This window comes from Cottoperca gobio, chromosome 3 (assembly GCF_900634415.1).
Source record: "Cottoperca gobio chromosome 3, fCotGob3.1, whole genome shotgun sequence".
In the NCBI taxonomy this organism is placed as follows: domain Eukaryota; kingdom Metazoa; phylum Chordata; class Actinopteri; order Perciformes; family Bovichtidae; genus Cottoperca; species Cottoperca gobio.
Genome location: NC_041357.1, coordinates 7574960 through 7647048, shown reverse-complemented (window position 1 = coordinate 7647048; position 72089 = coordinate 7574960). Strand labels below are relative to the sequence as shown.

Sequence of the window (72089 nt, the reverse complement as noted above, 5' to 3'; positions counted from 1 at the left end):
GCACCACCTCAGTATTTCAGACGGTGCGTTTTAGATTTCCTGGAGCTGCCACTCGAAGAAGCACAAACAATAACCAGTGTGCAAAACTTAAAGCAAAGTCTTAAATTTAGCAACATAAAACATAGAATTACAGCATCTGCACTGAAAACCTGTGCTGTTTTGTTCTTTTCTGGTTACTTTTAATTATTGGAGAAAATATAGTTTGTCTTGAGTTCAACGTTTTTAAATTGTATCATTTAACTGGCAACTTTGATTTCATTCAGTGGCAAATCAGTAGATGTTTTTAAGTAACTCTTTATTAACTTAATATTATGTGTAGATGTGCTTTTAATTTGATATTGATGATTTTATATTTTGATAAGTTTTGAGTACTTTTTAACCAGGAACAAATATAACTATCCAACAATATTAAAGGACCAACACGCCTCACCAGGTTTGCTATTTTATGATCCACAGTAAAGATCAGATATTCCTCTGTATGATATTTTATTCCCTCGACTTCTCTAGTGATGCATGTACAACAGATGCATGTACATAAAGGTGATGGCTCTTTAACAAGCAGGGAGCCCGAACCTCAGCGGCTCCAGTTGATTTGAATGTGAAGATGCAGATTACCTTTACGTTCTCAGTGGAGGACTTTAATCTCCTGGTTGCCTTGGTTACTGTGCATCATATGGTAGATCTGACTCATCGCTCACACCGGCAGTAAAAACCGTCCTGTTGTAGCCTGCAATACATCTCGACTCGTACGAGGAAGAAAACTTTGTGTGCAGATTAAACCCACCACCGTTTCTTTCTCTGGATGACACACATCATGATTTTCTGTCACATTAAAATGTCAAAAACAAGTTACACACAGTGAGGAGATGATGATGCAGCTCCTGTTTCCTGCTGATTTAAAAAGATCCAGAAACAGCTTATTTTTTCTTTAAAAAAAAAAAGGGGGTTATCGGTGATGTCAGATTTTTCCTGTTAACCCACTCTGTCAATGCATTCCTGTTTAATACTGCATCACTGTAAAGGCTGCTAATAACTAATAAACACTTCTCACATATGAGCAGACAATTCAAAACCCAGACTGCCAGACACTCATGTTAACACATTTCTATATATAGAGGATTTCCTATTATCCACACTCTTTTTCCAAACCAAGCTTAATACACGCAAAAAAAAAAAGAAAATATACAATATCTGTGGCATTCAGACTCGTCTGCCGTGAAACAAATCATCATAACGACTGTTGGTTTTCAGTGAGCCCTGCTTGTACGTGCATGTTTGAGTTCTCCTGTATTGTAATAGCTGAAAAAAAGACTTACCATAGAAATGCTATTTTAAAAGATGTATATTTAAGAAGCTAAGCTGTGCGGTACTTAGGAGGCACATGTAACCTGGCTGTGCTGTGCTGTAAAAGAAAGCCTTGTGATCGTTTTATTTCCTCTTTTCTGCTTCATGGTTCATCTCTTGTTTTAAGTGCAATATTCTCTTTATCTCTCTTTAAAGGCTTAAAAATAGAAAAACAGATTTATTGTTAAAAAGGGAAAAAGTGTGGTGAAGACCAATAAAAACATCATTTACTGAAGAATGTCTCCCTCTTGGTTTCTTTTCGTACCATCACATCACGTAAATGTTTTCCGTCTTTAAACTGATCAGGGGATTTCATTTCTAGCCCACTGGTTCCAAAACATTTTAGCTTATGACCCTTTATAGGCAAGAAATGTGCAGTTGACCAAAGTGTGTTTTTTGACCAGTTTTTAAAGTCTTGAAGATCTACGGAGCCACGCTAACAGCTCTGTGAGGTTGTGCCGAGCTAAATGCTAACATTAGCATGCTAACATGCTCACAATGTTCTTACACGCAGATGTTTCGCAGGCTATAGACCCCTAATTTCACAGCAAACATTTTGACTTGTCAAAGCAGTAAAAGCACAGGTGTAAATAATAAAGCGTCACCCGGGCCCGCCTCAACCACACCTCTGCCCATTATTGGAATAGCCAGGAGTTAGGCTTTGTCGAAACTGCCAAGATGGCAACGGACGGAGCTTCACCAGTGACGTCACTGGAGACTATGTCCATATTTTATAAAGTCTATGGTATTAAGTCATAAACGTATATATAAAAAACATTGGACAAATTAAACATTTTGACCTGATGATGGTGCTAAATGAAAAGTCAGAGGATCATCCAACAGTGGTTGAGATAGTTCACTTAAAACTACAAATGTGAACCTCTTGGTGACACTACAGGAGAAGTCGTCGATCATTAAACTCATTAGGGTGTATCCTCTGGGCACCATGAATATCCATCACCAACAGTTGTGAAGATGTTTTACAACAAAGTCAAAATGTCCATCCGGGTAGATCCTCTTCAGACTATGAATGTCCAAAAAAAAGAAGAAAAAAGAAGCAACCCCTCACATACATTCTCCGACCCATTGTGGGGGCCAGACCCACAGCGCCAGGCAGTGTTCCTTCCTCACTGCCTGAATGTAAGGATGATGTAATCTAGTGGGACACGGGAACAGTGTGGGCTTTGTTCTGACTTGTTAAACCCTTTTTCAACAGTCTGACAGTCCAAAGACCTGCAGCATTTAAAGCGTTTAGGCCCCGTGGTGCTGATATGAGCTGTTTGTTATGCAGAACAAGCTGAACACAGACAGCAGTGATTGGTGGAGTTTCAACTCCCCGTTTTTCTCGTCAGACACCGTTCGGTCTTTGTGAAGCTGATACTGAGTCGGAGGAAGGAGCAGGCTGGAAGTTGGAGGACAATCCCCGTTGTGAATAGACGCTGCAATGACATCACCTCCTGGGTCACATGATCAGGGTGGAGAACAGAGGGAACAACAGATGTGACACTTTCCCTTTTCTTCAGAGGTGGAAAATATCCAAGTCCATTCAGTGAAGTAGTGTCTATAGTGGGCTGGATATCATTTATAAATGTTCAATACAAGAACTGATTTCCACTTTAAACAATGGTGGAATGTAACTAAGTACATTTACTCAAGTACTGTACTATTCTGCTTTACGAGAGTACTTTCACTTTATGCTACTTAACACCTGTGAACATCTTACATACAAAACTTATGAGCTTGTAAAAAATGCTGCATCGATACAATAATCTTAGATATTAAGATGCTACTTGCACCTAAAATCAATAATATTCAAATAATACTAGATGTGTTTTGTGTTATTGCTACTTTTACTTCAGTGAACCATCACAATACTTCGATCACTTGAGGAATATGTACGTTTAACAAAACCCTTTTTTAATATAACCCAAAAAAGCCATATTTTTCAAATGTGAAATCACAAGCAGCTGAACAACAGTTTCAAAATGAGCAACATTCAAATTTTTAATCAGCAAACTATGAAATCATTGATTAATTAAACTATATTACAAATCTGCCGGCCATTTAATAACACATTTTAATATTTAAGTTTTCAATACTCTGCTCAAAGGACCAATTTTAGTCGTTACCAAAACAGTATTAAAGTTCAATCCTCAGTCCTACTCAGGTACTGCGCTTAAACAGTATTTCTATTTTGTTCTACTATTAACCCACCTGGCGGCTGCAGGTACTGGTCACAATGCAGATTCAGATTTTACATTTATCATGAGCTCATGAAATATGTCCTCCTGCACATCACCCTCACTGGTGACCTTCACACTGACAGCACACGCTGAGATAATGCTGACTGCAGGCGTCTCGACACATTCACCTCTAACAGATTTACTGCACACTAACGCTGTGTGACTTCAGAGGTAATTTACCTGCCGACTTTTAAGTATCATCAGGGAGAAATACAGGGTCACATCCCGTAGTGTGCAGTTGATCTGGGCGGTATTTTATGGTTGGACGCCTTAGTTCCGTTTAAAGGGAAAGTTCACCCCAAAATCAAAAACTAAAATGTTTCCTCTCACCTGTAGTGCTAGTTATCAATCTACTGTATATTGTTTTTGGTGTAAATTGCTGAGTGTTGGAGAGATCAGCTGTAAAGATGTCGGTCTTCTCTCCAATACAAAGGAACTAGATGCACTCGGCTTGTGGTGCTGAAAGTGCCAGACAATCCATTTGAAAAACTCAACAGCAATGTCTCTTTCCAGAAGTCATGACCTGGATACTCAAGATAATCTGCAGACCTTGTGGTCAGCGGCTTTCATGTAGGAACTATTTTCTTTAAGTATCACTGCGCAGAGGAACGAGAGGCTCCTGACATTGCGGGATGTCAACATTAAGGGCGTCCTCCCGTCCATGAGCAGATGCTTCTTTCTGCGCGGTGATGCAGTTAGCGGTTGTAGTTCTGCAGAAAGAAAATAGTTCCAAAATAAAAGTGCTGACCACAAATTCTGTGGATTATCTTGAGTAACCAGGTCATGATTTCTGGAAAGAGATATTGCTGTTCAGTTTTGCAAAAATAATAATTTGGCGCCTTCAGCACCACAAGCAGAGTGACATCTAGTTCCATTATATTAGAGAAGACCGACATCTGGACGCCTGATGCTACAGCATTCATTAATATTGTGAACAATTGAATTTGTGATTTCCAATTCGGCAACAACAAAATATTATTTCAATGCCAAACAAAGAATTTGAACACTTGTGTAACAACATTGTGGAAAACACTAAGTCCTACACATAATTACAGATATTAGTTACAGTTTATTAGATTATGTAAACTTTAAATCTTTAGTCCTTCCTATAAATTCAGTTCTTATACTGTACACGATTATTATATTTAATGGGTTTATTTCAGAGGACAGATACAAAACCAAACAAAGTCGACCCACAGATGGACTTTACATTCCAATAGCTGTATTTTGTAACATTGTTAGAAGTATTACAGAATATTGTGGAGGTTTCATATAATGATCTTTCTAAAACCAAATGATTAAATGTCACACAGACCGGCAGTATAAGAACAGACAGCTCAGTACAGTGAGCAACAGGTTTGAGGAAAACACACAGTGCATCTAAACCAAAGCTGATGATCCAACAGGGGGAAATATCAGACATCAAATGTGATTTCAGTTCACAAAGTGCTCAGCAGGGAGATCTTTATTGGATTACTAAACAGTCCATCAGACGCTTCATCCTCAAAGATTAAAAGGTGGATTTCTGAGCAGGTTTTAAAGGGTCACTTCACCCAAATTACAAAACGGATTGTCTCACCTTTAGTGGCATCCATTGAGATACTTCTGGTTTTATTTGTACGAGTTTTGAGACGTCAGTCTCTGAGATTTCGTGAACACAATTTGCTTTGTGGTGCTTACAGCTTTGAAATAAAGGCCTGAAGGCTTTGTCCACATTCACAATCAACACAAAAGGAACGGCTGTAAAATGATGAAATTGTTTCTGAGCATCACAAACACCCCGTAACAGTTCTCTGTATGATCACAATCACAAATGGCCAACCTTGGGGCCTGTATCCTTTATTTCTCTTGCTTCTGCTCACCTCCAGTAGTATAACGTGTCACCTTGCTGCAGAGACCTACAGCTGTACTCCAGCACGCTGACATCACGGTGGGGGTGTGGTTACAGGGGCAACTAAGCACAAACAATTACAAAGTTTTATCCAAATGGAGCACATATTTTAACAGAATTTCCAGAAAATCTGAAAATGAAGGCACATTTCCATCCACTACTGCTCTGCAAATATTAAGAGTTGAGCGCATCGAGATAAGTAGTTGGCGCTGCTTATTCTCCAGTCTGGTGCCACTAACACACTGTAGAAGAAGATACAACAAGAGGTTGTATATAAAAGAGCCTCAAATCCTCAAGCGATGGAAAACATGATCAGAAATTACATTTGAGTTTTTGTGTATTACACATTCGTCACATGCTTCATGTACGTCATTATTGAACTGTCACATTTTGTTTTATCGACACTTCCTCACTTCAACCAAGTGCTAAATGTTTTGTTATATTTTCTACTTTCTTTTTAAATTTCACACTTTTTTTTACACGCAAATGGGCTCTCTGATTATGGAAAGACACATTGCTGTTGATTTATTTTTAAATACATTTCAGATGCTTTATAACCTACAATTGCAGACAGAAGGCAGATATCTCACTTCTCACAGTGCACAAATGTTTGAGGCTTTTTTGTCATTTCAGTGAATTGACCCTTTACGCAAACGGCACCTGTAGCAGCTGCATCAGAACAGAGTGATTATCTACACACACACACACACACACACACACACACTCTTGTGTTTTTTATCTCTACAGTATATTGTAATGTAACATGAAATCCCACGGATTAAACACAGAATTGCACATCAGCTTACTCTTCTACCTGAATTGCTTCTCAAGCATGTGTGCAGCCCCCCCCCCCCCCCGACACACACACACACACACACACACACACACACACACCTGCTACATAACTGCTCGCCACAATAAAAGCATATTTAATGTAAATGCGCCTCCCGTTTGTTCAGTGATAAAATGAGAATAGCTTTCAGATTTTCTTCATCATGAGGTGATTTTTACAAAAGATAAACACTAGCTATGGTACAATTAAATATCTGATGTGTGTATCAAAAATACCAGACATTTTCTTTTTTTCCCAAGATGCAATTTCTAAATACATTTTTTTTTTCTCTCTATCAACTCCTACTGATTATATTAAATCTTCGATGAGGCTTAAGGACTTTGGCTGTACGCAGTGCACACGCAGCTTGACCTGGAGATTGAACACTTAATATATCTGACTGGCAGTAATGAATATTCAGCTTTTGTTTTTTTTAAAATCACAGATGCAGGTACTAAACATGAAGCGCCACAGAAGCTCAGCACAGAACGAACGCTGGCGTATGACGAAGAGCAGAAGAGCAATAGATTGTATTTGTACGGCGAGTCATTTCCTGCGTTTCTCATAAGAGTAAGTCTGTAAGTCACTGTATCCCAGAACAAACGAAGGAAACTTGCCCCAATGCCACGACACGTACCCTGATACCCGTCACCGGATTGTGATGGATGTTATGAAAGCTGGTAATGTGAAAACTTCACGACTGCAAGGGTAAAGGCTAAAGGTAAGAAAGACGCAAGACAGATTTTACACAATTTAAAAATCCATTAATCAATATCTTCTTGGTCACTATGAATCAATTGAACACATAAAATGTGAAAACTCTTTTTCTTTAAGCTCAATTTACTTGAACAGCACATTTCCTGTACGATTAGCGCTCAGGAGTTTGTGGAGAGCAAATCAGAGCTTAAAGGAGAATAGTGGACTTCAATTCATCATGTGGAGAAACAGGACTCCAATGGCATGATCATGTTAGTTCTGCGTCTGCTGGATTTGTAACACTTTGCTATAACATAACTTTATAAGGTGACGTCTCGTCCTGCTAGTGGATAAAAAAATGATTAATGCAGCTTTACGAAAAGGGATTGTGTAACAGAATATAAGCGGCAGTAACAGAGAGTTTGACAATAAAGCGGCGCCCTACATCTTTACAGACAGATGAACCAGTGGACTGTCAGAGGAGGCTCGGTGGAGTCACTGGCGCGCCCCTAGTGTGCTTTCTAAAAGGCAATGAACAGCACGTATGGCATTGTCATATGATTCTCCGACACAGAGCCTAGTGTGAGGATCAGCTGCCCATTCATTATTACTCAACACACAGTCGTCGTCGAGCGAGAGGAGCCGGGCAGCTGTAACAGTACAATGCCTCACTGCTCATGATCGACAACAAGGGTGAGTTACAGTTACAGTAGTTTGTGACAGATCTGTTGTTCTGAAGGTCGCCGCGCTCTACGGCTCCACTGGGTGAGTGGCTACGACCTCTAGAGGCGTCTCAGGGTGGGGGATGCTTTCTGGACTGTCCATCCACAACTCCATCGACTCCTGAGTGTCAAAGAACTCGTCTGGCCCCTCCGGAGACAGGGGCGTCTGGGAGCTGGAGCCCGCCTCACTGCTGCTCTCTCGGAGCTCCAGCAGCACGGGCAGAGAGCCTGGGAGGCAGTAGCCCTCCATCCGAGCCAGAGCGAGCTCCGCTAACGCAGAGCAGGGCGGTGAAATATCCACGGCTGCAGAAGCCACCTCTGGCCCTTGCTGTGCGTGCTCAGGATCATCAGGCTGGTGACTCGTAGCAGCGCAGAGCTCAGCATCTTCTTCCGGTGAGTTATTAGGCGTCAGAGGGACTTCGGCGAGGATGGAGGTTGGGTCAAGGCCTTGTGACACGAAGGCGGGCACCAGCTGAGTGGAAATGTTTTGAGAGGAGTGAGTTTCCTCGCTGCTCTGAGGGGTGAGGCAGATCTTATCACTGAAACTGAAGCGTGGGGAAGTGTCAGCTGTGGTGGGAGAAGACGGCCCAGCGCTGGATACTGTGCTGGATGGACCGCTGCTGTCTGTAGGAACAGAAAATAAACCCATCGCACCCGTATGAGAGAGAGTAACACATATTGTTATGATGTATTTCAGCTAAACATAGTTATTCCTGGAAAAAAAAAAAAAAAAAAACTGCCTAGAGAAGAAAAATGAATAAGGTTTCATTTGTAAGAAAAGAGCAAAGGAGTGGTTCATTGGGTTCATTTGAAAAGATGAGAAGCAGCACTACCTGAGATTAAACTGTGAGGCTGTAATGGGCGACTTGTATTCCAAAAATAATCCAAAATGTCTGAAACTCAGACAACTGAGGGACGCCAACCTAAAAATGTCAAATCTTGGTGGGAACAAGGAGATGCTGTGATACTCACACCAAGGAGGCCTGTCAGAACGAGATCTGAGAGCGATGGAGGAAGAGACTCTCTGAGGTATGTACGAGTCCACTGACGGCTGGTTGTGTGTGTCAAACATGGCTGACAGAGCTGCGGGATAAAGCAAGGACCACAGGTCAAGTTGAAGGATGTTATTCAACCTGGACCCTATTTCCCCATCAGTCACTTAGTTTCCCATGTTTTGTGTCTGTGTGCAGGTTGAAATATACCGACGTTACCCTTTAAACACTGATAATTATGATGTCTATACAATAAACAACAACATAAATGCTGGTTTCTTACCTCTGGTGGTCCTCGTGTGTGGATCCCCTGCGCTCTCACACACACCGGTGAGGAACTCGTTGACCTGTTTGAGTGACAGCGAGTTATGCAGCGTTTCCAGCGGATAGATGGAGGGCACCATGGAGCAGCCTTCGAAGCCTGCGGCAGAGGAGAGACATGACGCCCGCAGGCACATCAGCCCTCAGTTAGACCGGGCAGTCAGAAGAGGAGCAGGCAGAACCCACTTCAGCTCGTCATCCGACCCCACCTCCCCGATGCCACCCATACACTACACCTCAACACGGCACTCTGAAATCCTGCTCCCGTTTCTGAACGAGCCCTAACCTGCTGCGCACTCTTGCCAGCCTCTACGGTTCACTTCCACACAGGCAAGTTGCAAAAAAAACATGCCAGGACAACATGACACTATATCAAACAGTAAAAACTCTACAAATCTCAAAATGTCTCGCTGTATTTGAAAACGCAAGCAGGTCTCGAAAACATAACTAACTGACTTTGTGGTCGGTCCCAACACACAGAATCAGCAGCACACGGTGGTCAAAGCTGTCCAGACTGCAGCTCAGACAGAACACACGTTATCCAAGGCAGTTCATCCACTGTTAGTTCACAACCAAGCCGCATGTCACCAGAGAAGTTCACAATCACAGAGCGTCAAACCGCAGCGTCTCGATCGCCTCAGAGGACGACGTTTTCACTGCGTTCATCTGCACCAGGTGAGAGTACGCCTGATGTACAGCAAACAAGCAGGAATCACATGCTGATTAAGGTCAGGTGAGAGCAACTGGCATTTCAACTTTAATTCAAAACACAGCAGCTGATTCCACAGTTGAGTGTAATGTGGATTAATTCCAGTTTCTGTACCTTTATGAAAGATGGAGGCTAGTGATGATAGAGTATCTGCTTAGAACTGGAAGTATAAAAACATCTTTAATCTTGAAGCGAGACAGCTTAGTCAGCAACTTGGCTTCTGTGTCACCTAAACGTGTAAATATTCATATATTATGCTGTCAAGAACCCGCTGCCAATACGAGGCTGCGTGCCATATGTTCAGTTATATACAGTTGGTGGAGGAATGTGCTGATGATGTATATGCTTCTATGTAACGTCTAGTGTATACTGTATGTAGAGGCGGGTATACCCAAGAGAAATTATTTCTCTCTACATCATGTGAAAAGAATTCACCGTTACGCATCAACGTTTAACGTTTTCTAAACGAGAGCAGTTGATTTTTGCCTTAATAAAATACAGTCTAAAATTAGCAACATTTCCTAATTTAGATCAGGAAGAATCTGATCAAAGAAAAAGCAAACAAGATTAACAATATGACAGTTTGATACTTTCAACATGCACCCAACACCACGGAGGTCAGAGGTGTAGCCCTCCGTGTCAGATGTTGGACTTCAGTTGTTGAAACATCAGCGGTGTTGGTGAACGCTGCTCAGCATTTATTATTGCTTGTTTGTTGTTTGACATTTTATCAAACTAATTATTGTTCCCCTTGTCTGCCGTCCGTTACTGTAATTACATTTCTTACCGAGATAATAAAGTGTCATTTTTTTCTAGGTGTCTTCAATGTGAAAGCGTTTCACTGAGTTCACAGAAGCATGACTACAACAGGCCAGTTTGTCTTGCTCTGGTATGTTAGATAGAACTGCTTTTGGTTCATTCACAACACACAAGTGATTGTTATGGAGCTTGGTGATACAGTTTGGGGAGTGTACATGTTCTCATTATCAGCTAGTGAGAGGAGAAAAGAAAGCGGGACAGAACAGATCATCAGACTTCTGGGAGCTTTTTAAATGGACATTTGAACACATACAGTTCATGGTTGGTTTCCGTTTACACAACTTCTGCACTTCATGATTCATTTAAACCATGGTGTGTTGTAAAATAAATTAATATATTTAAAAACAACTTTAAAATATTCCAGCTCCTGTTTTATGGCATTTTATAGACCAAAAAATGTATCAAGAAAGTAATTGGCAGATTATTTCATTATGAAAGTCGTTAGCCGCCTTACTTTTTCATATCTTGCTACAACTAAATTGCTAAAAATGTGGCTTCAATTTTATTTCATAAGGTTTAGGAGTTACACATTCAGAGGGCCAACGCATTGGAGAACAGGTGTGTGTGTGTGTGTGTGTGTGGGGGGGGGGGGGAATAGTAGTAGCAAAAATGGCCCAAAAACCCCAAACAGCTCACACCACTCCAGCTTGCAATGTGCATAACCATAGAAACAGGCAAGCATGCAGAAACATCAAGAGGCAAAGCATGAGAGTCAACCACAGAACAAGCACAGTCCCAACTAAACCGTGAGCAGTGGCTGAGCAGGGTGTGAGGCTGGGGGTATGGAGGGCGGGGCCAGGGGCTGACCGTGGAGGTACTCTAGGGGTTCTTGGCCGGAGATGAGCCAGTTTCGGAAGAGGCGGAGGTGGTAGGAGCACTGGTGTAGGTGGTGGGCCAGCGCCCCGTCCAGAGAGAGGTGGCAGCCCAGACTGAGGTCGGTGGAGAAATGCCTCAACAACTGGGCCACACGGTGCTCTTCCAAGGGCTCTGAGGAGGAAGAGGGAGAGCGAGGAAGGACAGACCAGTGGAGGAGGAGAACTAAAGACATGAAACGATATAGGATAGGATACAAGCAAGCAAGAAGGAAGAGAGAAGGACTGAAGTATGATACAGATGAGAGTTTGGAGGTAGGGAAACAGAGAGAGGAGATAGGAGGGAGGAGAGTGTGTGTGCGTATGAAAGTGGTGCCCTACACGCAAGAGGCAGCCAACAGCTCATCATGGCCGCCAAACAGCCGAAGAAGCAGCAAATCATCTCAAGCAACTTTCACAAAACTCATCCAGCCCTTCAACAAAGCTCGGAACAAGACACTCTTTATAAAAACATGTTGCTCCTCTGCAGTATCTCCACTTTACTTTAAAACATAACCAATTAATGAGAATCTACTAAGGAGCAAGAGCAGGAAAAGACGTATGAATGAAGCGGTAAAGCACAAAGTTAACGCAGCCACCTCTCCAAACAAACACTGCAGAAGCTTTCACATGTGCGGGTAAATCTTGCGTCCACATCAACAAACAATTTGGACGATTGACGTCCTCTTATTTACACAAAGCTGCAGCTGGACATTTGGTGCCAACACAAAAACTGCATCACCGGGGGCCGTCGTACCTTTTGCAGTGCACCAGACAGGTGGAGCCACTGCTATGGCGGATGTGTCATCTTTTGTTCCTGTGGTGAACAATAAATGTAAGAGAAGAACAAACTAGCATAGCGTATGGAAGATACACTGAATGTATTTGCATGGTATCATCTTACAGGAAGTCTTCATTTTGTGTTCACACCTTACTGCTCTGGGTTATAAGTGGACTCTCGCATGAACTCGCCACCGAAACACTCGTGGATGAACATTTTTGCCAGTCAGACCACTTTAACGACAGAAATCTATTCATACACATATGAAGGAAGAAATCCAACATGGCTATTCAATCCAGAGGCAGAGACACGAGAAGATTTACAAAATCCCCACTGACGAAAACGTGCCGATTTAATCCATTTAAACCAGTCCTTTTATTCCCAGATCGAGTGGAAGGACAGAAGAAAGTAGCTGGTTGGTTCACAACAACATTAGCATCGTCTATGCTGCCCTTCTGCCTCATGGAGAAATGTGCTCAAGAAATGACCCAAAATCCATAAAAACATCAAAGTGGAGACATTCAGTTGTTGCCACACGCATTGTCATGACACTTCATTAATAATTGAATATTTGTCCTTTCAAGTCTTGGAACACACTGGACAACCACATCTGAAAACATTGAAAAGCATAAGTGTGCCGATGGATCAAAACAAAAACTGACGGATGTTTCTTTCAGAACAGACACGATGAACCCTGCTTTAACCCTTCCTCTGCTTGTCAATAAGAGCTGATCCTGGTTCAGTCAGCTGTGATTGAACCGTATTCATCCTTTAACCCACATAATACAGGCGGCCTCGTTTAAGAAAAAAAAACCACATTAGCGTTACTGAGAGTCATGAAGCCGAGGTCAGAGGAAGGGTTAAACTCTCATGTGCTGCTGGGGGCGTTTTAACAATGAGCTCAAATAACATCCTCTACAATGATGGCAACAGGTGTGTATTTTATGTAGTTACAGTGTACACATGCACACACTCACACACATTTATCCACTGGAAAAAAACAACTGAATTACTGGGTAATGGTGGTAAATTTACAAATTGTATAGAGGATGTGAAGCAGGGTTCCCACCCTTGGCTCGGTACACATTTCCATCATAAGGCTGTTTTTAAAACATGAAAGCAGTGAAGAGGCATGAGACTCTAAAAGATAAAGAAAATGGAATAATGAATTGGATTTTTCTTAGTTGGTTTACTAGTTACACGGAGTCACAAGTACTACTGTGCAGTTGTATAAAGTCTTGTGTGGCTGATCTCTTTTGAACAGAAACGCCTGCATCACATTGGAGGAGCAGGATCCAGCAGTATTTGGAGCTCGGCCCACACTTGAGACTAAAAGACAGGATTCTTTAGCTTCTGCTGCTTCAATTCTCAACCTTCTGTCTCTTGCAGGTCCCCAAACTGTATTGAAGTGTGACACTAACTTGAAGTTTACTAAATCAGAGCTGATAAAAAACAATAAAAAATTCACTTGGCCCTGTAACAAAATAGTTTACAACCTTTAAACAAAACCCGGCATTAAAGCAGAGGACACAAACTAAAACATGTTGGCCTCACAATAAAGTACTTCTCGTGTACACAAGGTTTAAGAGATCAACATACTGCACAACGCCCACAGAAACATAGGAGATAGGATGATGCAGTTTATTAGAATGGTCTTAAGTAATAGGATTCCTTGCTTATTACCTTGTTTCTTTTACAGGTATGAGGAGTGTAACGATGTCTATATTTCCTATGAGATCTTTGCAAACATTTGCTGACATTGCCCCGTCTCCTAATTTCTTGATATTCAGTTGACTGACTAGTGGGAACCCTGGTTAGAAAGAGAATGTCAGGTAGTGTTAGAAAAGTAAGAGTCCAAAGCATGTGGGTAAAAAAGAAAAGAAAATTAAATCATTAGAATAAATAAAGGAATGCTGGAGGGCCATGTGACAAAAAAAACCCCAAAAGGCCAAAAACAAAAGTTTGAAGACATGCAAGACAAAGGGAGGTGAAGTGGAAAAATACTTGAAAGAAGCAGACGTACCATTAGTCGGATACTTTGCAAACGACACAGAAAATCGTTTTACTGCCGGCATAGACAACAACTCTGAGGAAATAAAAAAAATCACTAGTGTTACTATGAGCCACAGTAACTTGTGTAATCATGTTTTATCCTGTCCCTGCTCTTCTCTAAAGATCAACCAGCACCTAAACAAATGAGTGGGTTTAAGAAGCAGAACTGTCTGAACTCACTGAAGCTACTGTTGGAGAGGTTTGATGTTTGATGTGTGAAGATGGCTGTGGGGCAACATGACATGATGAAATGTTTTAACTTAGGAGGTGAAGAGTACACACCAACAACCCAATATTCAGCCCCAACACTAACCCTGCTTGAGGTGCAACAACGGCAAGATAAATAACAATCCCAGGAAATAGTACATGACAGAGGCTGAACGGCTTTTATCTGAGACAACAAGGACAAATATCAACTAGTGAACCTGACAAGGAATAAGCTGCTTCAACATGGAAACAAGTTTAACAAATGACACCGACGCTACACTCACAGAAGGAGCATGCACTGAATCAGCACAATTTGTGCAAACTCGACTGCATCAAGACTAGAATGCTTCCTTTCATTCTTGAAAAGGAGGTGGAACAAGATGGATGACAAAGACCGACAGCGAGGCTACATGTGAGACAACCAGGAGGATGGCAGCTGAGGAGACTGCAGGTCTGTGTAATACCACAGTGACACCTCCTGGACGACATGACAACAGACAGCAGGGCCAAGCGTGGTGGCCATGTTTTGATGCATCATTACGCCCTAGGATTTAATATCGACTGGTCCTTTTCACATATGATATTATTCAAAAGTCTGTTTGAATAATATCTGGCACAGTTACAGCACTAGCTTTCTAACTCCATCAGCAGATATGTTCAGAAGAAATTAAGAGTGGATGATGAGAATGGAAAATTGCTGTATGACTTCTGCTATTGAGTCCAAATATATAACATCCGATAATCATGTTTCTCCTCGAAGTATCATGAATGTTTCTTATGTCAGCAGCGATACCAAAAACTCCACTAGTGATTCTAACTGGCAGAAATATAAACGTGATTGTATTACATTTACAACCACTGAACAGACTTTAATAGGAAGTCAGTGCAGCCATGTATCATGAAATAAAACATTATGATTTTGAGAATGAGGGGCAGTTAACAGGTAATGTACTGATGAACAGTTGCTTTATACATGCAGTAGTTCTTTCAAACCAAGCGGACGTTTACATTACTCGACTATAAGACACTGAAGTTGGTGTTGCTTGTGCTATTCTAAATAACACTTCGTCAACTGAGGGTTAACGAGGTCTATCTGACAAATTGGACACATTTGAGGTCTACGTCTCAAACGGCTTTAACGTTAACAGGGTCTATCTGCATCACTCATTTATGCAGATTTTGTATATATTTCAGTGAGATCTACAAAGGTCTATCTCCACATGTTCAAGCATCATTTCAGTATCACAAAGGTCCATCTGCTGACAACCAATAGCAGGGCGGGAACTGAATCACGTGATCATTTTAAGCACAGGAATAAATCTAAATTGTGTCTGAGAAAGCACACTGCTAAAAAAAACAAAATACACCAAGTGGTGTGGAGAAGGAAAATAAATAAGATGGAAGAATCCAGTGGTTGTGGTGGCTAGAATGAATATGAAGTCTAAAAAATATAAAGAAAGTACTACAATTATAAAAGACCTGTATGAGCATACATGATGTGTATTCCTTCTTAATTCTCACTTTTCTCACAGTTAAGTTCTACTGCTGTTATTTTCTAACTACAATAATCTATACTTGCTCATACTAAACCTCTACAGTACACATTTCTACTAAATGTACTTATGTGCCCAGCTTCACCACGGGCCATCGCTCAGGATGTCAAACGTAAGATATTTACTATGTTAGGACTAAGTTGAAATGTGAAAGACACTGATCTGCTGTTGCCCTGTGCAGGTTTGTGAAGGAGCGCAGTCTCGAACACGTACCGTCTTTGTAGGACAGACTGCCGGTGGAGAATTTTTTGCGATGTGCGCGTGCGTAGTCCTGCAGGTTAGGGGCGCTAGAGGACCCACCTAGGACAGTGGTGCTGAAGAGCCCGGCGCACTGAGAGCCTGCGAGGGGGGCGGGGTGGGGGGGTTAGTCACCACTACATATCATGCTGTTATTCAAACAACTATCCAGAGAGAGACAGAGAAAGAGAGAAAAAGAGACAGAAAAACAGAGAAAAAGAGACGGACAAGCAGACTCAAGGACCCAAAGGAGACCAGGCATCTTGTAAAACATCTCTCTGTCCGCATCTGCGCTCCTCACAAGAGGCTGGAGAAAGTTTTTTAAGTTTAGCCACTATGTAAGGCAATGGGGCTGAAAGGAAAAATCCATTTCTTAACAATTTGTGACACATTTTATGTATTTTAAGTGCGCTTTTGTGCTTCTATGATCCCTCTTTCTCTACACTTATTGATTTCCTACATTTCCCAGAATGCTTTTTGACATTAGTATGTCCAAACAAAGAACGCAAAAAAGCAGCATGGAAAGAGAAAATAGAGGCAACAGAATTAGATCGGTCTTTATGAAATCTGCTCCACAACTGTTGAACCTCAGCGCAAAACGGCGGCTCCGAAAATGGTTCTTTAATTCTGAGGGACTGACGCCAAAATGTGATGTGCATCTCTGATGTTTTAGACAGCTGAGACTGCACCACGTGGAAGGGAGAAATGATCTGAGGATTACTGCGGTGCAAAGAGGAGGCAGTGGCATGTTAATCTGTATGGAGCTGCATAAATATTGACACTTCAACTCTGAATAGAATTTACCGCCTGAGTAGAGGATCTGAACGTGGTACACAAAGAGGATTCTCATCACTTTTAGTTCACATGAATGGAGTGGAAAACAATGGCACAATTGACTAACTTCTTTATGCAAAACAACTCTACGTTGAGAGCACATAAAAAACACTGAGCTCATCTTCCAGACAAAGATCAACTACAGTGTTGGAATCATAACACAATTCTGATTGGAGATTCCCCGTGCAAAATGCAAACTGGACCATGGTACTGCCTTTGAATTATGAATTAAAGTTTTAAAATGTAATAATGACACACACACACATACATCACACATATACATCACACATATATATCTCCATCTGGAGAAATGAAGTTAAGAGCAGCTGCTTACACACATTCCACACACAGTCCAAACAGCAATCAGTGTATTATTTTAGGGGCGTCACGATTTCGATGCTAAAATCGAAAATATATCAAATTGAGCTTTTCATTAATCAAAAGAAGAATCTGGGATTCTTCCAGTATTTTATTTGTTCAGTTCAAAGGAGCTAAAAGACAACACAGGGCAGTTTACCGATAGCCCTTCTGCCACCTACTGTTTGTTTTCAGTGTTTCCCTTTGACTGGTGAAATAAGTTATTACATTCTGAATTCATTTTTAAATTTGACCATATGGCCGTAGTGTAGTAGCCCACACTCCCCAGAAACATATGGTGGATATAACAGCTTGATACCATATAGAATACCTTTCTAAATATGTTCAGAAGGCATAACACCAATGATATGTTGACATTTACACATCAAGACTCGAACAATGGCAGAGCTGGAAAAAAGGTTTAAATAGAAACTCGAATCATAGATCTGGAGAATCGTGACACCTCTAAATATTTTCATTAGTGATAATATTCTTCCAGATCAAAGGTCATCCTCTCCCCTCTCGATCACTCAGCCATTTTACATACAGTTACCATGGAAACTGTGCATTATGACACTTACCTAATCCACTTTGTTTCATCTCGGGGGATTGACGTGAGCATAACGAGAAGAGGCGATAACTGCCTACTTTGGAGGATGATGTCTCTGACAAAACCTGGAGGTAAAAAGACAGACAGACACACACACACACAGGCGCACACACACAGGCACACACACAGACACACACAGACACAGACACAACCCTCAGACAGAGGTAACAGGCCAGCTTGAATGTATTGGATATCTTGCTCCGGTCTCCACTGCTGGCTGTTTGTTTGCAAAATAAATTATGACCGTGGACAAGATGAGACCAAAATCATAGAAGAGAAGCTCTGGGTCTATAAAACCAATGATTTTATAAGAAACTACACAGATGCATCTAAACAGCTAATCACACGAGCGATTTGATGTTTGATAGTAGCTTTCATTAGCAAACTGTAAGTCTTCAAGTCCACAATGAAAGCAACTGATTTCAGAAACAGGATTCTGGTGTAACGAGTCTGCATCACCTCCATGGATCCAGTCTTATGGTTGCGTATGAGCGGGGACCTCCTCTGAATGGTGATTGGCTCAGACAGCGGCACGGCGCGGTCGGTCTCATCTCGTGAGAGGTCCTCCATGCTGCCGGGGTCGGTCTGTTTCTGCCCGTTCTGAATGAGCAGAGAGAATAAGGAGAGAATACATATACTGCTATCTGCAGAACAAAAACACAGACACAATGTTTGAACGGGATTCTACCTGCCGTGCTACCTCTGCAGAAGCGGGCCTGAAGCCAAAGCCGGTTGGTGCGTTCTCTTCCTCCTCAACGCCTTTGACACCAGGGCTGAAGTGAAGCTCTACGTGGAAGCGTTCCTCAGAGGCCAGGTCCTTTAGGGGCAGGGATATTAGACATACCCTTTGTTAATGTTTCATTGTCATCTCCAATATGATACCTACATGAAATATTACATTTTCGTATATTGTATGTCGAAGAACATAAAATATTCTCCCAATTGTTACATTTTGTTTACGTTTTGCCAGCAGCCACACAATAACTTTGCCTGAACAAAAGTAACTATAAACTGGTAAAATTATTTAAACCACAGAGTTTAAAGAATAAGAAGAGGAGGGTACAAAGCTCAGTGAGCATTGGATGACAGCTTGTGATTCTTTCGGTTTTCAAGGACACATTTTGTTCCCAAACGTACTGAGGTTCAATGCTAATAACAGGCCAGTTTATGTAGCCGGTCCTTAAATTCTTATTAAGATTATCTCTACAGAGGGAAATTGTTGAGCAAGAATGAAGCGTATGTAGTGTCCCGTTCATTCATTTATTTAACCTTTAATTTACACATTGAGAACAAGTGCCCTCTTTACCTCTGCCGAGGAGGTTACGTTTTCGGTTCAGTTTGTCCGTTTCTCTGCAGGATTATGGAAAAACTACTGGACTGATTTGCATGAAACTTGGTAGAAGGGTGAAGCATGGACCAAGAGAGAATGCATTCAATTTGAGCAAAACCGAATCACAGGGCGAATAAACTCATCATTGTTTACCAATTGAAACAGACTGTGGAGGTCTGCACTATCCGAGCGCCCTTATAGTTTACAAGTGCGTAGAGTTTATACTTTTTAAACGTATACAAATGTAAACACCCAAAGACAGATGGACAGACGGTGGCTACCAGGACAATACAATGTCATGGAGGCCATGTGCCAAGGTGGCTATACATCAGTGGTCTTCACTATTTTTTACATGAGAGCCGCATTGATAGGACAAAGTCAATAGGAGCCACTTTTACCGCAAAGTATGAAAAGCTACATCCAGTCATAAAAAGCCTGTCTGCTTATTAATCTGTCATCTCACCCAGAACATACAATATGCAATGCAGCCAACCAATGCATTCATTAAAAGCAGGATTACCTTAATACTGGGATGATGTTGTCAAACTCTGCAAAACATTTCTGTTGAATCTCTTTCACAATTTATGAGACCGAGAAGGTTTCTTTTGCCCGAGCCAAAATACATGCGATCTCAAAAGATGCCTCAGTTAATCGTTCAGCTGTATTAGTTGTCCTGTGTACGAGCCTTTGTTGTCCAGAAAGAGAAGAAGAAAGCTGCTCTATTTTATTTTTATTTATTTACTAATTTCTCTTCCAGGTGCGTAAGTTTCGTTGAATAGTGGATGCGTCGTTTAGAAATGTGGCTCCAAATGACTTCTCTTGAAACCAGAGCGGGTTTGTTTGCACATTAAGCACGAAGGGTTCGACTTGTTGAGGACAAATAAAAACTCCTCTGTCCACTTGTCTTGAAATTTCCTTTGCTCGTCTTGTATGGCTCGTACCTTTCTTTTTTTAACGGGAGCAGCTGTTGTCTGTCCACAAACCACATCTCCAGCATCTTCCGCTCGACTTCCGCTGTGGTTTGATGCTCCAAAGCCAAATCTTAATTTCCCTCGTTTGTCAAGCTTTGTTTCTGTCCACCTGGTGTGCAACTATTATAAGAAATCGATCCATTTTACGTCCGTAGAAACACGCGCTAACTAGCATGAAATGGTGAAACGAGTCGACCGGAGCCAAGCTAACGCGAGTATGAAGTGCCAGGTTGGTCGTAGTATCCTCCAATTTAAATGTTCAAATTTAGCGATATAAATTATTTTTTAGCAAATGTCCATATTCATAAGCATGCTTATGATAACATATTTGTAATGAGCTTAAGTTGATTTATTTCTATACTAGCCCACCACGTATCTACCCGTCCAAGAGCACATTCACCATTGTAGTGCTGATAGACCACCAAAACGGGCAACTCCGCAGTGAGTCCGTGTTCCGCTGAGCAAGTTTAAATATCTTGTTTCTCGTCTATATTAGCATCTTTTATCAATTATTATTATCAATCATTTGTAGGCTAATAGAGCAGACACTTTCAGTGTTCTAATGTGTTATATGTAATAGCCCTGCTTGTTTTTAGTGTCTTTATAAATATCTGTATTGACTGCCATAATCATATCTATCACCCCTTTATTTAGCCCACTGCCACGCGAGCCACCAATTAAAGCTTGGCGAGCCGCAGGAGGCTCACGAGCCGCGCAATGAGTAACACTGCTGTACATAAACAAAGTTAATAAACAAGCCAACAAAAACACTACCTTATTGTTGTCCTCATACAGCATGATGACAATCTGAGTCATGTAGTTGAGTTCAGAGACAGCACTGAGGTAATCCATGGCACGCTTCCACTGCTGGTCCTTCTCCTCCTATCACAGACACAGACACAGACACAGACACAGACACAGACACAGACACACACACAGACACTTTTAACTTTAACCTGCATCTGAGAAACATTCAAAGTTGTGTAGTATTGATGTTTGATTGCTTACATCGAGCAAGCCTCCATAGCGGAAAATGCTGAGCAGGGAGTGGACGTGACTCTCACTCGTGAAATATAAACGTGTCCTGACATGGCGCCCAGGAGACATCACTCCGCGAGAGTACCTGCGGACAAGACACTGCTGTACTAGATGCTCCAAAATATTCTTATCAAGTCATCCATTCCCGTCATTTCCCATGTAAACAGCCTCGTATTGAATTAAATGTACTCACAGAGGGTGCAGTTTGTTGACAGACTCGTCCTCGTGGGTCCTCTGCAGGTCAAGCTGGATCTTTCTGACCAGTGGGAGGCAGTGGGTGTATGCTATGTCCAATTTCTCCACTCTATTTATGCCATATTCCTGCAAAAACACATAGAAATGAGCTAAACATACAACACAGCCCCTGAAGAGATAATACCTTTGGTAACTTTTGGGTGTAAATTCCTTGTTTCACAGTATATTAAACCAGTTCATTGGTCTCGAAGAAGTCACAGGGTGATGCGGAAGATAATGTTAAATGATATAGAACATTAGGTTAGATTTTATTTTCATTCATGCTTCAGCATAGTTACTATATTTTCATTTGCATAAATGTGAATGAAAGTCCAAATAATAAAACATTTTGTGCAGAAGTTAAATAATAAATCTAGCAACTCTACTTTCCTTCTCTCAGTTTATCTCTATTCAAAAAACTGAAACGATCCTTAACAATGTTTCTTTGCAGTAGACCAGATGTAACAGCCGTCGCCTCTCTACCTGAACTCCCTCCCCTCTCTCTCACCTGTGGGATGACGATGTCGGCCAAAGCTCGGGACAGTCTGAACAGCTCCAGTGTGTCCTCCAGGCCCAGAGTAGAGTTATGGATGACATCGTACTTCACACAGTCGTATATGTCAGGTATTTTACTGATGTCGTAGCGGCCGTTCTTCATGCGGAAGTCTCTCTCGAGTTTGGACCAGCGCTGCAGCATTAGCTCCAGTGTCTCACTGTGGTACAGCTGCAGGTCTGGTGAGAGAAAAGATTACTTAACATTACATGTGATAAACTAAAAATAAGTTGATTTTGATAGGAAGGCTTTTACAAACATCAAATATATATCTATCTACACATCAGGCATGCAAACTCATCAGGAGGATTTTCACTCACCAGCTGACTTGGGGTCTTCCATCCTCTTGCGGATCTGGGAGGTGAGGCTCTGAATGAGGGCGTAGACCTGGTCACATGTGGCCACTGGGTTCTCAACTATCTTCATTGAATTCACCAAAGAGTCACTAGAGGTCGGGGCCAGCTGTCACACACATACAAGAAGAAGAAAAGCACTTTAATGAAAAAGCCAATCACACAGGACAAACAAATAGTGACGGCGTTCACATAACAAAGACCTCAAAAGCCCAAAGCAGCTAAACCTTTGAAAAGTAATTAATCTGCAAACTGTTAGCTGAAGAATTACAATCCTTTCTGCTTTCATTATAACATGTTAGTAATCCTCTGAATGATCAAAGGAGATATGGTCACAGACAATTAGGCTGAAAGGTACCCCCGTCCGTCCGTCCGTCTCTAAGTATCATTCTCTCAGTCTAACGATTACTGTGGGAAACATTTGTCAAAGAAACATACGTTAATAAGTAGGTTTGTAGAGAAGTGAGAATACATTACTATTTAAAGATACAGTTTGGGAGGAGTAAGTGTAGTGGGGAGATTTTAAACATGCACACACACACACACACACACACACACACACACACACACACGCACGCACACACACACACAAAATAGTACGTGAGCCTGTGAGCAGCTCAACTTGTGCAATTGAATTAATTCACTGCAGGAAGATTTTTTGATCTACAGACTGAACTTGCAAAGTTGCATTTGTTAAATATTGTATCCAAAAACATCCACATAAAAAGGTCATGACATATGCTGCAAGACCTCACATGTGCTTCCTGTGTAAAACCCACTGGCTAACAACAGTTTTCTCCATGTTGTTTTCCTCCCTCTCTCCCTCACAGAGAAGACAAAAGGTCAGACGAGAGTGCTAAACACAGTGAGCTATTCACCCTGTCGAAATCCTCGTCGTTGAAGTCCCTGTCCTTCTGCAGAATCTCGTGGAGTCGGGCCTTGACGCGGTGCTGGCAGCTGCTCAGCGAGTCGCTGTCGTTGTCCAGCAGTCCGTTCATGTTGGCGCTCTTCACCATCTGCACCAGGATGGGTGTCAGCTCACCCTCCAGAGCCAGCAAACCCTGATCACACACACAAACGCATTAAAGATAAGATTAGATAATTTGTCAACCGTGTGTCCAATACTTTGATATCTTGCAAATGACAGAGCATGAGCTGCTGTACTGGGACTTAGAAAACAAAACATTTTGTGGCATGACTGATCTTGTTGACATGGAGTTATTTCTACACTAAATAAATATACAGTATCACACACATTTTGCCAAATAATATGGTAACACCTTAGTCTAACAGTCATTACAAATCAACAGCCGACAGTAGTGGACGTCACTCAGCAGTCACTTCTCATCTGAAGAAGCTGTGAATATCTAAAAGACAAATATTACGAAGTCCTTTGAGGGTCTGCAGGAGGCGCTGATTTCTTTCTATTCAACTAAGAAGTTGATCCCAGCTTCTTTTAACTACAATGTGTGTTCTATTTATTCTAGACTTACACAGCTGAAAGCATTCCTGTAGACAAAGATGCACCTCCTGTAATTGTAAATGAAATATGTAACCGCTTGGTGGTTACAAGAAGTTCAAAGGCTTCACCTGGCCGTAGTTTGAATCCTTGTTGTTTGCATCACCGACGATGCCGAGCAACAGCAAAGAAATGTCCATCTTGTATGGAGCTCTTCGAACACTCGAATACTACACACCTTTGCAAAAGCTGCTGCCGTCATCTGCACCCGGCCTTCATCGGACGCATATATCTTCAGGTCGTGCCTGTAGGTGCTATGTAACCGCAGTAACCCACAGCCTGGAAATCCAGCATAGTCTCCTACAGAAACATAGTGCCAACAACAACGTGAGTGAATACGCAGACACAGATGTTGCTGGTTAAAAAGTCAAGCACAGTTTGTGATCAGATGACACCACCTGAATACAAACTGACTGGGATCTCTTCCTTCATAGACATCTACCGCGTTTGAACAACAAATACCGGAACGCTTTGCACCTCTGCGACACATTTGTAACTGAAGTAAAACATCCTGGGATTGTTTGCTTTAATGAAGAGTGTCACTTTCCTTGTCCAGGTTATATTTGTTCACTTCTCTGTCCTAACATCTCATGTTCTCTGGCAAGAGAGCCAAAACATCCTTTATGCGTTTTTACTTTTAAATCCTCATATTCCCTTTTTTCTCTCTTTTCTATAAAGCCAGAGTTCGACTCCATCACTGTGATATCTTGTTTCCTTTGGTTAAAGTCACTCCTTTGATCTGTAATATGTGCACATGTACTGTCCTGAAGAGCCCCACTGTGTTAGAACAGACGTAAGTAATGAGAACAGCAGAAATAAAGAGATGAGCTGTGTGTAGGCAGCACACATTTAAAATACAAAATTATTTTAAGATAGTTCATTAAATAAATGTGTATAACAACATGTTTTACACACTATAAATACCCTATGTTGAAGCATCAATCTATATGTGTATGTGATAATAAACATTAATACAATTTGTTTATGTGGATTTTCCTGAAACACAGAAATTAAATGGTACTTCTGACCCACTTGTGACCCTCTTCGCGTTCTGACCTCATATGGATCAGTAGCTATTCGCTGTAGTGGCACAATAAGCAATTAAAAGTGTCAAGTATGAGGCCACAGCCTCTTGTTGTAGTAACAACAGCAGTGATGATGGTGGTTTGCATGTGAAGCCGTTTCTGTGCTTGTGAATTTACTGCATTTGTTGCTGATGATTTAACTTTTATATCATCTCCTTGACCAACAAAATACATACTTATACGATCCTGGAGGGGCAAGTGGTCAAAGGTGTTTTTAAATTACAGCTAGAGGAATGAAATACTACATGATGTTTTTTCAATAGAAAAACATGCCGTGTGTCTCACCTTGACCTCCGGGGTACATACAGCGGAAAGCCCTTCCCAGCTCCTCAGCCTGAACTCTGCCAGCAGGAGTCAGCTCTCCTCCCCACTTCAGCACCAGCAGCAGAGATGGACCTTCCTTACGCGTGTCTGAAAACCAAATCCAGAGGATCCAAGTTCACACTCGCTTCAGTATTTTGACCTGCTTATGCTTGAAACATGTGCTTTTAATTTCTTCCTACCTTCTTCCTCACTTGAGGTTTTAGGCTGCCCATGGGGCAGGTAAGTTAGTTGCACTTTTCTGTTGATCCCCGAGAAATGGCCATACCTTCATTAGCAAGAACACAAAACAAATCTGGAGTCATTAAAAGCCAAAGCTTGGATGGATAAACATCATTCTATACCTTCTTTTACCTCGGTTAACAAAATGTGGGACTTGCCCTTACTAATGATAACGTTGGGCATGAGAATTCCCTTTGATACATGTTGTGCCTTCATAATCTGGGCATATAACAACGTTTGACAAAAACAATTGCCCTAATGTTTCTTCTGCGTAGAGGCTGTTTACAGGACATACACGGCAGACATAACACATCAAAGGTTCTTGGATTTGTGTACGGCAGATGGTGACCTTTTAAAAACTCATTTGTCACTGATAAGCACGGGAGGAAGCCAAAGACACTTAGGAAACTCTGTCCCAACCACTTTCAGTAAATTCAACAGGATGGTGAGCTCCAGAAAGCGAGGCTATGCAAGTCAGTGAACAAATACAAAATCATCTTATTAATACTCATTTTAAAATAAACTTAATCATTGGAGTTATTGCACAGTTTCCAAGTTCTCTAAACCACCAGTATGCATTACAAAATCTGTCATTCCTTTTTGCAGTCCATCAATTTGATGAAACAACCTAGAAATGAACTAAATGAATATGAGATTGGGGACTAATGCTCAATAAAGTAACACTTCACTTCACTCACATTTCCAGAACAGTCTTCAGCTGCTCCAGTTTGGACTTCTTCTCTTCTATCTCGCAGTCATTGTGCTGTCCCAGTTCTGCTAACAACTGGCGTGTGATGTCCAGCACCTCCTGTTCAGGGTCAGAGTAACAAGCGGTCAGAGATCTCGCACATAAAGTTAATCACACAAAGGCTGGGAGATATGTGCGTTAGGCATTACAAGGTCAAACCTACTTAACCTTTGTCTGACTTATTGTTACCTGCAGTTGTTTTGGCTTCTTCAGCTTTAATTTCCCAGTTTTGTATCCTCCATATTTTTCAAATAGATCAAAGAACCTGGATGAATCAGAGACAAACTTCTAATTAATGAAAAGTCTTTCTACTGACTTTGTAGTGAAACGGAAGGCAAGAACAGAGATGTCCTACATGGGGTTGCGAACTTCCATCTTCATCTTCTGTTTGGGCGTTCTGTCTCCGTGTCGGATGACAGCGATGACACAGCGTAGCTCCATCCTGAGGAGTGCAAGAGTAAGTTAACATCAACAGTAACATCCCATAAATGGACTGTTGTGTCCGTTTGACTGAGACCTTGAAAAATGTTACATTTTACAAAACAAATTTAAGACACAAAGCGATGCAATACAACTTAATAATATTTATGTCTGCGGTGCTGATGTCAAAAGGTAACTTCACATACTGCTTAAATTAACTAATGTTCTGACTCACATGGTCCCTGACGTAGTGGGAACAATAGGGATGTCCTCTGCCTCAGTAGGGATGGACCAAGGAATCTGAAACTGAGGAGCCAGCTCACGCATCACGATGTTCCTAAAGAGCCATGAAGACACACAACTAGTCAGCCGATCTGAACGAGAAACAAACCAAAGCAACTTTAGGAGAAAATGGTTTAAAGAATGACAACAAATTAATGTGGTACCCGAGGATCTTGGCGCAGTCGTCATAGTACTTCATTGAGTTCTTCACAAAACTGAAACCATTGACATCACACACATAGGAGTGTCCATTGGCTCGGAGAAGATCGAAGCCACACACGGTTTGCTGCAGTGAGAGGAGGACACAGTTCACACTCCACAACGAAGGAAACAGTAAACTGGGACAAACCAGACTTCTTCAAGACAAAGCCTTTGCTCACCTTGAATGCTAGGCAGACCTTCCGGGCCACCAGTTTCTCCATGGCTGAGAGCATGACGGGGTAGCGGACCTCCTTCCCCTCGCTGTCTCTCTCCACCTTCCCGTCCAGAGCAGGGGACTTCCGAGCCTCAGCATGAGCGTAGTCAGGGCCCACAGTGTACACCTGAGGGCACATGAAGCATCGCCAGACGTCCTCTCAGTCACTCTCAATCTAAAAGTTAATTCTGTGGGTTGCACTGACTAAACTTATTGTCCCAAAACACAAAGATGACCATAATAGAGCTGTGAAGTGTAAGAAGTACTTTCCCCATTCTGTATGACCATTTTAAATGTTTCTTCAAACAATATCCACAATGTTACTCAACATAGAAACACAGAACTCTGCCGGATGAAATTGAGACCGAAGTTTATGATAGTTTTAATTACTTCAACTTTGTTTGAGAAATAATGTGTTTGCCACAAGTATATTGTGGTGGACAGCTCTAAATTCTACCACACACGAGCTTTGGGCGTGGCTGCCAGGAATAGGACGGCAGTCAGAGGTGCAAATCAAAGTTCAAAACACTTTGTTGATGCAGTTGAGGACAAAACATGTTGCAGCAGTTGATGAATTCATCCACATTTGACCTGGAATTAAAAAACAAATGGATTTTGTTTAAAATGTTTTCAACACTGTAGTCTTACCATGCTAGGCGAGGTGATTGGGTGTTTTTTGCTGCAGCTTGGCTCTTTATGTAAACAGGCTTGTGCTTACCACTATAGATCATAGAACCAGATATTTGGAAAGGCCGTTGTTGTCTTGTGTACTGATGATTCAAAGGGCAGTTTCATGCCGATCCAATGGGGAAAATAAATGGTCTACAAAAGGGCCGCCTGAAATTCTAATCAACACTCAGTCCATACTGTACCTTAACATCGGTGCCATCTGTTGGCATGAACTCTTCATAGATGTAAGAGCCCGTCTTCCTCACGCTGCTCTCTGGTGAGTACACACTGCTCCGGCTCCCGATCTACACAAATCCCACAGTGAGTGAAAAATGTTGTCATTCTGAAAAACACAGCTGTTTCTCCCCAGTGCAACCATGCACTCTGAATCGTCTCAATAACATCCATCATTAAAGGACACAGTGTTTTTGATTTATGATGACGCTCTTTCTCTGGCAGAGCAACAGACTCATGTATCATTACATAACAAGCCATTACGTGGTGCAGACTGATGCCTGGTGTCTTTGAGTCTGTTCTGTTGTTTTAGCTACAACGCTAACAATCAAAGGCAGAATGAGTTGGATTTGTTGCCCTGACCACTGTTAGGGATAGGGTGCTCACCAGTGGGTAAAAGCCAACACCAGATTCCCTCTCATCTAAAACGAGCTTTGACTTCTTGGCGTTTCACCTCCCTATATTTGCGTCTTTCCAGCGTTGTGTCCGCAATTTTCATTGCATTCTCTTAGATGCATGCACACAACCTCGCACCTAGTTCCTACGTTTTTATAGATGTTGATGCCCAGAAACGACCCGAAAGTTAATAAAAAAAATTTTTTTAGCCAGCCACATAGATTACCATTGTTTATTTGCTTACCAGAAAACTGCTGATACAGCCAGCGCCACACACTTCTAGTGGGTCATAAATGCTGATTGAGAGGGATTCTTTTTGTATTACTTTATACAGTACTTAGTTTTTTTAGGAAAATCCTACTAATTCTGTGTTTATGTATTAATGAAGTGGTTGTTGAAAGTGGTCATTATGGCAACAGTAATCTGGTGTTGACGGGACAGTTTTCGGATGTTGCAGGACATGTGATTTTTGGATTTCTTTTGTTATCAGATGCCAGTTTCATCCCATCTTGCCACCAATTATTTAACTTAAGTAGTGTTGCATTATAGACTGAAAAACAAGCCACAATGGCCAAAACAAGGACCTTTCTGAAAAGTCGCTGGCTGCCACCGCCAGCAGAGGTGGGGTAGTAGATGTAGACGTTGTGGTCCTCAGCGCAGACAGGCTTCTCAACAAAAGGCTTTTGGAATATCTCTCCGTTCACCTCCACGTGGTCCTCTCCTTCCACCAGGTTACACTCTGAGACACACAGAGAAAATGCTTCTGTAAGCCCCTTATCATTAACCCTTAAAATATACATAGATGACACTTGCAGACTGACCATCTGGTTTATCTGGGTCACGGTTCAGCACAGCATAGCGCGGTAGATCAATCCCTTCCTCCTGCAGGATGCGATACACTTCTCTCCTGTTGAAAATAACCCAACATAAATAAATAAACAATGGTTATTTTATTCTCAACCTCACTTTGCTTCGCATGCATAATTTTCACCAAACACTGGATGTGTAAGTACCTGTCCTGTATGTAGTACTGCATGTTCAGGTCATTGAGGAGCATAGGGTTTCTCAGTTTGGCATAGCTCACCGCCTTGTCCAGCGGGAATCCTGGTTTACATGCAGAGAAATGATTCAATAAATAAAGCTCATAGAAAATATGATGTTGATAATAAGGGGAAACGAGTTCAGAGTTATGGCTACTGAGACGTTGTTAGAGAAAACAGAACCACTCTGAACATAATGCTCACATTGTATTACAAGACAGGCTGGCACTCAGTGAGTGTGTAAATGCTGGGCAGTTGGTAAGAAGCCCATGTGATCACACAGACAGCAGTTTTCCGCAGCTAAATCTTTGCCACCCCAAAAAAAGAAAGAAGAAGAAACAAAAAAAATCACAAATAAAAAAGAGTAGTTACTGGATGTAACTTCAGTTCAATGTGTGCGACAACTACAAAGAGAGGAAGAAGAAGGGCGATGGCACGAGAGATGTGACCCATGACCAGATTATCATAGTTTATAAAAGGACACAGACATTTCATACACGAGACGTAACCACATTCGTTCTGCGTGTTTCATACTTGCACTCTTTCTTGTTCACATGAGTGTGCTCTTCCTCTCTCCCTCGGGTAATACAATACGTTTAAAGGTTATTAAATTAAAAACGATCTAAACCTCCAAACCAGATCACACATCCTATTGTACAAATCTCCCACAAGTGTACAGCGGCAGTAAAATCAGTTACCATCTGTAACGCTATAGCTGATCGATTGAACTCTCTCCAGGGCTCTGTCTGACAGTCTGTTACTTGGATTTAGTGAGAAACTTGAAAAACTTCTAAAACACGTAAATGTTTTTGACCACAATAGAGTCTGCGTCACAAGGAAGCAAACAGTGGTCGAATACATATAATTATAATTCAAAACAAAGCAAATGCTCTTCCCGGCCTCACTACAAATCCTTGTGTACTACACATATAGCCTTTATCCCACGCAAATATGCAACATGTGCATGTAGATTTATTAGATTTTGTTTGATACAGCTTTTTAATCGGGACATCGATATCGCCTCTGTAGGAAACAAATTAAACATAATTCAGATATAATAAAGACCCACAGAGATCACTATGTATGCCTGTATATGTGTGTATGCGTGTGTGTTTTGTACCCTTGGAGTGGAAGGAGATGAGGCAGTCACAGAGAGGCCATTTGTCCACGGTCTCATTGAGGATGGCGTCCTCGGGGAAGATGACCACAGTGATGTACTCGAACTTACACAGCCTCTCCAGGATCTGGGTCATTGGCTTAGACTTGGACTTCTTCATCATGCAGCAGATCCCTACAACAATCTGTCGCTCCGGGGGCTGAACAAGAAAAAGAGAGTGGGAGGGCAACATTTCAACAATCTGTCTGAGGAAGCAAGAGAGACAATGAGAGCTTTTCCCAAGAATCTCCCATAAAAGCTCATGCTGAAGAAGTGACTGAAATAGATTGCTGTAGTGGGGAGACATTTGTTGAACATTTGATAGCACCATCCAGTCTTTAAAGGTTATTTTGTTCCAACATGTACACTACAATGACTTGTCTCGTTTGTAGCCCAACGCTCCAGTCTGTTAACTACTATAAAGCTGACTAATTCACCAAAGCAACCAATGTTAACTTGCAGTGGCTATACACTACACTAGTTATTTGCAACAAGACTATTGACTGGCTCCGAGCGAACAGTCACATTCAGTCCGTTTGGATAGATTTCTCCTGAAGTTGGTGTACAATATACAAATCATCTGGTTTTTGGTCGACATCGCAACAAGAAATAATCACTGCGGGAGAAAAGGTGAGATGTGATAGTTTGTTTTAAAATATATATATTAATCAAATGAGATGAACACAAAGTAGACTAAATAAGTGAGTTTCCACTGATGAGCTGAGTATTTGTAAAATTCAGATACTTCTGTGCTGTGTATGAATGTCTGTCCTCTAACTGTCTGATCAGTGTCTTCTATCTCTAGTATAGTTAAATAATGAAGCCATAAAGCCAAAATAAGGTTGGGTGTATGTGAAGAGTAGACGCATTCTGCATAACCTGGTTTCTCTGAGTAACCAAGTTACTGAAGTCCAGGTAAACGCACTGAACACCTCATTAAAAAGTTGATCTGAGTGAAATGATCTGGTCCCAGTTAAATCCCTACAGACATTAACCATATCTGTTGAGCTCTTTTGAGAACACCATGCTGCTTTCTTTATAAGTTATAGAAACACTTTCACTCAAAAAGTGATGAGCTCCACCATGGCCACCAAGGGTTCACGACATTAACTGAAAGCCTTCTACTGGTGACTCAACATATCATTCATTTATAATCTGAAGCTTTAGAGGAGGAATATATGATAGTAAAGAGGTTATGTAGTTTAACATCCCACCGAGTCTGCGTCTTCGTCGTCCTCATACAGCTCCATGTCTGTCCTCATGCTATCTTCCAGGACCTCGCTCTCATCCTCCTCGCAGCCCACGAAGAATCTGGGAGCGCCACGCCGGCTCTCGCCCGGGCTGTTGGTCTCTGACATCACAGTCCCCCGCGGCAGCCCTCAGTGTCCCACCGCACCATCGTACACCAACACACCGCCAGAGCGGGCCGTCGATGGGAGTGCGCGAGGCCTGGGGAGAGGGACAGGTCCACTCTGCCTGGGCTGGAGAGCAGAGCTGGTAGATGAAGGTGTGTGAGGCAGAGGAGCAAAATCAGACTGAAAGAGGAGCACTCAAACCTCAAAGGTTATGTGAGAGAGGGTGGTGCTGGTCAGTCCTCTGTAATGATGCCGTTACTCAAGTTTCTAATTTTTCATTTAGCTAATTCACATCTCATATGACTGGCTTGGGTTTCTCAAAAGTCTTCAGCAAGTCTTGGAGGCTGCAGCTCCAATTATCTGATGACAGTCTTGGCCTCCATTTGTATGCAAGACTGACAGTCCTACAAGAGAAACAAAACAATCAACATTATTCATGTATATTTTGCTTCATGGTGTTGAGTAATATTTTGCATTGCCCCTAATCAAAGTTACAGTCTCACTGCGCTCCCAATAGCCATACTATAAATATACTGCACACTCATCATCCATGTTTGTTTACACATGGGACTTGAGGAAAGGAAATTATGTGTGCACATGTTGGTGCATTTTACCAAACTACACCTAATGTTAAAATCTTTAAAGCCATACAGGTAGACGTAGCGGGCACAATTTCTGTGAATAGCACCTCCATGAGATACAATGTTTGGCAAACAGTGTATATCATCTTTCACTGCTTCTATTTTGGATAACGTTAGTCAGACTTGTAAGTCGAGACATTTGGTGGATTATTATTAAGTCTTAACAAATGTCATATTTAGGCTATTGTTTTCTTCTACATTTAATTTAAAAAAAGGTAAATGAATAAATAAATAAAAACGTTTCAGTGCGATGGTTTCTTTCCAACACACTCTCATTATGCCAAGCTGTGTGGGTAATTTTGGTCTTTCAGCTAAAAAAAGAATACCATGTCTGGCATTGCAAATCACAGCCAATATACCATCATTTTAAGCAGAAATGGTCGTGTGCTTGAACAATAATTACCTCCAGCACTTACTCTACTGTTACACATTTAACCCTGACACTGCAGTCTGGTGCCGCAAAACAGCAGGGGCATCAGCTCTGATCTGCATTTCCATCACCACTAAACATTAGCCCGTCATAGAGACAGGACAGGCTAAAGACCACATGTCGTACTGTACACAAACAACCACAACTACTCATTACTCTCTGGCACGCTATAAGACACCCATCTGATCAACAAGACGTTTCACCATCAGGCACAGTCACTCAAGGGTCAAGGCTGACTATTTGCAGTGGAAAATATTGTTATGAGCATAAGCAGCCTAGAAGGGGTCCAAATGAGATAATAAACAAACACAAAGCTGTCCAAAGCCTTGGGGATCGCAAGCTGAGGGAACACAAGTAAGACTGCAAAAAGACAAAGTTCCCTCCACAGAATTTGCCAGTTTAGTTGAAGGTCCCCGTGACCTTAAAGGCGCAGTTCTCAGCTAATCTTCCTGGGATTCACAAATAATAGTAAAGCATGTGTGTAACATGTAACAAAAATGTTTAGTTTAATTATTAGGTCAGTCAAAAGAAAATGTATTGCAACTATTTTGATAATAGTGCACAGATTAATCGATAATACAAACTATTTGAACATTAAACTAACATCAGTTCAAAGAACCCTTTGTGTGACTGAAGAAGTAGTTAAGCATGCGGCTGTCAGCCACCTATTGAATGTTCTTGGGAAAGGATCATTAAAGGTTATGTGATAGACAGTTGTGTTAGATAAATATATTTTGTGAGGAGTTATCTTTCCATCTAAACATAGTTATTACTAAAGTATCATGATTGATGTCAGTCACATCTGTGCACATGCATTTAAGGCAATGGAAATAAGAAAACAGGGGTCTGTTAAGCATTAGCCTACTACATTATAAATGTTTAACTGTTGCCTGGAGCCACATACAGAAATTCATTCTGACTCCCATTTTGGCGCCGAGTTGATTTAAAATAAACTCTTTCCATGCCTAAATGGATTAGTGTTTCAGAGCTTGAGCATTAGTTAATCTCTTCTATTACACCTTCTTACTCAAGCCACGAGCAGGGCAATAGCTCGCACTGAAGACGCTGAGGTCATGTCCTCTTTATTTTTTATGGGACTTTGGGGGTTTAGGTGACCCTGGGTGCAGTTTACATACACATGGTTGTTGTGGAGTGACAACCCTGTATCCCCATTGTGTCAACTTTTAAAAGGAGCTACATCTCGCTTAAACCTTCATCAAAATGCATTTTTAACACAATCCAGTTTTGAAAGAGGTTTAATAACTTAAGAGACACGGACGCAGAAAAGGAAAGTAATTTTTTTGTTATTATCGATTAATTCACCTATTATTTCCTAGATTCATTAATTGTTCAGTCAATAAAATATCAGAACATACCGCTGTTTACCAGAGCCAAAGTTAATGTTTTGTCCAACCAACAGTCAAACATCCAAAGATATTACATTTACAATGATATAAAAACGGAAAAAAATAAGTCGCATATCTTAAAATTTGAGAAACTGGAATCAGAAATGTTTGATGTTCTTTGACTTAAAAAAAATACTTTACCAATTGATCTATTACCAAAACAGTTGGTGATTCCTTCTTTTTCAATGGAATAATCACATTTTTGTTTTTTTATATAAGCTGATATGACAATATAGTAAAACGCAGTTATATAACTCACTTCATCTCATAAATAATTATAATAACTTCCTGAGCTTCCGGATATCTATTGCACCACATAATTCATAAACTTTCCCTTTTCCTCAATTTCTGCTTTCTCAACCACCACCTCTACACCTTGAAGCAGATGACTCAGGACTCCTTGCTGGGGCAGGCTCAGACACCTCCTGCAGTGTGTGTCACTGGATCTGAACCACCCCCCCCTCCCCCATCTCATTCATGGGCAACAGAACCTTGTTTAATTGTAGGTTATTAAGGAGACAACGTTTCCAATATATTTTACCTGACAGTTAAGATTGCCATCGGAACAGACTGAAGCGGATGTGTGGGCGGACATTTCTTGCCAAACCTTGATTTTCAAATAGCCATGTGATGAACCACACTGACGTGGATAACCTCCGTTCTTCTTTTTAAAGGATGATACCAATCATTTCTATACTTTGTGTCTTTACTTTTGACTATTTTGAAGAATAATAAATTAAAGATTTCACCTCTTCATATTTACTCCTTGCAGTGTGGAAAAGGCTTTCAGAAAACAGTGTTTCAACAGTCTGTACATGCAAGGGAACTGATGCCGTGAAATGATTAAGAACAAATGTTTTCAAATATAATCAAATGTAGAGTTGCAACTAACAGACATCTATTACAGATTAATCGGCTAATCAATTGGTCTAAAAATAGTTTTGAAAGGATTGTGAAGAACGTCCATGACAAGATGACATGTTCTAAATGCATTGTTTTGTACGACAGTCCAAAACAACATACATGATATTTTTAGTATCACATCAGACGAAGAGAAGCAGGAAATCCTAATGAATGAATGAAAAAAACTTGAAAAGTCAACACTTAAGCAATGAATCGATTAACAACAGGTAGTGTTACATTTCCTGTCATCAACTAATAGACTAATCATCTAATTGTTTCTGCTCTAAATCAAATCACGCATTAATCTACATTGTTAGATCGTATTTGGTGTTTGTTCAAAATGTTCTGTAGAGAGAGAAGGGGAAGTGAAGATTACAATTAGGAGGCTTGGACTAATAACCTCAGTATTTCTAAAATCCTGGCTTTGGACCTGCTGTACAGTAAGCATAATCTTTTCCTTACACGATTTCTGAAGGGAAAAGAAACACACCTCAGTTACACAAATACACAATTACATGGAGAAAAACAATAATACATGCACCTGATGTTCCGAATGGAAAGGGGCTGACATGTTTAACTGTATGAATTAAGGTCACAGGGCGGGATGTTAAACTGAACTAAAAATACTTATACAGCAACTAGGCGTTGACGGGATGGTTAACGCTAACCTATACCACAGGTTGTTGTTACCGTTACATCGATACGTTACCGCAACAAGTCCATCATGTTCAATTGTATAACTTAGAAAATGGATGCTAGAAAGGGAACACGTAGATATTTTTTAAACGTTAGGCTAACCAAAATAATAAAACAATTGAATGGCAATCTTAGTATATAAAACGAATCTGAATTGCCAACCACAGATAGTTGAATTTAAGAATAACGTTATGTGGCGTTAGCTCGTGTTAATATTAGCAGTGTAAAACACATTTAGCCAACGTTAGCTAATGTTAGCATTCAGCTAACAACTACCCCGAACGGTCGGCAATGTAAACAAGTCTTCCAGTGCCATTTTGTCCGCATTTGAAGCAAATACCAACTGTCTGTGCAAGTATTATTGTTAAGGCTTACAACTGGAAGCGTGTCGATAATATTTCCGTTACCAGCGAGTCACATTAAATAATGAACTCACAGTGTGGCTGGAAGGTTTGCACCGCTGCCATCAGCTCGCTTCCTTTACTCTTGACAGTTTGCATGTAAAACCAACCTTATTTTTTCCAGTTTGACGCACTGGTGATCGACGTCCAACACAACCAATAGGAGATGAGGACGACTTCGTGAAGGCGTAACAGTAAACAGAAAAAGCACATTAGCCAATAAGCAACGAGCAAAGTCAGTTCGCGTGCAAAACAATATCCCAAGGAGGATAGGCGTTAGCAGCCTCTAGCGATGAAACTGAGAAAATAATTAGTTTTATTTATTTATTTAATTTAATTTGTTTGGTTTATTTGACACCTACAGCTACATTACATATTGAGATGTTGCATTCCCTATAATAACAATAAAATACAATGTGTTCTCGTTATTATTACACTAACATTAAGTTTCTGCTTTCACAGAAATGCATCATCATATTAACATAGACAGGGGCCAATCTGCTGATCAATTAGTACTTTATTGCCATAACACATAACCATAACATAACAGTTGTCTTCAGTCCCTCCTAAATCACATAACAAACTTTTTATTAAATTCTGCTTCACTTGAGGTTCTTCACCAATGGTGTTTTATATGAGTTGTATATGAAACAACAGACCATCCTTCCTTTTGAAAAAGAAACCACTTGCCCAGAATATTACACTGTAGTCTTTTCAGACATTTCACAAGTATGTTCCAAAGCAGAATAGTTTTTTTAGGTTTGGTACTATATTTTGAAGCTAACACTTTTGAAATGTTACTTAGAATTTCTACAGTGTGGTATTGCTACTTACTTTTACGTAAGTATAAGATTGGAGTGCTACTTCTTCCATCACTGTGTTACAGTTACCACTTAAAAAACCCAGGAGCAAATATTGCTTTTGCTTGAAAAGCATCTACAGCAACTATTATCAGTACTGCTGGTAAACTTCAATGTTTGTATTGTTTTGCATAAATCCAACAACAGGTAATTGTGTGGCCAGTTTTTCTACTGAAACTCAGCATTTTTTAAAAGGTGATCCTACCCTCCTTCAATAGAGAGTCAGCAGAGCAAACGACCCGCCTGCTGCTGATGTAAGGGCCAACATTGACGTAAGCGGGTCCCTTCCCTGTTCAGACCAGAGTCTGTTGGACCACCGCACCACCCTGACCGGTACATGCCTGTGTGCAGGCCAGGTCATAGTGGGCCGCTATGCTGCTTATGAAAAGATCATTTTACAAACAGCAGGGAGCTAAACAAGGCGCTTCTATAATCACACTGCACACGGAGCAGACCCACTTGGGCAAATATTGTCAATATATAAATGAACAAACCTTCACGGCATAAGATTTTCTTTTAAACAAGCTACAATTTGAATATGTTAAATATGTTGTTTGTATTGCATCACCTCAGCTTGTATGCACTTGAAATGAATATAGAATTTCAGCCAGATTTATCTTAACTATGCCCGTCTTCTCCTTGCAGCTCCTGCCACAAAGAGCCTCTGTGAGGAGGAGGTCCGCTGCTGCCCTCCACCCTCATATGGCTTCCATTTTCCAAAGCCAAGGGTGTTACACTCTCTGCAACTTACAGCAGCAGGTCAGACTAGGACAAGGAGGCTTATTATGAATGCAGTTCTTCAGTCTCTGCACCTCTGGTCTCTAGGCCCCTGCTGTTAATAGCACTAAGTTGTTCCTTAACTGCCCAACTGATAAATGTGGACGCAGCCATGTGGCAAGACTCAGTTTGTATGTTAAGGTGTGGCATGTGGAAATTTCCACATGAGGATCAATTAATTGCTTCATATCATTCTCTTTAACATGTGCACGTGTGTATAGCAGTCCATGGGGTTGGTTTGATATTTGAGAATAAGTCTGGTGATATTCTATAGTTTTCATACTGTCAATTACTTCCATGAAAAGATGAAAACCAACAATGAACTGATCCTAGAAATATGTATTTTCTGTGTATACAAAGCCTGATAAATGTTATTCTTCTTTGTTGATGTTGTCCCAAAACTAATACACACACAAACAAACACAAATAAAGACAACAAAAAATGATTGGACGAAGGGATTTCATAAACCAGCCAGGGAAACTCTATGTTTCCTACCATCTCTTTTTTATTTGATTTATTATTCATTTATTTATTCCTTGCCTCACTCCCCCTGTGGCTCCTCTACACTTGCATACACACTCACAAGAACCCAACACATTTCACTAATACACACACCCCACACCATAAGACCGCCACGATAATCTTGTCATTTCACGCAGTGTGTTAAGCTTTGTCTTGTCTAGTCTCACCTCATGTTTCGCTTCACAAAAAAACAACCCAAATAAAGCCCAGTGACAACGCATTAATGAGCCACACCACTGACATGTTTCTTAATTACAATGAATGTGAGCACTGCGCTTTATTTTGAGTCAATCCCACGTACACCATCCTGCTGCTTTGCTCTGTTTTTAGGAAATGATTTCGCCTTTAGAGTTTCCGTTCGTTCACTTCACATCAGAAGATGAAGGGAAATAATGGTTATGTGGTTTGTCAACAAAAAGGGAAAACAATTCTGTTGTTTTCACACCTCAGAGTGAACAAGGTGCTTCTCAGATATATTCTGAAAAAAGTTATTTTCAGATTTATTCACACCCTTACAACTTAATTTAAAATGTATCTTAGCAGGGTGAAGATCTCTTCTGAAGGCATCTGAATCACTTTTCATCGCTGTGTTGTCTAAAACCGATATGTAAGGGACAATACTTGCATTGTGTGATCAGGTGTATTGAGACACAAAACATGCAGAAATGGAAGTAAGCTGTGCTGGGTCACACTACTCTTAGATCTTTGCTTAACCATCACACTATCCCACACTTCTATCACAAGTTTTCATATATCTTCTACATGTAAAGTTCATTAACACTGCATTGCGTGTAATTAATCCCTGAAGTACTTCTTTCAGTTTAGTCTTTGCCTCTACAAACAAACCTAACCAGAGAGGGTGTAAATTATAACGGTTACTCAAGAAACTCCATTTATCAAGGAGCTACAGTGGCTTTAAGTTATTTTAACACTACATGTGAACATGTCCTGTTTCACCCAGCGCAGTGTATGGTGTCAAAAAGCCATAAAACATGTACAAAACTTCTTTCAGAGGGTTTGGCACGTGTCACAACACTCGTGCAGTTATGCGAGTAATGCTGCGGTTAATGACTGAGGGTGTCGAGTAAATGCAGGCGGGCAGCGGCCTGGCTGCTGGTGGATGTCGTCTTTTTATCAGCTGTGTGTTCCAGCTCTGTTCAGTGAAAAGAACGTCTGTTCTGTTCTCTGCCCGAAGGAAACAGTGTTCTGTCAGAAACAGGTCCACAGATTTAATATATATTCTCATTTTGACATGAACATGCACAGACATAACAGGGTCAAACTGTAACTGTACCTTCAGGGGCTTTCAGGAGCCATCAGTTAGACAACATTGGGATATAAAACAGCTTTCAAAACCTACTAGAAAACAACAAACAAGTAATACTTGGTCATCAAGTTAAAAACAAGATGGTTTCCTCTTTTCTTTTCAACAAGCATTTACTAGAAACAGACTGATATATTGGGAAACGTGTGTTTACTTACACAAGAATGAAAAGTCCATTATTCAGTCCAAAACTATAGAACATGTAAACTCATCTGGGAAGTTTTTTCAGATGTATTTTTACACAACACCTATAAAACCTTGACTTACTTACATTTTCTCCAACCTTGAATTAAATTATACTTCAATAACCCTAACCCAAACCCTAATCAAACAATTGCTCAACAATTTCATCATTATTTGATGAATATGCACACAATGGTTGTTTATTTTTAGTATGATATGATACAACCAGAGTCTACAGCAGGCTCGCAGCTCTGAGGCTGTACTAATTGTAAAGAAATCAAAACGGTAAGGTGATAAAAGCTGAGGTCCAAAGTTTGTTCATGATCTTTAGCAGTTGGTGTCAGCTTAAGATGTTTGGTAACCCACATCAAAATATTGTATCATGTTGTGGCCATGAAAGTGTTAAAAGAAGTATGGGGCTCTATTACATTATTTTGCAACTTTGGAAATGATGTTTATTCATACACATGTTGTCACAATGTCTGCACTTCTTGCGGTGAGTTCATGTTGTTGATCGGAGTAGTATGGTCGTGTTTTATTTGTAGGGTCTTGAAGAACCTAATTAGATATGGCATCACAGCTTGGTTTGGTAACCTCTCTGTGAAATTAAAGTCCAAACTCGTCCGACTCATGCAGACTCCATGGAAGATAACAGGGGTAATACACCTACCTGCGAACAGGCTGTTCTAGGTAGATAAAAAGATAACCGACCCATCCCAAGTGCAATACACTGAGTAACAGCTACTGCCATCAAGGAGGAGCTGGTACTCAGTGTATAGTACTACGTTGTCAATTATAGAGATTTAAAAACAGTTTCATCCCTAAACTTTTAACTGGCAGATGATCAAATAAGGATGAAATCAATAATGAAACCAACTGAGTTGTAGTTTTCTTAAATTATGTATTGATGATTGACTATTTTCCAGTTTAACGCTGTGTTAATATGTTCTTAGATATGTTTCTTGTTCCCGGTATCCGTCTTACCCTGGTCTTTTATGTATGTGGAACGCTTTTTATGGATGCAGCGTAGATGGAAACCCAATCCAAATTTCCTAAAATGTGGTACAATAGAGCTAATCTTGAATCTTGAAAAAAACAAAACGAATTTGCAACAACAATTACGACAGATGTAACGGCAACTGTTTAAAAATAAAAATTGTATCAACATAAAAATATTCAGATATGTTCATTATGAAATATTTGAGCATCTTTTCCTTAAGGCCCTGCCACACATATCCGTATGGCGGAAACCTATACGAAAAATAGCTCACAATTTGTCGATTGACGGTGAACCCTACAGTGTCATGACTCTGGATTTGTGTTCCTGTTTTATTTTGTAGAGTTCACCTCCCTTGTGTCATGTCTTGTGTTTACTTCCTGTCTTTGTGTGGTTTCCCGCCATCGTCAGCGTCTGCCCCGCCCCTGATTGTTTCCACCTGTTCCTACTCACCTCTTGTATAAATTGTCCTGTCTCCCCTTGTCTTGTGCCAGTTTGCCTTGTCATATCCATGTAAGAGCCTATGCCTGTAACAGTGATCCAAGAAGTGTGTTTTTTCAGTGAAGTCTGTATATCCTCCTAGTGAGCGCTTTGATTTAATATTCTGTTTTACTGAAGTAAAGTATTGTTTTTTTTACACTTTACCATTGTGTCTGGAGTCGTGCGTATGAGTCTTCCTTCCCTGTGTCTGAGGAGTAACAGAACGAACTGGCCAGAATGGACTCAGCCGACTCAAAAAGCTTCAGGACACCCTATCACTCCGGGGCGTGATGATCCAGCAACATGGGAATCAGCTGGTATCAGTCAGTCGAGGAATCCAGGACTTAGCAGACCGTCAGAGTTCCAAGCCTCTGTTTTCTCTGAAGTACACCTCCTGACAACACAGATGCAACAGCTCCTCACTTGCCTGCAGACTGCTCCTCCAGTGACTTCACCCGCTGCAGGTTCCTCTTCTCCTGCCTCGGTTCCTGCTGCCGTGCCGCGACAGCCCCCTGTTTTTGCTGCCGGGCCGCGACAGCCCCCTGTTTTTGCTGCCGGGCCGCGACAGCCCCCTGTTTTTGCTGCCGGGCCGCGACAGCCCCCTGTTTTTGCTGCCGGGCCGCGACAGCCTCCAGTTTCTGCTGCCGGGCCGCAACAGCCCCCTGTTTCCGCTGCTGTGCCGCAACAGACTCCACTTCCCGCTGCTGGACATCCGCAGACTCCCGCTGCCGGACCTCTGCAGGCCCCAGCTGTTTCCCAGCTGCCCCTCGAGACCCCAGCTGTTTCCCAGCTGCCCCTCGAGACCCCAGCTGTTTCCCAGCTGCCCCTCGAGACCCCAGCTGTTTCCCAGCTGCCCCTCGAGACCCCAGCTGTTTCCCAGCTGCCCCTCGAGACCCCAGCTGTTTCCCAGCTGTTTCCCAGCTGCCCCTCGAGACCCCAGCTGCCCTCTCCGTCCCACGAGACCCCAACCCTCGAGACCCCAGTTCCCGTGTTCCCCTCGACTCCTGTGTTTCTCGAGACCCCCGTGTTCCCCTCGACTCCTGTGTTTCTCGAGACCCCCGTGTTCCCCTCGACTCCTGTGTTTCTCGAGACCCCCGTGTTCCCCTCGACTCCTGTGTTTCTCGAGACCCCCGTGTTCCCCTCGACTCCTGTGTTCCCCTCGACTCCTGTGTTCCCCTCGACTCCTGTGTTTCCCCGAGACCCCCGTGTTCTCCTCGACTCCTGTGTTTCTCGAGACCCCCGTGTTCCCCTCGACTCCTGTGTTTCTCGAGACCCCCGTGTTCCCCTCGACTCCTGTGTTCCCCTCGACTCCTGTGTTCCCCTCGACCCCCGTGTTCTCCTCGATTCCCGAGACCCCCGTGTTCTCCTCGATTCCCGAGACCCCCGTGTTCTCCTCGATTCCCGAGACCCCGTGTTCCCCTCGACTCCCGAGACCCCTTGAGACCCCCGTGCCCCGCCGGCCTCCTGAGCGGTTCTGCCCGCCTCCAGCCCGGTCTTTCCACCGGCCTACTGAGCCATGTTGGCACATGGATTGGATGTTTACTTGTCTTTGTGTGGTTTCCTGCCATTGTCAGCATCTGCTGACTGTGATTGATTCGCCCCTGATTGTTTCCACCTGTTCCTACTCACCTCTTGTATAAATTGTCCTGTCTCCCCTTGTCTTGTGCCAGTTCGCCTTGTCATATCCATGTAAGAGCCTATGCCTGTAACAGTGATCCAAGAAGTGTGTTTTTTCAGTGAAGTCTGTATATCCTCCTAGTGAGCGCTTTGATTTAATATTCTGTTTTACTGAAGTAAAGTATTGTTTTTTTACACTTTACCATTGTGTCCGGAGTCGTGCGTATGAGTCTTCCTTCCCTGTGTCTGAGGTGTAACATACAGCCAATTTATTGATGAGTGGATAACCTATGTTAAACTTATCCCTGATGACAGAGTAACTTATCAAACATGTTTCTACAGTACAGCTAGTGTTTTATTTGCTTATTGGGGTTTGAATATAGTATATAGGTTCCCTGTGAGTAGCTCATCCTCACTTCTTCACAGCACGTCTTGATGAATCCATCATCAGAGAGCATGGAGGATGCTGAGAGGCTGCGACAAAAGTACATTCTAACCGTTCTCCAGCATGACGTGAACAAAATGGCACTTTTCCAGCTCCGTTGGCCAGATACTCTGATACGTTTTGTGTAAGTGATACGCTATCAACAGGTTTGACATGCGTATAACAATTTGTTATGTATTAGTTATGTATACGTCAGCTACAACACCGCTGTGAAAAGTTGGACGTATTTGGACTACTTTTCATATACGGAGGCATATGTTTCTGCCATACGGAACTGTGTGACAGGGCCGTATGTTTGGCGTATCGTCTGCGTCCTTCGAATGTTCACAACTTACCCTTAATTTATATCGACGTACACCAGCGTATTGCCGTATATTTCATATATGCCGGCATTCGTTTTCGCCATACGGATATGTGTGACAGGGCCTTTAACCTCACCCAAAGAACTTGTTTGCCTAAATCTAAACACATAGTGTACATAACCCCAGTCTTCAGCGTTAAAGTCCTGTGCCTTGTGTGGCTGAAAGAAATACATGCAACTTTTCTTACACTCGTTGCCTGTAAACATAAGTAAGTTTCACTCAAAAAGTTTTGGTTTCAAGATGGTGCAATCAGAAAGCTAAATATCATTACCAAATCAATTACAGTTCCTCTTGGCATGAATGTCTTTACCCAATTTTATGACAATCAATTAAATATTTGTTAAGAAATTTGAGTCTTGACAAATAAATCTGGACCAAAGTTGTGTAAGATTGCTGTCCCTAAATTAAGCTGCTTTAAGATATCAGAATCGCAGAGAGAATACTTTGTACTATGTAACCCACAGTACACGGCCTCTATACAGTACTGTAGATTAGTTCCATGTCATCTTTAACATGGTCGGGCTTCTTCCATTTTTCCCCTAATAGAAATGCACTTATTGAACATTTCTGGATTAAAGTTTAAACTGTGTGTTCCTTTATCCACTCAGTCAAGAAATATCTGTGAGTATTTGCTTTTCGTCTTAACTCGTCCACGATGCCTCCAAGCCTACAAAGCCTGTTTTCCTAAATAAACACCAAGCAGCAAGTTTGTCCTGTTTTACCTGTTTTTAATTTGGAGACTCAGACATGAGACATGCTGTAGATATTATAAAAGTCTAGAGCAGGAATCAGGAGCGTGTTCCTGATCTCCTGTACAAGCTGAAGCTGCAGACTCAGTTCTGTTCTGCAGGTACAGTGCAGCCATTCATACAAGGCAAGAAAAAATAAGCACACTCTGCTTTCAACAAATGTTCTCCTGAGAGGTTTCTAACAAAATCCTTTCAGCAGCGGAGCGCAGACTTCCCCACTGCAGGGAAGCTTCTCAGCTTTGAAAAATGTTTAAATGGAAATTACAAGAAGGCCATCAACTCGGAAGATCCCTGTCTATACATACCTGACAGAACAATGAACACTAACACATCTCCAGGTGAAATTATTCCAAGAGTAGGGGTATCTTACAAGTACCTGGGTGTTCACCTGAACAATAAACTGGACTGGTCAGATAATTCTACTGCTCTGTTCTAGAAGGGACAGAGCAGCTTTATCTGCTAAGGAGACTCAGGTCTTTTGGAGTGCAGGGGGCTCCTTAAGACCTTCTTTGACTCTGTGGTGGCATCAGCTATTTTCTATGGAGTGGTCTGCTGGGGCAGCAGCATCTCGGCTCAGGAAGAGACTGAACAGACTGGTGAAGAAGGCCAGCTCTGTCCTGGGGAGCCCTCTGGACACTGTGGAGGTGGTGGGAGATAGGAGAATGACGGCCAAGCTGTCCTCTCTATTGGACAACATGTCCCCCCCCTCCAGGACACTTTGTCCGCACTGTGCAGCTCCTTCAGTGACAGGCTGCTTCACCCGCGGTGTCTCACGGAGAGATACCGTAGGTCCTTTCTCCCTGCAGCGGTCAGACTGTACCATCACCACAGCCCCTGGTAGACCACCACACCAAGAAAGGTCTATTCCACCACTGTCATGTGCAATATTCACTTTTTATAACTTCTGCAATTATGCATTATTCACTCTTACAACCCTTTATCAACGACTCTGTACTTATACTATTGTTACTGTATTTTATTATATTTAGTTGAGTACTCACCACTTTACTTTCTTGTTATTTTGCTGTAACAAGGTAAATTTCCCCGTCGTGGGACTAATAAAGGATTTCTGATTCTGATTCGGTGAAACGTTTTTGAACTTGCTCAAAAAACGTTTCACGCTCTCAGCGTTCAACAACGTACACCAGCGTATTGCCGATATTCCGTATACAGCGGCATACGTTTCCCCCATACGGCGAAGGAATACGCTAGGAATGCGTTATGCATCTGTTGGGCATTCGTCAAATACGTTGGCCATTCGCTCTGATATGTTTTGTATAAGTAAGTGATACGCTATCAATAGGCTCTGTATACGTTCATATACGTTGTATATGCTAATTTTCATATGCGCCAGCATACGTTTCTGCCATACGGAACTGTGTGACAGGGCCTTAAAGATGAGTTAGAGATCAATCGGGAATAACCTGATACTTAATAGTTAATAAATATTTGCTGAAAAACTCATCAAAGACTATAGTAAATATTGATACGTTACTAGAGAAGAGACTTATATTATATATATAGATCCTATAATAATGAATCATTAGGTAATGATTACTTTCTTCATGAGTCATTCCTTATAAATTATGAATGAAACACTGAGCTGTCGTAATTCCTGTAATCTGACTTTTGATAGAGACCTTAAATATATTGTTACAAACAATAGGCCCTGGTTTGAGACAAACACCAAAACTGTTTTCTAGTCCCAAAACAGCAAATACATTATTCAGATGGTGTTGTGTTCTGAAAACTCTTCATTCAATCAACAAAACTACAAAAGACTTCTCAGTCAAGGCAGCAAAAGAAAACAACCACCTTCATTGTTCATTACAGTTCTCCCTATCTCAGACAGCAGTCCTGAAGTGGTCTTTGCTATGAAAGGAGCTTATGAATAAAGAAATGTCTGCGGATCCCCGAGGATTTAACTGAAACTGTCATTGATCCATCACTGTTGGTAGCTTCAGTTCCACCTGTTGTTACTACATACACAGTCTCAGACGCACAAATGACTTACACTTTACCGTTGTTTTTATGTCATCAAACTTTGTTGACAGGTTGCTAAGGTGGAGCTTGAGTGAACATTTATTCAGTTGGGTTAACAATTTAGTAATTTCCCCGACTCAGCGTGCGTTATAAATAGCGTAGTTTGTAACCACACCTTAACTCAAATTCACCAGACAAATATTCCTAAAGTGGAAAAATCTAAAGGAATTATGCGACTATTCCCCACACAATCTCACAGAGACAGAGTCCAAGTGGTTCAGTTACTGAACACTATTCAAATTTAAATCCAGTGAGAACAAGTCCAACTCTACATCTCAAATGTAGCACTCCCATGGAAGCTCGGTACTGATGTTAAATTATGTTTTGACTGATCATTAGGCCCTGAGGGTATCAGGCTGTGCTGCCTAACTCTACTCGGCCCTCTGTCAGGCGACACCGTTCTCTATCCGAGACTTAATTACCTTAAAGTTGCCCCTCATCATGTTCAAAAGTGTTTGCTGCCTGACTGTTTCACCCTTACAAAGAAAATCCCATCTTTCCTTTTTTCATCCAGTGATCCATTTGACTTCCAAACACTTTCTCTCGGACATTTCAGTTCCTTTTTATGTCTCCAGGTGTATCGCAGGTGTATGTACTTAAGACAGTCTTGAGTTTGGGAAGATGGAATCCTAAATAACGTCAAGCATGAGTCTAATCCTGCCTGCTTCCATGCTCACACTTCCCTGCAGCTAAGACCCTTCTTCTTTTCCATTTCCTCCCTTGAGTTCCACTTCCTTACTTTTGCACTTTTAAACTTCTCTGTTAAACTGGTTATAGGAAGCTCCAAAATCTCTGTTCCATACAGGGCCAGCATGGGGCTACCAGCCTCTTTCTAATGTCTCTTACATTCTCGCCATCTTTTCTACCTTTGAAACAGGTGCATCAGACACTTTCAGAGGCCTCACATGTCTATACTCTTAATGCCACCCACTACCTGCTGTCTCAACCCCTGGGCCTGCTCCTTATCACTGCATCACACCACCTATCTAAACCTTTAATGCCTCCTAGTCTATGTAAAACCTCTTACTTTCAATTTAAATAACGATTGGCTTATCTGGCTTAACTTTCATTCATTTTAGGGATGAAAAACTGTAATCTGAAAAGTAACTAAAGCTGTCAGACAAATGTAGTGGAGTAGAAAGTAAAATATTTACCTCTGAGATGTAGTGGCATATAGTATAAAGTAGCATACAATGGAAATAGCCCAATAAAGTAAAAGTGCCTTGAATTTGTACATAAGTACAGTACTTGAGTAAATGTACTTAAATGTACTTAGTTACATTCCACCACTGTTGTCCTGTCCTCTGTATGGGTGGTAAGCTTTTCCCTCCTCGAAGCTTCTTATCCCCCTATGACCCACAACATACCCTAAAAATATCCTCCATTGCCATTCTGAAAACTAAGACTGAAAAAAGATCCCTCCTGCCCGAGACCTACGCTGCTCCCTCCATGCTGCCCTAATATGCCACCACGAACACAGCAACACATTTGGAGCATCAATGTCCAGGGGCTGATGCTGACCAAGAGGAATCAGTAAGCATCAAAATAATCAGACTGAAACCAACTTACTGATTTATATTTCACTAAGAAAGCACAAAAGGTGGAGGAGGAAATTAATCGTGCAACATCATAGCATTAAAAAATGGAAGAAAAGTGGAATATGTGCTTCTGTTGGAAATGGAGCGTTACTGTCATTACGTTCCATCTAAACTCAACCTCCCATTATAAGTTAAGTGGGCTTCATTTGTATCCGTAGCAACAACATTTTTAGGCGTAAGAATACTCTGTAATTGCATATGTTGCTGTTTTCTTGCCACTGAACTCTCAGTGGTACCTCAGTGAAAGAGCAGCTTTGTCTTCAGTTTTCTTTTCAGGGGTGAAAGCAAGCGGGCGGAGAGAAGTTAAAGGGGCAAGGCGTGATACTCTCAAATGTTTAAGTGGCCCATTAAAGAGCCCAAAGGTGACGGCAGGATAACAGAGCTGAGAAGCAAGTGAAATCTGAGGCAGTTGGGTCCAAGATTGTCATTATGGGACTGAAATGGTGATGATCTTATAGAATCTTATAGAATAGAAGGTTTTAAATGCTGAATGCTTACTTGAAGTATTTTCCCTGTGTACTACTGTGAGACTGAGATGTTTTTATCAATGTGGTCTTTTGTTACTTTTCTAACAGATAGGGATCACTTAAGAATTGATGATGGATAAAATACTACACATAGAGCAATACAGTTATTATAAGCTCAATACTGAAATAAAACAGTGCATATAATATGAGCCACTTAAGGAGTACAGTCATGTTTTATCATATTCATATTGAAAAGTCTGTTTTTAAAAGACTACATCTAAGAGGATCAATTCTACCAGGTGGGTGGGTGGGGCATACACCCTCCCACGTCTAACCCTCTTTCCTCCCTCGCTCCCCATTAGATGAGTCAAGTATTCCAGGTTAGGTTAGTTAGGTTTCTTTCAAAATAAGAGTATTTTGAAATTCTGTTAAAGAAATTACAGACCATACTAACAAGTGATGACAGCAACCATATAGATTCTTCTAATACTACTGCTGCTATTATTACCAATACCAATACCACCAACACCAACACTAATAATAACAATAACAATATTAATAATAATCTTTATTTGAAAAGCACTTTTAAAAACCCAAGTTACGCAAAATAATTATATAAATCTAGTTTAAAGAAAACACATAGAATAATGTAGGTAAAACCAATTCCAGTAATATAAAATAAATAAAATAAAGACACAATTAAAGTAAAATCAAGTAAAAAATAAAACTTGAGTAAAATCAGGATAATTTCACCATCACAAAGCAACATATTATTATGAAGAGATTTAAAAGATGATGCTAACTCAGCCGGCCTGATTTACTAGAAGACCTTTAACCCTGACCCTAACCACAAAGAGCTTCACAAGTAACCAAAATCAATCAAAAACCCAAAGTAAACTTAATCAAAACTTGATCAAACAGGCAGCACTCCTGTCATAATTAGAGAAAAAACGAAAATTTGTAGAATGGTTAGGATTTGGAATATATCACTTTTGAAAGGCTACAGTATACAGTTTTACTTTATATATAATAAGATACAGTGGAGCTGTCCTTCTGTGGCCTCTTGGAACAGTTGTGCCACAACAAAATGTATAATAATAATATAATAATAAGCTTTATTTGTATAGCACCTTTCATACAAGAATTGCAGCCCAAAGTGCTTCACAGCAAAAACATAAAAATGAGTACATGATTAGACAGAATAAGAGCATTTACAGTACAATAATCACAGTGTTGATGTAAATGAGTCTGAAGTACCATTACAAATAGTATGAAATAGCAGAATTCAAATAACATTGGAAATCATGCCTAGTTTCCCTATCTGTGCCGTACTTAACGACCCTCCTGCCGGGAAACCACATTCATCACCATTCTTGTAAATGTTTTAAACTATCAGAGCCATATTTTGAAAGCATGAGATCAACAATGGGCCCCTGTGGCCCTTCAACTGGTTTACTCCCTTTGCTACACATTGTTGGTAGTCTTCCCGTTTCATATGGTTTGAAGGTGTATTTGTTTGCAGTCCTACATAGTCCTACTAACAAGTCATTTCACAAACATCAATTATAAAAGTGACTTTCCAGAACTAGACCCATTTTGGAAACTTTTTACTGAAGGAAATACATTTGAAAAACATTTGCATGAGATTCTGCTTGGATTCAGTAGATCTGTGGCCTCTGGGTTTGTGTACGATCTTCTGAGTAGACAAGTATAATGTTTCATAGGATGTGTGGGATATTCTATAGGTTGGTTAGCTTTCTCTGTGTTGGTGTCCTGAAAGTGTGTCAGTACTTCAATGACACAAACTCACCTGTGTCAGAAGCTCAAGATCACAAAATGATCTTTGACGTTTAGAACAAATCAAGTCCATTTCTGTCTGCTTTTATTTTGAAAGCAGTACTCAGAACCTCATGCTTCACTGTGAGCAGCTTGACAGCGGAGTTTCCCTCAGAGGTGTGACACCAGACCTGGTCCCAGTCTCTCTCCTCTGCACACAGCCGAGCATCCCGAGCTCTCTGCTGCTCATTGGAACTTTTAAACTCACAACCTGGAGCTCAGCAGACCCAAAAACACACCACTGAAGAAGAGTTTGACTTTGACAAGAGTGAAGGTTTTTCTACAACAGGTGGGTCTTGTACTTTGTTCTATTGTTTGGTTTGGTTTTGACAAATTTTATGAATAAATGTGGAAGTTATGAAGAGGACTAGGCTACTTTCATATGATAGATTTTTACCTGTGTGCATGGGGACTTTATCAAAACAGTATTTTAAATAAATATTAAATCTATCATCATTTATGCCAGTTCATATCCTTTGTGATATTATTTGTACACACTTTCTAAAAGTGTATGTTATACTAAAAAGCTGGTTTAAGTTTGAGTTTACCTGTGGATTCATATTCCATCATATCTCTTTGTGTTCATAATGAATTTTCTTTTTTAAAAGACAAACAATGTTTTGAAAAGAAATGTATTTGTGTGTTTCACTTGAAAGCAGACTTTTTATTATCTACTGGTCAATCAGTAATTCAGTATATGTGTGTGCTAAATGTAAATGTAAAAACCATTAGAATACAAATTGACAAAAAACCTAAAAAAACAATAAATCTGAACCAATCTGAAAACCAACATTACTTGATACTAGAAACACAACATTATATCCTAAACAAGTAAAGTACATTTGTCGGCAGTGCAAAGTATCAGAAAGTCCGTATAACTCGCTTTGAGTACCACAGACTCTTATATTTAAGATGATCATATTATGAAGCAGATTAAAAAAGAGCTGGTATTGATGAAAGTACAACAGGAAGTCTATACATCTTTAAAATCTCACTACAGAGGGTCACCACCATATGCATCCCTGTTAGAGTCTTACAGGAACATTATAGTGACTTCCTTTCATTAGGGAGGTGTGTCTAATATACTAGACAGTATTTCTACACTGTAAATCATCATACGTGACGAAACAGAAGTTTTGAAATCTACGTGATCATATGCGAAATGTGCCTCATGTATAGAGCAGATAAAAAAAGAGATGGACAAGTGAGGATCAAAGTCCTGCCACTGTCTGCATCACCGTCGGCCCTCGACTCCTCCCATCATGTCTCACACTTTTCCGAGTCTCCTGCCTGAATGTTAGCAGTGTTGAGTCGTGATGGAAAGCCTGCTGTTTACATAGGCTTTGTGTCGTCAGAGCTGCCATAATACTTGCTTGAGGGGGAACAGATCTGGTCTTATGGGCCCAGGTCTCTCTGGGAGTGGACCTCACCAGCAGCTGAATGAGCTCAGTGTGGAGCCGGCCACCAGCACGGCTCACACACAACTCAGCTGCTAATGAACTGTCGCTTAGTCTAAACAGCACAGCTCAGTCCTGAAGAGACACTCCCTCCAGCTTAACTTTCTTAGAAAGCTACGGTAAAAAAGCTGGAAACTTAAACTGGGGTAAATTCTGTTGTCCGGTTAGAGAACATACACTACCGTTCAAATCTGTTTGGAATCAGCTGTGTTATTGATGTGTTTCTTCTTTCCTTCAATAATGGCTATTTTAACAGCGATAAAAGCAGAATAATTCAGATGCCAAATGTATTATTTACACTTGAAAACGTTTTGGCCCTAAACTTCCATTTAGTTGATGTCCCCACAGTGTTGCATGATGGGAGAATGCTGTTGGAATTTAGATTTTTTATATGTTTTCCAGAAAACCACAACCGTGCAGTTGGGCTCTAAATATTGAGTATGTCTGTCCTTGGTTGGGTCCTGCAGTCTACTCAGTGGTTACATTAAACAGTGCTAACTCTGGACTAACCTTGTACGTCTATTGTGAAGTTGAAGACGAGCTTTGCTAAAGCAACATGTTGCCTGTTAATTGCAGCTTGTTACAGACATTATTGTGCTCCTGACACAGACACAGGAAGCTCTTTAAATCTGCACACATTTAGATGCTAAACTTCCAGTTTATTTCATCAATGACTGCTGATTTCTTCTGTTCTTGTTGAACTGTCGCTCAGAGGGATCTTTGTCTTTCTGCTCTTTCTATTGTGAGTCTGGTTGAACCATCGAACATCGTTTTGTTCTCCATGTACAAAACAAACAAACATCTATTTGTAAAGAGGACTTTACAACCTAAAAGCAAGAAAGACCATTCAGAAATATAGAGGAGTCCTCTCAGACGTCTGACTGTACACATCGAGCTTTGTGGCAGATTGCAAACTTTTGAATGTACAGTATATATTTTCATAACTGTTTCAAGTTTAAGTGCAAGTTAAATTTACACGACAATAAAAAAACAAAACAAGTGGTGTTGGTAGAATTGTTGAAATATTTTACAACTGAATGTATTTTTCTCTATTTACTTAAGAATTAGCAATAACATAATATACTACATCACTCCTTTACATGTAAGTCCCGCATTCAAAATGTTACTTAAGTAAAAGTACAAGTATTATCAGCAACATGTGGTGTTGAAAGTACTCATTATACAGACTAGCCCCATTTAGGGTGTTATATTCTTTATGTATATTATGCATTAACATGTACTTTAAGAAACATTTGAATGATTACAAGGTGGAACTCATTTTAATCTGTTTTGTAACTAGTAACTATAATGCTGAAATAAATCTAGTGAGGTAAAAAGTACAATATATATTCTGAAATGTAGTGGAGTAAAAGGAGAATGAAGCATACAATGGAAATACTCAAGCAGCTCAAACCTGCACTTAAATGATCCAATGGTTCACACATGTCTAAATGTACATTGAAGGTGCCTGCAGATGTAATTTACTGGCTCAAAAGATGTGGATTTCATGTTAAGTTACTCTTTAAATACTGAATAACTCAGGTGATCTGCTTCATCAGGACTGTGTGGACGATGTTTGATCAGATTTCATTGATAGTGACAGAACAACCCAGAAACTGTCATCAAATTCTGAATTTGAATGTTTCTAAACACTGATTGGTGCACATGAGTCTACATAAATACAGAGAGTATGTAACTGTAACTGTAAAATAGTGTTTTCATGTAGGACCTGAAGCATCATGCAAGAAGCTACATTTTTGGGTGTTTTTAGATTTGACACCAAGTATTCAGGGGCTTTAAAAGCAGTAAGGAAATGTAGCAAATGGCAAAAAGTAAACATAGTATAGTACAATCAAAGATGTAATTCACACTTGGGTCACTCCACACAAGCAGTTAGTATTATACGTTATAGAATGTAAAAGTAAGTTTATGTTTTCAGCTCGATTACATTTAGCAATGAATTATTTTGATGTTATTGTTCTGAGACTGAACAAAGTTATATCAAGATGTCTGTGGCATTCAGTATATTTGATAATGCATGTTCGTGTCCAGGTGTGATGCCTGTGGATATGAATAAATATACAAACTGGATTTGGAAAAAGTCTTCCACTGCATAAGGAGGGAGGAGCAGGAAGTGTTACTCAGATGGAATAACAGCAAACATTTACTTTTGAAAGAACTGGAGCTCCTTGTTTTCCTGTGAGAAAATCAGAGCGCTGGTTGTTAGCGAGTGTTGTAATTGCTCGACTGGCACATGGACATCACAGAGATGTGTGCTTGTGTGTTATTCCTTTGGGAAATGTAGTTACTGTGTAGCTTTTGTGGAGGAAAACTGGAATCCTGTCTGTCTGGGACTCTAAATGTGGAGGTGTGAACTTCAAACGAGATGCACAAACTTTGACTTTAAGTTAAATGACTCATTTGGATTTGAGTGTTATGACTTACTCCAAGCCTGGAGAGGGAGAAAGTTGTCAGGACAAGAAGAAGCACATTCATACATTCAGGCCAGTGTATTACTGCAGCATCACTGGAAGCTCAGCATCATGTGTTTCCAATGAATGAATATAACTATATTGTTTAGTGTGTATTTGTAGAGAGAAAGAGACTTTTGTTTCCACTACTGGATATTTCATTGTTCAATTCAGTGGCACAGTTTTACCAGATTGTTTTGAAATTTGATGAAAAGTAACTAGTTTTTGGTGCAAGTCCAATAATTATTAAATACAATTCTTAAAATTACCAGATAGGACCATTTCCAAACCCTTATTCATTATTAGTATTGTTTCATGCACTGCTGAACTTGAATGAGAAGATATTTTATTTTTCAAAATTTGTCAAAACAGAAATAGCATTAAATGCAAACAGTTTTTTCTAAGTAGCAGTGATGAATATCAAAACAACTTTTACATCCCATGAAGAATGAAAAATAAGCATGTATGAAAATAAAATATCTTAGATGAGATCTTCATGATTCATATTATACAGTATATGTTACATATAGTTTGAATTTGGTTTGGATTTTTACTAATTTTCTCTTTTCTTCCCAGGTAAAATATGATAAGGTGGATTGTGTTGCTGTCTGTGTGTCTACACGTCATCTCAGCAGCATTTGATTACATTTATGAAGAGCACTCCTTTATGGGTAAGAAAGCACATTTATGAGGGGCATCAAATAATGTAATACTTTATTAAATGACTTTTCTCGAAGATCAAGTGTCATCATTGAAGCTCAGTGTGTGTTCATCTTCTCCTCAATGTATGTCATTGCCATGTCTTGTCTTTGGAGTGCATTCACCTGACGATGCTTTCCGATCTCTTCCACAGACCCGGAGGATGTGCTGAGTGTGAGCATTCCTCTGGAGGAGCCACAGCGTCCTCTACTGGGAGCAACGTTGGTACTACCGTGTTACTTTGAGGTGTGTAACTGTGAGCTTTTACTAAATGTCTGTTTGTTTTGAAAACCATGTTTTCCACTGTATAGTCAAATATATAATATATATGGATTTGTATTCTCAGATTGTGGACAAAGCCACCATTCACATAATTTATATATTGACTGATCAATTTAAAATATCTATTTCTTATAACACTGAATCTACATGAAACGTAAAAGGGATTTCTCATAGACGAAACAATCACCAAACTGTACACCTCTTTGGAGCTTTTTACTCATTTGTTTTTCGGCACTCACATTAGCCAGCAGCCGTTTTTGGCAAACAAGCTCTGATCAACCCACTGTACACTACGTGCCCCGAACCAAATGAAAGACAGGCAGAGTTAAAGACTAGTTGGTGAAAAGAGTCAAACATCCAGCAGCTTACAAGATGTATTTCCTTAAGAGTTGGTGGTTCTAAATTCATCAGGTGGACTAAAACACGATTCTAAAGTAATGCTAATGTTGTTCTGATTGGCAACAGCTTGCTTTGATTAGTGTGTGTGAAATAACATAAAGAAGTTTAAATTGTGTAATGTGGGTTGACTGAAAGTGGTGGTGAATGGTGTTGTTGTTTCCCACGTAGGACCACACTGTCCCAGACCCAGGAGCTCCCACCATCGCTCCCCTCGCTCATCGCATCAAATGGAGCCTTGTCACCAAAGAAAAGGTCACGACTATACTGGTGGCCTTGGAAGGTCAGGTGCGTATCAGCGAGAGCTACATGGATAGAGTTCATCTGGTGGGCTACCCCATGACTTCTACAGATGCTAGCATCAAGATATCTGAGCTGCGGTCCAGTGACACAGGAGTCTACCGCTGTGAGGTTCAGCACGGCATCGAGGACAACCACGACATCGTCCATGTGCAGGTTCAAGGTATGAAAATGAGTTGTCAAAGAATTGTCACACAACTTCAATGAGGCAACTGTGGTGGATGCAACAGATCACCATATCCATCTATTTTTTTCCAATTGGTTGACAAATTCTTGTAGATGTGGCGTATTTGACATAAAGTGTCATAAAGCTTCTGTGCAGATGAGACCAAATTTAGAGGACAAGTGCAAACAAGCGCAAAACTATTTTGCAATTCGGTCTCTAAGTGGCAAGAGATTGTTCAACCTTTGTAGAAGCTTTCTGAGTACTGTCTAGTTTTGAGGTATTGATCATCAAAAATCATTAATTCTCATTGAAACTAAAGTACTTGTTTAACTCTCTAGGTTTGGTGTTCCACTACCGAGCAATCATAGGCCGCTACAGTTTGACTTTTGAAAAGGCGAAGGCAGTATGCACCCAGAACAGTGCGGTCATGGCTTCACCTGAACAGCTTCAAGCAGTCTACGATGATGGATTCCACCAGTGTGACGCTGGCTGGCTCTCTGACCAGACAGTCAGGTCGGTTTGTCAACTCTTTACTGCCCTTGTTTAACACAGTGGGTAGAGCAACACGACACATTCAGGGTTCTAACTTGACTCCCAAACATGAAAATGCCTGTGCTAATAAAAGTGGAAAACACATTATATTGTTTGAAAGTGTCAAATAAACATTTTAAACACTAGCCACCAAAATGGCAATTGTATATTTTATGTTTTATTATATACAGTTAAAAGTGCTAAAATATCTTTATTTTTTAAGGATAACTACAAACCACGTAGCATCATATTTTTGCAGACACTTTCCAAAGAATACATTTCATTTTCTTTCAAGGATGCCCTTATTTTCCATTAATCTAAGCACAGTAATAAAACCAACGTTCAATGCCTCAGGACCTGCTTTAGATATATTTATTCAGTGTGAAAAAAATGTTACTTGAAGTTGAGTTGCATATTTGCATCATTGTTGCATCAGAACAGAACATTTTGAAAACACTCCTTTTTGGTGTCTTCAAGGATGTTCCAACATCTGAGAATGCAGTCAGCAGCGCAGCATTGGCAAACTCAAATTCAGTGGACAAACAAACAAAACAAACAGGGGTGTTTTGAAAAGGAGAAAGTGGATTTGGTTTTAAAGTCGCTGTGCAGAGGCAGTTAAATATCAGTGTTTGTTTGAGAATACAAACATGGAAAGTTTAAAAACCATCCCTGTATGCAAGTTAATATTACAATTTTGATATTGAAGAAACCAAAGCTTGTTTCCATTTAACCAAAGGTACCCGATCCATGATCCTCGTGTGAACTGCTATGGCGACAAAGAGGAGCTGCCTGGGGTCAGGACATACGGAGTGAGAGACCTCAATGAGACTTATGATGTCTACTGCTTCACTCAGAAGATGACAGGTACACTGCAATGAACACGGCAATATCTGTATTTGTGATTGATTCTCTTATGTTTTCAGGTTTGGGGTATTTTAAGCTCATTCATTATTTTACTCTTTGACTTTAATAAACCTCTCTTATGTGATACAGGCAGAGTTTTCTACACCGCTTCTGCAGAAAAGTTCACCTTCTCTGAGGCTGTGGTTGCATGCTCCAATCAGGGAGCTGAGTTGGCCACTACTGGACAGCTCTACTTGGCTTGGCAGGGTGGGATGGATGTCTGTAACGCCTGGCTGGCTGGGAGACAGGAGCGTCCGCTACCCCATCAATATCCGTCGGCCACAGTGTGGAGGGGGTCTGCTGGGGGTGCGAACTGTTTACCTTCACACAAACCAGACAGGATACCCACATCCTGAGTCTCGCTACGACGCCTTCTGCTACACAGGTAGGCCATACTTTAGACAAAGAGTGATACTGAAAGCACTGTACTGCTCACACAAATACTTTCAGTAGTCAGAGATTCTTACGCCAAAAGATTGACCATTGATAGTGGAAGGTTGTACTATCTGATTTGGCAGAAAAGACTGTGCTCTTTGAGGCAGCTCTCAGCAGCATTGGAACAGTGGAAGCTCCTTTGAGCTCATTGTTTTGGTTTTCTGGTTTAGTTTAGTCTGAACCCAGCTACATTCAGCTGTTGTGTTCTGAAGCTCTGTTAAACAAACTCTACCCTGCCAATCCAGCACAAAACAGCAACCAGATAAAGTTAGCAACTAAATCCGTTAGGAGTTGGTGGAGACCAAAAACCGAACTAAAAGAGAGAAAATATTTGACATACAGTACTTTCATCAGGTGGACAGAAAGACTTCAAATAAATGCTAATATTACTCTGTGTCTGCTCTGTAGGAAACTGTTTGCTAACATGTTTGCCATATCAACTTTGTAAGGGGATAATATGTCAGTGTTGTCAATTTGTGTAGGTTTACACATTTGACATATTTGGCGGGCCAGGCTTGTTAGAAACTCAAAATCATTTGATGGCACTTTTGCATACTCCTGTTAGGATGTTTTGAAGTGATGCTAAAATTCTGTTTTCCAGGAAGAGAATGTGATTGGATTTTGCCATATCAAATCAAATCAAATGTATTTATTTAACCCAATATCACACATTACACATTTGTCTCAGTGTGCTTTACAGGCTGTACAGCATACGACACCCTCTGTCCTTAGACCCTCGCACCACACAAGGAAAAACTTCCTAAAAGAAACCCCATAATTAAAGGGGGAAAAATGTAAGAAACCTCAGAGAGAGCAGCTGAGGAGGGAACCCTCTCCCAGGACGGACAGACGTGCAATAGATGACGTGTGTACAGGATGAACAACATAGTACAAATACAACATTTATGTGACAGAAAATATATTGTGGTAATACTTTATAATTGAAAGAAAGTTAAACTTTTTGGTTATGTCAGTATTGTAAGTGTAGTTTGACTCTGTAAAACAGAGAATTAGATAACCAGAGAAGAAAGCCAACATATGAACGAACATAGCCAGAGCTCCAGTAAAGATTTATTACAGTTCTCTCCTTGATCACCTTCAGAGTCCCCTGATGAGGAAGGTTCAGGCATCATAGAAGAGGGAAGTGGCGTGCTGAGTGTTACCACGGTGACAGGGAGCCCAGAGGTGTTCTTTAGGAGGACAACTACAGAGAGCGAGGCAATCGGAGAGGTGGATACTCAGCAGCCTACCATAGTGGACTTCACCTACACAGAGAGCCCTACCGAGCTGCCACTGCCTCCGCCGCCAAACGTCACTGAGTTGATCATTGACCTGATAGAGCCAGCCACCGCCCGGCCCGACACACGCAGGGAGCCAAGCAAAGGCTTTGTGACGCCTCCAACTGGTCAGTGAACTGCTGATGCATGTTATGATAACTGTAACATTATAGAGACTGTCCAGTAAGTACCCCTACTAATAACTTCCCTTGTTTTTCTGTGCAGGTGTGGTGTTCCATTATCGGTCAGGCTCCGACCGCTATGCTTTCACATTCGTTGAGGCCCAGCTGGCCTGCCAGAGTGTCGGAGCCTACATTGCCACGCCAAAGCAGCTGCAGGCAGCATATGAGGCTGGATATCACCAGTGTGATGCAGGATGGTTACTGGATCAGACTGTAAGGTAATTCTGAAATGTATTTTCAGAGTACGTAGAGAGATTCTTGTCCCAAGCAATACATCACCACGATTGCTCTTTTCTAGGTATCCCATTGTTTTTCCTCGAGATAAGTGTGCTGGAGATCTGGGGGATCAACCTGGAGTTCGGTCATATGGTTTGAGGCCAGCAGACGAGAAATATGATGTATACTGTAACATTGATGGACTGAAAGGTAAAAAAAGAAAAAGCACTGTTTATTAGGAATGTATAGGAATGACCCATTCCTCGAAAGTTCCTCGAGACTTATGTGCAACTTAATCTTATCATGTACAATGTTTTCTATCTTTTTCACCATCTTGACATGCCCTACTCATCTGCTCCCTAGGTGAGGTTTTCCATGTGGGCTCCGCTGAGGGTCTCACCTATGATGAGGCTGCTTCTCGCTGTCAAGAGCAGAACGCTGTATTGGCCTCCACCGGAGAGCTGTACGCAGCCTGGAAAATGGGTTTCGACAAGTGCCGAGCTGGCTGGCTAGTTGATCATAGCGCCCGCTATCCAATTAACAAACCCCGTATTGGATGTGGAGCTGGGAAATCAGGAGTACACACAGTGTACACGCACCCCAACCAGACAGGCTTCCCTGAACTTGAAGCCAGATTTGATGCATACTGTTTCAGAGGTAAACGCTTGACATGGCTCGAAATGGCTCATTCTGGATTTTTATTTTCATCATCATTCATTTATAATTTTCTGTTTTTGTTTAATTCTTACAGCGGATATTCTACTTATTGCAAATGAAACTGGACTGAATATCACAGATATCCAAGAGGCCCTTCTTAACCTAACATCAATTACTGATTTGTTGAGGCCTGGTAAGCTATATTTAAATTGTGAACAAAGGACTTTCTTACTTGTGCATAAGTCTCACTCGTTTTTTCTATGTCTCTTTAGCTGTTCCTTCCATCGTCTCTCCTATCCCTGTGGAGACTTCAGGCTCTGGCTCTGGCTCAGCAGACTTTGGCTCAGGGTCTGCGGTTGATGGTGCCTCTGGGGGTCACTCTGGAGATCTGTCTGGATCTGGAGATCTGTCTGGTTCTGGACATCAAGTCACCTCTGAAGATAAATCTGGTTCTGGAGATTTGTCTGGTTCTGGAGACTTGTCTGGTTCCGGAGATCAGGTCACTTCTGAAGATAAATCTGGTTCTGGAGACTTGTCTGGTTCCGGAGATCAGGTCACCTCTGAAGATAAATCTGGTTCTGGAGACTTGTCTGGTTCCGGAGATCAGGTCACCTCTGAAGATAAATCTGGTTCTGGAGACTTTTCTGGTTCCGGAGATCAGGTCACCTCTGGACATCAATCTGGTTCTGGAGACTTGTCTGGTTCCGGAGATCAGGTCACCTCTGGACATCAATCTGGTTCTGGAGACTTGTCTGGTTCCGGAGATCAGGTCACCTCTGTAGATAAATCTGGTTCTGGAGACTTTTCTGGTTCCGGAGATCAGGTCACCTCTGGACATCAATCTGGTTCTGGAGACTTTACTGGTTCTGGAGACTTTACTGGTTCTGGAGACATGGCAGGCAGTGCCAGTGCTGATCTGCCCAGTGGATTGGGTTTCACCAGTGCAGATGCATCTGGATCAGCACACAGTGGAGAAGGATTCAGCATCAATGTTGTTTTTTCAGGCATTGACAGCATTGTCTCTGGAGAGGGCTCAGCTTTAGGAGGACTCCAAGAAGCTGGAGAGGGAAGCACAGGAATCTTTATCTTCCCTTCATCTGAAGCAGGCTCTGGAGTGCTAAGTGGTAGCGGGGACCTGTCTGGATCTGGATCTGGTTTCAGCTCTGCGGAGAGTGGCTCTTCAATAGACATCTCTGGAGAAAATGGACAATTCTCTGGCATGTCGTCCGGTTTCATCACGGACAATGACTTTTCTGGGTTCAATGGTTTCCCCTCAGGATTCTCCTCTGGAAGTGCTAGTGGACAGTCGGGACAGCTTTCGGGAAGTGGAAACACACAGATCTTACTGATAGATGGTAAACTGCTCGATGCATCCACCCCAATTACCCACAAGGAGTATGAGCTTGGTGGAGGCCTACTGGCATTCAGTGGCTCTGGAGACATTTCAGGATCTGGGATCCTCAGTGGCGATCTCAGTGGCTCGGACTCTGGAAGTGGCTCTGGCTTCTTCTCAGGCGTGACCTTTGTGGGGTCAGGTTTCACTGACCTTACAGTGTCATCCTCTAGGAGAGCAAGAGGCCTCTGGGTTTTTACTCTATAGCTCCGGACAGGGAAGTGGTGGACATTTGTCTGGATTTGGAAGCTCAAGTTTCATCGCTGGGTCTGGATCGGGAATGTCTGGATCTGAGTCGTCAACGAGCGGTGAAGAAGGCAGTGTTACATTTTGAATGCCGATTTTCTGACAGAGGTATCCGGAGACAATACACTGTCTATAGAGCTTGGACAGGGGTCAGTGGAGTACAGCGGAGAAGTAAGTAGTAGTGGAAGTGGCTTCTACTCTGGCAGCGGTGACAACCAATTCACCACGGCCAGTGGCTCTTCTTCCGGAGCTTTCTCTGGAGATCTGCCACAGCTCGTGCTGCCCTCTCCATCCAGTGAGTGGGCTCTGACAGAGAGCACCAAAGGGCCACAGGAGGCCCTTAGCGGGGTTGAACTGTCACAGACCCCTGTCACAGACATCTTTGGAACTCCCCACCCTGTGCTTGCCCCCGCAGGACTGGCTGCACCTCCCACCACAGCTTCACCAGCCTCTGTGCAGACACCAGGCATTGTTAAAGAAACTGATTCAGTGGAGGGTAGGTCAAAATGTTGCTATTTTGTTCTTCACTTTTCTTCACTTTTTTATTCTGAAAATGGAGGGATGTGGGTGGATATGGGGGGAATGGAAAGCAGTGTTGATCAAACTTAGAGGAATGATGCATCCATGCAGCTTACTGGTGGAGCTGAAAATATTCGGAAAAACCAATAGTCCGAAAAAGAGTCCCGTTTGTCAGCCGGTAATCCTGAAAACAAATGCCAATTGATCCGAAAATACACGCTCCCTGCAACAAACAGAAACATATGGCTTATTATTATACAGAATGATAGAAAGGCAGGGTTAGGGTTAGGTTAGCTGTTGTGGCATTTGCAAACATTATATTGATGAAGTGAATATTTTAAATTCAGAGAGAGCACAACTACTACACCAGTTCAGATGTAACACCAATGCATCTCTCTTTTAAAAGTAGTGTATTTCATTAATTAATTTCACCTGTTTTTCTAGGTTTTAACCCATGTGAGCCCAACCCCTGTGGTACTACTTCATGCACAGTAGAGGATCGGGTTGCTCTCTGCCATGGTAAGTCCCAAAACGGTTGCAAGTGCCCTTTTTTTTACTCTTCTCCTTTCTTTCTACTGAATTTAATATTGTGTGATGATGTTATGGTTTAACAGTCGTGCTTCTCTGTATGTCTTTGTTGTTGAGCCCTTTTGCATGTTTTATATTGTTGGTTTGCATTCTGTTTATTAATCAGCTTATTCAACTGATTGTGATTATATTTACTGTTTGTGAATCAGTCATACTAGACTTACCAAACATCTTTTTTCTCTCCCTGCCGTTGTGTCCTAATGTGTTTTGCATCATATTTGTGCTCTGTTTTGTGTTCCTTTGATTTCTATGTGTTCATTTTGTCTGTGTCTTGCTATGGGTCTCTGTGTTTGTGCAGCAGATTGAATGTTTGGGTGCTTGACAAATATGTATAAGCTCTACTCTGAGGTTGTACAGCCTCTGTGTCACACATGGTATCACAATTTGTCTTCAGCCTATATGTTGTTTTTGGTTTGCTGTGCCAGTGCGTCGCCTCTGCTCTGCTGTATGCATGCTAATCCTGGGGCAACATATGTGCTTTAAGGCACCATATGGGTGCTCTCATCCTGCTGGAATATGAATACTGATATTCTGCTGCAAATAACCACAGATTCAAACATAAACTTACTGCAGATATTACAATTACTAATTATTCTCTTTGCAAAAATAAAAACATATTTGGGATATATTTCAGTATATATCATCATCATTTGATAACCTGAGGAACATAGATGATGATTAAGTGTGCAGTAAGTCTAATTTGCATCAGAGGTTGCAGCAGCTACAGTATTGTTCACTAACTTGTCAGTCCTGACGTGTGATAGAACCTTCTATCACAGCTTCACCTCCTTCACCATGCTGGGCAACTTCCCATCCCCACCCCACGCTGAAACAGTAGTGTCACCCGCCCCCTTTCTTGCAGAGGTAGATGTGTGCCATCCCAACCCTTGTACCAATGGAGCCACCTGTGTGGAGAGTGCAGACTCTTACAAATGCTTATGCCTGCCCAGCTACGGAGGGGAACGCTGTGAGATCGGTATGAGATCAGCTTCAGCTAATATATAAACTAACAACAGCCTTTCAAAAACAACTGAAGAGAGAGAGAGCGATGTTAAACATCACCAGCCGATAGCATCATTACTCGCTTTGGCTCTGTGAGGAGTCCTGGTGGCCCAGCAGTCAAACATGCACAACAAGTTGCTGTGATGTTACTGGTGTGCCATGGGACCCTGTTTTCCTATAAGGTTCAAAGTGCTATAAAAGCAAAGGGTCAGTTTAACCCAATCACAAAAAAAACATGTTTCACTTACCTGGAGTAGCATCTAGTAATGCAGTATTTGTTCAGTGTTTTGAGCAGTGAAACACTGAACAAATACTGCATTACTAGATGCTACTCCTGCTGCAATTTTTGCAAAGTTTGGTAAACCACTTTCTTGATTGTCATAAGTACACAACCGTAAAGATGTGATAGGTCTGTAAAGTTTTGTCGTCTTTCCAATTTTTTGAAATTGTCTGGATGGTTGTGTAATTTTATTTTATTTTCAAGAAAAACCAAGTCCCACAACAAGTGTAAAGTAAGGATTAAACCTTGTTTGTCTTCTCAAGAAAGATGCTAACATTAGCATGGCTAGATAACTAGCTCTATACCAACTGTAGTTACCAAGTGTTACTTCCAAGTCTAAGGAGCAGCATATTATTAGCTAACAACATTATTTTAAGGGATTTCATTTTGCATTTGAAAATAGCCCTGTTCAGCATATCCAGTGCTTTCAAATATTCCCAAACTCTACTGTAACAAAGAAGCTTGTCATTATTACATTTATGTTTTTGATAGGGACACTTTATTTGATATAAACTTACATACTTCCAATGACAACTGCTTTCAAGATGTGTTCAGACACCATGTGAAAACATCTTCTAATGTATTTGGGGTAAATTGACCCTTGAAGTAAAGTATTGAAGTGGGGCAGGAGAATGAATGAAGCCTTTCAATGTTACAGTAAAAGGGAAAAAAATGGAAACTCCCAATTGCATTAATGTTGGGCAGGGCTCTCCCAGCTGAACTGACGCATTATGTATAAGTTTCCATTCTGCAATGGGAGGTTAGTTTTGTAAGTCAAAATGGAAACACTGCCCAACGTCAGAGTTGTAGGATGCCAGACCGACTGAGGGCATCATGGTGGGAAAATATGCTTCTCACTGACTCACAAGACAAATATTGAATATGACCAACTGAACACTACATGGGTTGTGAAAAATATCAAGCACTTTATCCGCTGCTCAAACACTAATACCGCACAGATAGCAGAAAAACTGATAAGAATACGAAAGAGCTTCTCATCATCTGATACTGTGCTTTAGTTTTCCAACCTATTTGTAGTTGTTATTTGAGTTTCAGAGCCCTAAAGATTATAAAGAATATACTAAACTTTACTGGATGTATAAACATATTTAGGTAAAAGTGCATTCAGAATGCTGTACATTGAATGAATTTTGGTGTTGCGGCTGCAGATGAGCAGCAGTGTGAAGACGGTTGGACTAAGTTTCAGGGGAACTGCTACCTGCACTTCTCTGACAGAGAGACGTGGTTGGACGCAGAGCAGCACTGCCGGGACATGAACGCCCACCTGGTCAGCATCATCACCCCAGAGGAGCAGGACTTTGTCAATTGTGAGTGCATAATGGGCTGTGTTTTGTTTGTGTCAATAGAGATGGAGACAATGGCAAACACAGTCTCAACACCTTTTTCTTCCACAGCAAACGCACAGGACTACCAGTGGATCGGACTCAACGACAAGACAGTAGAGAATGATTTCCGCTGGACAGATAGCACTCCACTGGTGAGTGAGGAATTTAAATGGAGGAAATATTTTTTGCAATCCTGTCATGTAAATCATATTTTTTTTTACCCTTAAATTGGGAATCACTGGTGTACTGTATTGTAGAATAGCAGTGTAGTGCGTTGAACTCAATGGGTTTTCTTCATGGTGGATACAGCACGGAAAGTCAGTCTTCCTGCCAGTTAGTCTCAATGAACCAACCACACAAATATCAACACATAAATCCTCTGCTTCTCAATAAAACCTTTCCCCATAGACTTTAAAGATATTATAGAAGATACATTTATAAGCACAAACAAGCTAAATGATTTCTCTTTGTTTATGTGTTGTACCTCATGGAAGCTACATTATAAACCATGCATTAATCTAACCTAATAGACTACACTTTAATTGCTTTAATTGTTCTATATTGACTTCCATTAAACTTTGTACTAGATATACAATCTTAGTTTATTTTGGAGACGTCTGTGTGTTTAACTAAAGAAATGTAGATTGATGTTTGCACTTGTGATAAGTGGTCTGAGCAGGTGAAATGCAAATACAATGTCATGCAATGCACCATCTGCTCTGCATAAACACAACCTCAGATGCACCACTCCAACCACTTCAACAAAAGCAGGGTTTATTTAAAGCCACATAATTACTAAACAAGTTCAAGCAGAAAAAGAAACTGACTTTTGGATAGAAAACAACACTGTGATTAAAAAACGTGGCTGTGTTGGTGGAAGCCTGTTGCTTCAGGTACCAGTGAGACGATATACATCCAGTGTGAGGAATAGATGGATAAGACATAAGCCAAATCATTACATCACAGTTTGTAATACTATGAGACTCTGGAAAGTTTTGTTGAGCCAGGTTTAACTTTGTTGCTGGACAACCTCGTGTTTTTAGCTTGCGCCCTCTGAATCAGAACCCCTGTAGCCTCATTGAAATAATGATGGGACTGCATGTTTCCACACAGTGCTAATGTCTGTGCCTTAAAGATGGGGTATCTTGGAGAAAGGCAAGATACAACAAGAGTTTCCATTTTTGGACCTTCGATCTTAAAGGCATTCATAGTGTTGCAGTAGTTTGGACACATGAAAGGTGAAAGAAGTAGTTGTGCGTGAAGAATGAAAAACAAGATCAGATCCTGCTTACTTACAGTGATTGATATGATGAATGATGAATAACTGAAAGAGATTCAAATTAAACGTTATCTCTTACCTGTTCTCTGTGCCACAGTTGACCTTGTAGTAATGTTTGTCTCCTCCTCTTCTTCAGCAATACGAGAACTGGAGGCCGAACCAGCCAGATAATTACTTCAACTCTGGAGAAGACTGTGTGGTGATGATCTGGCATGAGAACGGCCAGTGGAACTGACGTGCCCTGCAACTACCACCTGCCGTTTACCTGCAAGAAAGGCCCCGGTATGTTGGTTCATGCCTTACATCTGAAACGAAGGCTTTAAAGCTGTGTTAATCCATTTTTAGACAATGGGGGTAAAAAATAAAAAAGATAAAAAGGCAGATAGCCATAAATATAATCTCCTTCTAAAGTTGTTAAGGGAAATGTTTTGGCAAACTGTTGCCTATTTACACATTCAGCAGATGTGGTCTGTTTATCAAAGCTTGTTGGCAGAACATATATTTGCCTGCTGATGCTGGACATTAGGTAAAACTAATCAAAGTAGCTAAAAGAGTCTAAATATAGAGTTGCAGAGTTAAATGATACATCTACATCATTTTAGAAGAACTATGAGGGACCCCTTTCACACCAAGCCATTAAATACGGTGTTAATATCAAAAGTATTGATTGATGTAGGTCTTACTATAGCAGTACTCCATACTGTAATAGAAATAATCAATGCAAGACACACATGTAAGTGGACACAAGGTTTTGATGAAGCCCTGTGACCTGTGGTTCTGTCCTCAGTGTCCTGTGGCGCCCCGCCGGAGGTGGAGAATGCTCGCATGTTTGGTAACAAGAGGGAGGAATACCCCTTCAACTCCATCATCCGGTATCAGTGCAGCCCAGGGTTCTTGCAGCGCCATCCTCCGGTGGTTCGCTGTAAGGCAGACGGACAGTGGGAGAAACCCCAAGTGGAATGTACTGATGGTGAGTGCAGTCTGAATGGAGAACTTGGGAGTAGTTTGTAGAAAATCTTCCCTGCAAGTAAGGCAGGTGTTGTCTTTTTTGCTTTACTCATTCATGTTGTGTTTCTCCCTCAACGCAGTGAAAGCCAGAAAAAGAATACAGCGGAGGAGCAGCAGGAGTCTGACAGCCGGCGGCAAGCTTCACTAAAAAGGAAAAGAAGAGGAATTAATTATTTAAGAACATTTGCAGCACACGGAAATCCATTTTCCATTTTAGTGAAGATGATTTGGAGGGTTAAATTGTTGGAAGGCTACATCATGGTTTCATCCCCTGTCCCTCATAATATATTTGAACTATATATAATATTTGTATTGCTCTGAGTTTATTTGCATCGTGTGTATCGCAATATAATTTTGTTTGGTGAAATCATTGCTGGGATACTTTATTCCCTATGAGTTGAATAGAAGGCAGCATCTGTCTGGTTCTCTGTTGTCTGCTGTAGATGGTTGGTGGCACGTCAGGATTTGCTGTACGACGTTTATGTTTATGGTGTGAGACATCAAAATGTTAGGTGTTTGTGTATCCATACGCCTTATTGTTAGATCTGTCAGGAGAAAAACACAGCAGGGGGGAGATACTCCTTAGGCAAAGTCAAAGGGAAGTACAGGTTTCTACACTCAGTCAGTGTAGTTAAATTTAAATGTATCATTTTGATGAAGCTGTTTGCCGTCAGTCCTTCCTGTAATACAGCATGAAAAACAACGTCCACAGAATCCATTACGGAACACGGTAAAACTTTATATAAACTTTTTTAGGATTATTTGATGTTATGGGGTTGTTTCACACCACTAAAGTGGTTTTATTGGACATGATATCTGGTCAAAGTTACTTCCCAAGATGAATAGAAACAAGAAAAGAACATTAGGAAGATGATATTCAGACTAAACCTAGCCATGGAGAGAAAGCAAATAAATCCAACAAACCATTTAGTAAAACATTTGTTTAAAGCAGAGACTTCTGGTCATTGTGAATACACAACCTTTTATTTATTGATTTCATGCAGGACTGAGCCAGTGGTTGTCATACAAGAGACATTCATGCTATGAGACTACAGCAGCAACACACAGCCAGACTCCATTTTTCATATTTAATCCGCAGACGATCAAGTGAAAACTGCTTGTGACCCCAGAGGTTGTCCTGTTGTGTTTGTTCTCAACGTGTTCCACGAGGCTGTGCAGTGCATAGTGTTTCTGTGGAACAAGTGTCAGAATAATGAATCTTTTATCTTTTTCATGTTTGTAACCTCAGAGGAGATAACCTCACTGTAAACATTACAGTGTGAAATGTTTTGTTTTGTTTTTTCAACTTTGACTGCTTTCATTTTGTGCTTGTTTTGTGTCATTGTTGTTGTATTTGGGGCTGTGCCTCCTTCATACGTACTGTCATCTGCTGCATGATAAACCAAAGAAATAAATGTACAAGCTGTACATGTGTCTGCTGTACCTCCCCTTGCATTCACTCATTTAAAAAGGATAAGTTTGTCAATATTCTCAATTGTGCTTAGGTCAAGAAATCCCATTAAAAGACCAATACCAACAGTGAATGTATCTACTGAGTATAGTGTGTGTATCAAAGCCGACATATCTTCTTCCTCTGTCATAGAGCTCCATTGTCCAATAGAAATGAATAAAAAGACATCAATGAGCCACACTGTTGCACGGGGTGACATGTTCCTTCATTACCATGAACACACCATGGATAAGAACTGGACAACGGAATACAAAATGCTGCCATTTTACTGAAATGAAAATTGTTCGCCCAACGCAATTTTACTAAGCAAATGTCACCACTTCCTGGTTTACTGGAATATATAAAAGAAGGAAGGGTCATTATGTCATGTGACAGTATTCATATTTTGCAATGGTGCCAGACTTTGGTGCGACTTCAAGTGGGAACATTTTAAGTTAATGAGGAGCGCATAGCAAGTCCCACTATAACCCATCACATCTGTGTTTGACTGTCAACATTTTCACCAAAGTCTCTATTTAATGGTGGTCTATATGGAAAATGCTATTTAGGATTTTTGCGATATAGTACTGCCAGTGTCCAGTGGGACAAATTGACACTCCACCATGTAACATACACACTTATTTACCCACTTAAATACCCAAACACACCGTCCTGCTGCCCCAAATACTCACTAGAGCACCACATGTGGATTAATCTACAGCAGAAAATAGTCCCAAACAAATGTCCTATTTCCTCTTGTTTGAGTAATGTTTGCTGAGAACTACAATAACCAGCTGTTTTGGAAAAAAAGAAACATGTATATGTGACCTGTTTTTAAAGATGTCTGTCTTCAGTGCCACAGACAGAGTATGAAAGTCAGAAAGTATTGAGAGACAGACTAACACATTGTTGATTTTGGTGTTTTCACTGGATTTGTTGATGACAATATGAAATACACAGATTAACATATATCTTGTCATCTAAATTGTGAAAGTTTAATTTGTGGACAAAGCAGTGGTGTTTAAATTCAGCTATGACATAGCTGGTATAACACTGGTTATCTGCTCAGGGCAGATATATGCAAGGAATTGATATAAAATAGATAAATAATATATACAAGAGAAGTCACGTCTGAATTTTTGTATTTACATCAATGAATGCTAAATTAAAACTCTTTGGATGTTACCTTCTGTAACGGATTCAGGTGCTTTTTTTATGACTCTGCTCCTTCAGCACAGCTGCCTGAAGATGTTAAGTTTAAAAGTGGATAACTTATATAATTAACAGACTGCAGAGATCAGTCACTCCTCCATCATTCTAGGTGGGTCACCACCCAGATATTCCAGGTACAGACAACAAACACGTCTTTCACTTCGCGTCTGCCTCTCAGTGAGCTCAGTGTTTCTGTGGCAGCAGCCGAGGTAAATAGAAAAATGGCGCTGACTCATAGGAATAATAAAATTACGGTAAATTTCTATTTGCCCAACAGGGTGGGTTGTGCATGGCGTCAGCGTTCCCTTTGACTGAATAGGGTTCTTTTAAGGATCCTCTGCACCCCACTCTACACACCTCTCCGCCCCGGCCTCCGGATGAATCGTCTCTCTCTGCTCTCACCATGTTTTGTACTTGCTAATTAGTAGAAAACAGAACATGTTTGTAACCTAAAACATATTGCTAAGTGCTTTTTGCTGTGAGTAAGCTATGACCATTTCACATCAGAAACACTAACTTTATTGTCAGAAGCACGTGAATCTTAACATGGATAACTACTGAAACAGAAACATTGCTGAATAAAATGATCGCAATATGTGTTGTAATGACATGTACAGGGGCTGTTGGATTTTCAGAACATAAAAATTGCCATTTGAAATTTTGG

General features: G+C 41.0%; 3 protein-coding genes across 16 annotated transcripts in view; 2 read left to right on the top strand and 1 right to left on the bottom strand.

Annotated features, from left to right (window-relative positions):
• map1aa (microtubule-associated protein 1Aa) overlaps nucleotides 1-1234 on the top strand; it is a 37893-nt gene extending 36659 nt beyond the window's left edge. Inside the window, 1 exon segment of the mRNA XM_029455342.1 lies at nucleotides 1-1234. This exon segment is cut by the window's left edge and continues 1583 nt beyond it. The gene's annotated coding sequence lies outside the window, so the exon portion shown is untranslated.
• A 5512-nt stretch (nucleotides 1235-6746) lies between these two features.
• Nucleotides 6747-36997, bottom strand: ppip5k1a (diphosphoinositol pentakisphosphate kinase 1a). Of its 14 annotated transcripts, XM_029428470.1 has the most exons (32): nucleotides 35411-35546; nucleotides 32252-32796; nucleotides 31002-31197; nucleotides 29855-29945; nucleotides 29663-29748; nucleotides 29426-29580; nucleotides 28415-28516; nucleotides 27508-27669; nucleotides 27292-27413; nucleotides 27081-27182; nucleotides 26781-26867; nucleotides 26615-26690; nucleotides 26376-26485; nucleotides 25638-25723; nucleotides 25420-25545; nucleotides 24228-24349; nucleotides 23409-23591; nucleotides 22498-22639; nucleotides 22133-22356; nucleotides 21584-21711; nucleotides 21361-21475; nucleotides 21127-21234; nucleotides 18740-18868; nucleotides 18511-18651; nucleotides 18023-18116; nucleotides 16227-16352; nucleotides 14225-14287; nucleotides 12178-12237; nucleotides 11377-11556; nucleotides 9004-9141; nucleotides 8701-8811; nucleotides 6747-8352 (listed from the first exon to the last, which is right to left on the bottom strand). In XM_029428470.1, exons 2-32 carry the CDS (start codon nucleotides 32393-32395, stop codon nucleotides 7757-7759), a joined length of 4305 nt encoding a protein of 1434 aa, XP_029284330.1. In that variant the 5' UTR covers nucleotides 32396-32796; nucleotides 35411-35546; the 3' UTR covers nucleotides 6747-7756. The 14 variants fall into 14 exon arrangements, with proteins under 14 accessions (XP_029284330.1, XP_029284335.1, XP_029284333.1 ...); XM_029428475.1 differs by lacking the exons at nucleotides 11377-11556; nucleotides 35411-35546 and adding an exon at nucleotides 36905-36997; XM_029428473.1 differs by lacking the exons at nucleotides 14225-14287; nucleotides 35411-35546 and adding an exon at nucleotides 36905-36997.
• Nucleotides 36998-55907: 18910 nt separating this feature from the next.
• LOC115003465 (aggrecan core protein-like) lies at nucleotides 55908-68972 on the top strand (the record flags this gene model as incomplete). Its single annotated transcript, XM_029425259.1, is given in 22 exon segments — nucleotides 55908-56003; nucleotides 56607-56898; nucleotides 57240-57414; nucleotides 58169-58296; nucleotides 58426-58565; nucleotides 58567-58720; nucleotides 59873-60175; nucleotides 60273-60447; nucleotides 60528-60655; nucleotides 60809-61102; nucleotides 61197-61295; nucleotides 61375-62669; nucleotides 62671-62803; nucleotides 62848-63237; nucleotides 63705-63779; nucleotides 64711-64824; nucleotides 66300-66458; nucleotides 66546-66628; nucleotides 67892-67987; nucleotides 67989-68037; nucleotides 68543-68725; nucleotides 68844-68972. Coding segments are annotated over 22 exon segments (4629 nt in total), but the record flags the coding sequence as incomplete, so codon positions are not given.
• Between the last annotated feature and the right edge of the window lie 3117 nt (nucleotides 68973-72089).

Coding starts and splice junctions, on each gene's coding strand:
- ppip5k1a (XM_029428470.1), bottom strand. CDS start 32,395: ATGTCAGAGACCAACAGCCCGGGCGAGAGCCGGCGTGGCGCTCCCAGA. Junction 25,546..25,637: donor AACCTCAAGTGAGGAAGAAG/GTAGGAAGAAAT, acceptor TTTGGTTTTCAG/ACACGCGTAAGGAAGGTCCA. Junction 8,812..9,003: donor ACACACGAGGACCACCAGAG/GTAAGAAACCAG, acceptor TTTATCCCGCAG/CTCTGTCAGCCATGTTTGAC.